The following is a 72,089-nucleotide window of genomic DNA, read 5'->3' as shown; positions in this document are numbered from 1 at the left end:
AACATTAACTTATTTCATAAAACTGATAGTTCATATCACATGCCAATCATTTCTTTAAAAGGAATACTTTGTTTCTGTACTGTTTACTGACAACTTTACAATTACAGCGCCTTCGAACTTATGTGTGCATATGGCACGGAATCCCGATCCCGATCCAGATAAACGTGTTAGTCTGGTTCCCTGAGCTACCCATTACGCACAGGAACCAAGCTAGCTCATGCGCAGGCTGAATTTTCCCCATAGCATCCGGTTTAACCTCGCTTATATATTTTCTGCGTGGACCTCAGGGTCCACGCAAAAAAATCTGGAAAAATCTTCTTCTAAAAACATTTAACCAAAACCAAAAGCTGTACACTACGGCCAACGCGGTTTGCGTATTTACCGCGAGTCCTCGTGGTATGAAATTGATCGCGGTTTAGCACAGGTAGCTCAGGTAAAACCGCGCATCCTCGCGGTACGGCTTCTCACCTTGGCCACACCGTCGCGGTACTGTGATACCAGTCCCAGGTGAAAACTATTGTTGTTTTTTAACGCGAGTTACCTCCCCCAATATATTCTCATACGGGAAATATGATTGAGAGATTTAATGAATAACGCGGGACCCGTGTTACGGGATTTTCTTCAGGTAACACTTGTCCTGCAAGGTGATAATTGTCCATGATTGACCATACCGTTGCCTAGACTATAATTAACACCGATCGTCCTAAATGTACATATAATTGTATTTATTTAAAACGAGAGAGAGAGAGAGAGAGAGAGAGAGAGAGAGAGAGAGAGAAAGAGAGAGAGAGAAGGCCGGAAAATATTTAATGAGTTAAATAAGAGTAAGATTGAGGGAAAACATACACGTTGCGTTGATGCCTACGGTAGCAACCTTATTTGTCTTCTTTAAATCTGTGGCATATTTTCAACTCATCATATGCAAAAAATAATACTTTAAAATATTACTAATTTTCAAGTACACGTATATGCATGATTTTGTAATACATTGCTATGTTTGGGACTCTTGAACATTAACAAAATACATGTAGCAATAGTTTTCTCGAAGAATTTGTTAAAAACAATTCAAAGAGAATAATGAATTTTCTTCTAATAATATTTATATTTAAATTCTAACAATAGTTAAAACAGCGCTTGTTTTCTCCTTCTTGGTTTAATCCCTAATACAGATAACACGCCTGTTACGGTGTCTTACACCATCGCGGTAAAATCGTGACCCCGCGGTCACCGCGATGACAATACCGCGACGGTGTATCGCGGAAAAGATTAAAACACCATCACGGTGTCGCGGGAAAATACGGGATCCGCGTTGGCTGTAGTGAAACTTTAGTGAAGATTTCCCAGATAGTGAAGATTCAAATTTGTTAAGAACAAAATCTTGAGGCGCAGGTTGGGGGCAACATTGGGAATCCAATTTTACACCGGAAAAAAGTTTCATCATGTTCACAAAAACTGAAATGTTACAATATAGTGTTTTACTTATATGCAAAGATTTTGACATATTGCTGAATCTTTAAATTTGATTTGACTTTGGCCCCTGGACGATTCTTGCCTCACCGGGTGTTCAGAGTTTGATGTCAGTTTATATCCCAGATATAAACAATTCTGTAAAATCTTTTTGAGAAATGCAATGGTTAAAATTTGATGTGACTTTAAAATCGTCCTGATTGAAAAGAGAGTTAACTAGACACGATCTCGTTGCGAGCAACGAGGAGGTCTTCCGTGCGATTTTTTGAAGGTTATATGACCTTGACTTTGATATTTGACCCTTTATCTCCTTATCGGGGCAACAACAAAAAAAATTGATGGTTGAATTTTGTCAGGAACATCATTCTCAGCATTCTATATTGATTTTCAAAATGATGCTTTTTAAAATATTTGTTCTTTTTGAGGTATGTTATCAAAGTTTTGTACTTTTGGCCCCTTAAAACCCATTAAAAACCCCTTAATACGGAACACATGATAAAATAATTATAATATATTGTTAAATAAATGTGAGATGAACATTATTGCTTCCAAAACATAAAACAAAATATTTTTCAGTAAAGTGCTATGGAAGAAATACTTTAGAGCCCTTTTGGTCCCTTAATTGAAGGGCCAGCCCCTTTTTCTTGGCATCATACGAAAGTTCTTTTGATATTAAACATATTTTGTTCAACAAGTGTTTAGAAATTCTTTGCCGTTTTTGAGCTATCTGGGATATGTTGTTTTAGGGGCCGACCCCTAATCTCCTTATTGGGGCCAGATAACGAAACTTTTATGATTGAATATTGTTTAAAACATAATTCTTAGCATCTTTTACTCTATATTGCTTTTCAAAATATTTGTCCTTTTTGAGATATATTCGATCGAAGTTTTGGAATTTTGTCCCCTTAAAACCCCTAATTACGTAACGCATAATAAAAATTTTATTATGTATAGTTTTATTAGTAAAAGATGAACATTTTTGCTTCTTAAACATATTACAAAACATTTCTCAGTAAAGTGCTATGAAAGAAATACTTTAGAGCCCTTTTGGTCCCTAAATTGAAGGACCAGCCCCTTTTTCTTGGCATCATACGAAAGTTCTTTTGATATTAAACATATTTTGTTCAACAAGTGTTTAGAAATTCTTTGCCGTTTTTGAGCTATCTGGGATATGATGTTTTAGGGGCCGACCCCTAATCTCCTTATTGGGGCCAGATAACGAAAATATTATGATTGAATATTTTTTAAAACATCATTCTAAGCATCTTTTACTCTATATTGCTTTTCAAAATATTCGTCCTTTTTGAGATATATTCGATCGAAGTTTTGGATTTTGGCCCCTTTAAACCCCTAATTACGTAACGCATAATAAAATTTTTATAATGTATAGCTTTATTAGTAAAAGATGAACATTTTTGCTTCTTAAACATATTACAAAACATTTCTCAGTAAAGTGCTATGAAAGAAAGACTTTAGAGCCCTTTTGGCCCCTAATTTGAGGGACCAGCCCCTTTTTCTTGTTATCACACGAAAGATCTTGTAAATATAAATTTTATTTGCTCTATATGTTATGGTAAAATATTTTCAGGAAAGGAGATAAAGAACGAAAACCATTAAAAATTACGTCGCTTTTTCAAACTCGATTTTCGGGTCCAGGCGAGCTTCGACGCCTTTGAAGCCAGACAACCATAAATGCCTTTAAACACATCTACAATCTTTTGTCTACAATCCCTGAAAATTTAAATTCAATATCTTTTTTCGTTTAGGAGGAGATAGCTGGACAAAATGACCCTCTAAAAATCACTAAAACGTCAATATCTCCCGAGCGGAAATGACGTCATTAAAATAAAAAATTATATATAAGGTTTTTATCAATATCTACAAGATCTGAAATTTTCACGAAAATCGGTCAAGTCGTTTTCAAAAAATCGCTTGTACAAAAAAGCGTAAGAAAAAACTAGAGCAAAGCTCGTTGCAAAGCAACGAGTGGGTCTTCCGTTAATGTCAAGAGAAAAGCTAGAAGTATCTGTAAGAAGCAGAGTTCTTAAGCCAAGAACAAGAGTAACTAAAACAATTTAGTATAAAATCGAATAATTCTTGGTACGACTGAACAAAAACTTTTTCGATTTCAAGAATATCTTAACAAAATAAACCCGAATGTGTTCATGTACGACTTGACACGATTATTTTTGGTACGAATTAATTTTTCATTTAACTTCACGCTTTTTTTTAAATCAAGAACGCGGAATCAAAATTTCCGGAAAAATCAAATTTTAAACCCGAACTTCTCTGTAGTGCATGGTCCGATTTGAAAACGAATTTCAGTGTTAGATTAAGCTTACAAAGTTCTTTGTTTTTGCTAAATGAATAATACAAATTATCGCTTAGAAAAAAGTTATCATAAAAAGACTTACTAGCCCTTTTAGCCCCTAATTTTAGGGGCCAGCCCTTTTTTTCTTTTTATCAAATAAAGGTCTCGCAAATGTAAACATATTTTGTCAACATGTATTCACGAATCGTTAAACGTTTTCGAAATATCTGAACAGCTGTGTTTTAGGGGCCGACCCTTTAACTCCTTATCGGGGCGACCAACAAAATTTTTTTAGTTGCCATATTGTTAAGAACATTATTCTTAACATTTTGTGTTCTACATTGCTTTTAAAAATATTTCTCCTTTTTCAGATATTAATAGTCAAAGTTTTGAACTTCTGGCCCCTTGAAACCCCTAATTACGTAATATATGACTTTGCTATGGTACTGTAAAGATAAACAGCTGTACAGTGAACATTTTTGCTTTTATAATTAATAACAAATTTTTGTTCAGTAAAGAGTTATTGTAAGACGATTTTAGAGCCCTCTTGGCCCCTAATTTGAGGGACCAGCCCCTTTTTCTTGATATCAAATTAAAGGTCTTGCAAATATAAACATATTTTGTTCACCAAGTGTTCACAAAGAGTTAACCGTTCTCGAGATATCTGTACAAATGTGTTTAAGGGGCCGACCCTTAAACTCCTTAATGGGGCCATCAACAAAAAAATTTAAGGTGGCATATTGTACAGAACATTATTTTGAGCAACTTTTGTTCTACATTGCTTTTCAAAATGTTTCTCCGTTTTCCGATATAAATGATCAAAGTTTTGAACTTCTGGCCCCTTGAAACCCCTAATTACGTAATATATGACTTAGCCATGGTACTGTATAGATAAACGGTTGTACAATGAACATTTTTGCTTCTAAGATTAATAACAAATTATTGTTCAGTAAAAAGTTATTGTAAGAAGACTTTAGAGCCCCCCTGGCCCCTAATTTGAGGGGCCAGCCCCTTTTCCTTGATATCAAATTAAAGGTCTTGCAAAAATAAACATCTTTTGCTTTACATTATTTAACAAAATATGTATACATCAAAAGATATTTCAGAAAATGTTCAAAAATTTCATGGAATAATTTGGTTCTTATTTTCAGGTTGAGGCGAGCTTCGAAGCCTTGCACAATTTTCATAAGTAAAGGCAATGGGGTACATCTACATACATTTATCTACAATCCCTGAAAATTTCAGGCTTTTATCTTGATTAGTTTCGGAGAAGATGCGTGGACAAAATGACCCTTAAAATTTACAAAATCGTCAGTTTCTGAAACCGGAAGTGACGTCATACGTTCAAATTTTAACAACCTAGAGTATTTACGATACCAAACAAGTTCTGAAAATTTTGTGGTAATCAGTTGAATAGTTTTTGAGAAATAAGCCTCAAGAAAAGTCAGAGGAAGAATAATAATAATGAAAAAGAATCCGAAGAAAAACAATAGGGTCTTCCGTTGGAAACGGAAGACCCTAAAAATAATAAAAGGGAAAAAGAAACAAAGCAATAACAATGAGGTCTTCCGTTGGAAACGGAAGACCTTAATTATAAACACAATAATATTAAGGTGGAAAATGGATTTTAATTCATACAGGATCTTCATGTATAACACGAGAGAGCGTCAGTTATTATTTTCAAATTGCTGTCTGAGCGCCTTAAGGGTGCCATTTTAATTTGTTTTACCACATTACATTTTAAAACCTCACTAAATACTATCGACTTTTTTACACAAAAAATTAAGATGATTTGGTTTAAAAGGAAATGGAAAAAAAAGTATGACATTAAATTTCATTTATTTGAGGTAGTCATAAATGAAAAAACCCACTTCTTTTAGTATAATAATCTCTTCATAATTCAAGTTTTACGTTGTAAGGAGAGTTTCATACAAGTAGCATGCAGATGTGATACATTAACACTTTACGGATCACCAACCACACTAAACTGTAGAATTGAAACGAGGGCTTAAAACTCGCAGAAATGACAAAACTTCGAATTATGAAATATTAACATTCATTATTTAAATCTGAAATTTTTAATGCAAAACGATGTTAACTCCTGGAGGCAACATTAATAGAGCGTAAGGTAAGGGCGGTCGCCGCACGCCTGCGACGTTATTTATGTATTCTTGGCGTTTTGTTTTAAATTTATACTTCTGGGCTTTACAAAGAAATGGTTGGGATGCTACCATTATATTTACACTTTATCGTAATGGTTTCTTTAAATATCAATATTTCATCTGTAACTTTCGGTTGTCACCGATAACAAACAGATATCTTTTTGATTGCGCCCATGAGAAAAGGGTCCTCATGACATTTTTTTTCACAATTTCAGATTTTTATGGATTCATACCTATATTTGTCAGAAGTTTAAAGTTATGAAGTTTCAAGAAGATCCAATAACTATAAACATCTTTATTTGGCTTTTAAAATTACGGTTTTTATTACTTCTAACATTGTTAACCTTGCGACGTTACGTTATGATTTCATTAACGTCATTTTATGTAAGGTATAAAGCTCCATTGTTTTATTTGTTAATCATGTATTTGCTTTTCAAGATATCATTACTTAATTCTTTTTCGATTCTTAGATAAAAAAAAATGCATTTATATTAATGCATATTTTTTACACAATCCATGCACATTGAAAATGTAATTGTCACTGAAACTGTTAAGTCTTTTTAACGCACATTCACATTTTCTGAATAAATCATATCTTAATTTTGTAACGAACTACTTTTATAAACTACACGTACATTTCAAATAATTTTTCTAAAATTATTCATTATCAATATTTAAGTACAATGAACATGGCATTTTTAATTTGCATTGTGATAATATATGCACATTGGACTCTTAAGCACAAGCTATTTGAGGAAAAAAAAACTTTGCCAAAAGTAGATCTTTCCTTTCTTAATTTTGCTCTTTTATTTTTCTGTACATTTACACATGATTGACACTTTAGCGTTTTCATATCAATAGTCATCATTTTTTACTTTGATTCGTTTTTAATTCTTCATGGCTTGCTTAATTGTATGTTGCTTTAATATTTTTTTAATCAGTAATAATTTGAATTACTTTCTTTTACAATTACTCTTGTTCCTTACTACATTACTATACCTAAAAGTGTCTCTATTACACACGTGAATTCGATCAAGTATTTTAAATGAAAAGTCGCATTTTAAGCAAAGCGGTATAGTGTACTTGCTGTAATTGCTCCCCCGTTCCGGTTAATGAAATTACGCAGCAAGCTTAGTTATATTGCGGGTCGTTTCGGTCTTAGAGACAATTCGCGCCGGTCATTTTGCTCCAACGTGCATCAATAACAGATACACCAAGTTCACCAAATTCTAAATGAGTTTATATCCATATAACGATAATAATCATCTTTGCAAGCTTGGCATGAATCTCGAGAGTTTGACAATTAGCATAGGCATCTGCAAAACTAAATGGGGACTACATCTCAAAAGTAAGCATGATAATGTGCGATACAGATACATGTACATTTCAATAAATTCGTAAATGTGTTTGAGTTAAAATTGAAGTTAAAAAAGAAAATAATATTTATCTAGTCAAAGTATGCAATGAAATATGCTCTTCTTTGAATTCAATTAAATTTGTCCAGGATAGAACGTATGTTTTTTTTATCTCACGTTTATTGCCACAATTAAAACTCTTCAAAATAGTTAATTTTGTTTCCTGTTTATGTGTAAATCAATATGTAACGTTGCTGATATAACAGATTTTCATATTTTACGCGAGCACTTATTCCGCATTGTTTCTGTTTTGTGTGAAATTGCAAGAATATATCAAAGTACTGAAGTACTGATAGGAGTTGACTTTATCGATTATCATTTATTTTAAAATCAATTTATCTTGCATGGCAATTAGTTTCTAGTTTTTATTTAGCCAAGAATTTCGAGAAATTCCATATGAATCATGTTGTGTATATTTTTAAATATAGATTTAACCTACTAGTATGTATTGGTTATCGAAACAACTCTAAAAATTGTATGGATCCAAGCACTATTGATATCGAACTCTAGTCTCGTTTAACTAGACGCTCGGCTGTCTCCGTTAATATCCGGCAAGCAAGAGAGCTCCCTCTCTGCTTGTCGCAGATTTACGGAGACAGTCTGGTTGAACGAGGCTATATTAACTCTGGTGTAGGAATACATGAGACTACAAAAATATCTAAATTGTTCGTAGTATATAAAATTTAACTATTTTCAAAGTGTTTATAGATAAGTTTCCTTGAAAAACATTGCGGCAGCATACATTACATCGAATTTGTTTCCATTATTTTCAAGAACTTAGTCTTGTCAGCGGTGATGATTTGTGCTTAGGTCTAAACACTGTTTCACCTTCGGTTTGCCAGAATAACTACATAGGAGAGTTGAATAAAATCAACTCCCAAAAATCATGGAAATTGCAAGCACCAATATTTTCATAAAGTTAACTGAAAACAGTTCACTGCATATATGACAAATAAAAACGTAGTGGAATTGAACAAAAAAAAAAGTTAGTTTCATTTTAATGGGAATGATATGGAAATGATATTGTACATTAAGGTATCGAATCGTGAACCTTGATTAATTTACCCTCTCCACTCGACATTTCTTTTACTGAAATCTCAATACAAGCACTGAAGCTTGTGATTTTCTCTCGTAGCATTTTCTTAATGTTGTTGAAGCACCCAGTATTTTTTTCAAGACAAAATTGTTCATTATTTAGATTATCAAGTTCCTGAAGCAATAAATTATAATGTGATTTTGTCAAAGAATAAAATCGGTCACAAGTTAAATACTTTTAGGTTTAATGAAAACTAAAGTTTACGTCTAAATTTAATTAGAATGTATAATGACTCAAAGTGTACACATGTTACTACAATGAGTTGGCTCATTTGTTATATGGGTTATTTGTCGACACTGATTAAACACACACGTTAATACAATGAGTTAGCTCATTTATTAACATGGGGTATTTGTAGACACATGAATAATTTAGCGCTTATATATGTAGCTCAAATGTCCCGTAGTTTTTGAATAAATAGCACACTAATATTTTTTAATTAAAAACTTCTTTCATGTTTTTGAGCGTCATCTAAAATTACTAGTATCTTATCTGCCGAAATGCATCTACGTGTATTATAAAACAAACTGAGCAGGTTATATTCTTATAGCATTTACAATAGATCTTGTACGCACAATTTACATGCATATACCCTTTGTCATTTAGGAATTTTTTCCGAAGAAATGGGTCAATACCTCTCCCCCTCCAAATATATATATATATATATATATATATATATATATATATATATATATATATATATATATATATATATATATATATATATATAGAAAGTAATCAGGCTCCCAAAACTTTGGACAACTAATTTAAATTTGAAAAAAAATCTAATCAATTATTAATTATTGTTTGATTTTTTTGCACGGACTTGTAATCTTTTCATCGAAACCAGTACATGTACATCGCTAGCCAACATAAGTACATGTAATTGAAATATTAGATCACTGAATCGCTGAAAAAATAGGTTCTGTAAACGTAACTTCAGAAGTAAATTTGGCCTTGATTTTTTAAAATGGTTTATTATTATATACTACAATAAACATGTACCCTTTTTAACACATTTTGATGACTCAGAGAAAGTAGCCGATTAAATATTCGTGGTCAATGTCTATCTGTTCTTTACAATTTTGTTGCACTCAAACAAATGAAGAGTTGAAAAGAAATATTTGATTTCAATTTTTATTCTGAATAATCTGCACTTTATAAGCACCTATTAAATAATACCGCTATTGTGCTTAAATATATAACTGACCGACCACAGAAAAAAAAGAGTTGGGTCAAAAATAAGGTGGTGGTTATATTGTATAAATCTATATTCGCAACAAATAAATGACAATTGTAAAGCTCACTTGCGCCTTTGCGCCTAAATCTGTATGCAACACATTTTATAGTTACATGTAAACATTTTTTTATAACATTCAGTTAAAAAAAATTTCAGAGTGTATATATAATCTATAAAATCTCTAGAAAGTCTGAATAATAGACGGAGTTAAAAAGAAAACCTAACGAAATGGCATGAATAATTTCTTTTAAATTTTTAAACTTGAATCTGTAAGTTACAGTACAAAAAAAAAAATGAAGCTAAAGTGAAAGTTTATTATTCATACCAAAAATTTAGTTTCATTATGAACTTATCAAACTCAAATTTCATTTATTATTATCTATTTTAAAAAATCAACAAAATGAATTACTAAAAAGCTTACAATTTGAAATAACATCAAATCATATCAATTTATAAACGACTGGATCTACAAGTAGTATCAACCTATAGACTAAAACCTATTTTTGATAATAATTCATTCACTAGTCTATTCAATTAAGATTTTAAGAACACTCATTGATATTGAAGAGATGAAAGAAATTGAACATCTTATTTAATATCAGTTTCCCCGTGCGGAGCCTCATGGTATTTTCTACAGAAGTGGATTATTTTTTTTTTGTTTTCCGAAATGTCTTTATAAACAGTAATTAAAATATTTATCTTGTAATAAAAAGGCTATGGGTTTCACCCAGATTCTTAAAATTATTTGTAGACCCGAATCTTCAGAGATTCAGAGCCTGTTTAGATGAAATTATGGTAGACCTACATGAAGTTGAAATCGGCCGCGCGAGTAAACAGATGCCGACGGGCGGATCAACAAGTTGTAATGGGTAGCGAAAACGTGGTCGTGATTATAACGATTTCTCATTAACCAGTAACTCTAAAATTATATTATATTCAAAACATTCAAAATTAGATTCAGTACCGCATGTTAATCGACGGAATGTTAATTTTTTAATCGTGTTATTCTTTCCGATACTGCAGTATGCAGTACAAGTTTTTTTTATGCGGATGATCAAGAGTTGTCTTTTGTTCGTATCAAACAAACACGGAATCTACATTCGATCGTGACTTATATAAATGAGTAAAATATAAAAAACAATATTAATATGTTCATTTTATCTATTATAAAAGATACTGCTGTATAGGACTCTGCTGTTAAAGACGTTTTAGTAGTAAGATACGTGTTCATAAACAAAGTAACGAAATTACCGCACTGATGTTTTGTACTATCAGACGAGACATTTTTTTTTCTTTTATGTAACGTCATTTCTTTATGACGTTATTTCTCTGTTTTACACAAAACGTCATAAGGACCCTTTTCTCATGGGTGCAATCATTTATTTTGTTGTAATTTTAAATAGAATTTTCCAGATTGTTTGAAAAATATCACATGACAATGAAATGGTATATTATTGAAAATTGTAATTTTTCTGCTGAAGTGTCTCAGATGTTATTAAGATAATAATTTTTGGGGTTTGTCCACACGAAATCTCAATGAACTTAAAAGAATGAACGACCAATCATTACTATGAAATAGACCTTAACATGTAGATGTGCAGAATAGATACAGTGTATCTGTTGTAAGTTAATCACTTCAGTAGTCCACGGAAGTATGTGAAACCAAAAATTGGCTTTTAAAAGTTTTTGCTTTTTTTATGAAAAACTCGACTGAAAGCACTTGTGCACGAAAGTCCATAAGGCTCATTTGAGATTCCAAATACGAGATTCGCAATACGAGATTTAATATTCAAAATTCGAGATATCAAAATTAACCAGTCAAATCAAGGATCTGAAACCCGTATCCTAGCGACATCAAAGTGTTTTAATTAAAGACCAATCGTACATGCTCTTTCTCACAAATATATGTTTTAACAGTTCTTATATAGTGGTTATAAAGTAGTTAAATTAATTTTGATGAAATATAATGCTATTTCTGAAATATAATGCTATTTCTCGTAAATCAAGAGTTGCCTCCTCTTCCTGTTATATGCATACATGTAAATAGAAATATTTATCTGTATTAGATAATGATACAGATGCATTCACTATCTATTCTGATTGAAAAGGTATTCTTATTCTGATTTGTAAGATGCCAAACACTTCAAAACAAGGGGATATGAGGCCATCTTTTAAATTTTAGAAGAAAAATGTAAACATTTCTTTACTGGTTTGCTTCTGTCCAAAACTGGCTAAAACTGTTGTCAAAAGATAAAAAAACCCAATAAATATGACGTTCAACATGTTATTTTGTATGCAAAATACGCATCCAAGGGCAGAACAATGCATTTTTAAATCACTTTGAACTGCGTAGCTACAGACTTAAATTTAAAGATTTAAAAATATGAAGGGAAGTCATAAGTGTCCACTACCATTTGTTGAGAAAAAAGTCAAAGCTTGCTTCTTTAAGTTGTAACTTTGTCTCACATGAGGGTACCCTATTCCTAAAATGAGCCTCAAAAACCATAAATTTGCACGAAATATTTTTGTTTGTGTCTGTGGATGTACATTAGAGTTACATTTCCATTGAAAAATATATGTTTATTTTCTTTTAGGCAATTAATTATTTTGACCCATTTCCTAATTCTAAAAAGAACTTAATTTATACTCACAAAACTAAAACAATACAGTTGGAACTGGTATAGAGATGTCTGTCACATTCAGTCCAGATTGTTTTGAACTAATATTTATTCCTATATTGTCCATAAACACGGGCGTTCTAAGTATAGCTTGGGATTTTTTCTTCTAAAAATAGATCTAATGCCGACTGAAAAAAATAGGATGCCCTAATTTGAGGTAAAGTTTCAACATTTATGTGCAAAATTCAACCTCTTGCTCAACAAATGGTTGTAGAGAGGACACCAATAAACCCCTTCATATTTTTTCATATTTTTAAATCTTCAAAATTGGTCTGTAGCGGCGCAGTTCGACAGCTGTTTTAAGTGATTAAAAGTATCGTCCTGTTCTTGTATGCATGATTTGCATACAATCAACATGTAGAATCTCATATTCATTGTGTTTTTTTTTATCACTTTGCAACAGTTTTGGTCAGTTTCTGGCAGAAACAAGCATGTTCAAGAAATGTTTACATTCTTGTCCTTAAATGTAAAAGATGGCCGCAAATCCCCCTTAACCGATGTCAGGTTCTAACATAAACAATCTTAAATCTTGATGCTTTTCGTAAACTTTATTCAACTTTGCATAAAACGGCAGATTACAGTGTATCAACACACACACACACACACACACACACACACACACACACACACACACACACACTCTCTCTCTCTCTCTCTCTCTCTCTCTCTCTCTCTCTCTCTCTCTCTCTCTCTATAAGACATCAACTAAATTGTATATTTAATTCCTCAAAAAATATTTCATACAATTTAAACTTGTTTTAACCAACTGTGTATAAATAAACAGATTCATATCATTAAATAACCAAACAATAAATATTATAAAATTAATTATAATGAACACTGTAGGCCATGAAGCATTTTATTGGAAAGGTGTCAAAAATATGTTAAAGGCGGTTTTTTCGTCACTTGCATCATTGAATTTAAAATTTAAAAATTTGTAGTATTTTATTCCCTGTACCAGCACATGATGTTGACAAGAAAACATCTGCATATAAAACACAGTAACAATGTTAATTAAGACTACCAACATTATCAAAAAGGCATTGAATTTCTTTAAGAATAAATCTATCTTATGCACAAAAATGAGATCATATATAAATAAAATGACAATCTACAAATGTGACGTCAAAGAAAATATGATTAACCTGAGGCTAGAGGAAAAACATGGGCACCGACAGAAGTACAGTCAATATAGCAATACTCCGCCAAGATTTTGAAAGCACTGATAACTAGAACGCTACCATATCATACTTAAGTGTTTTATAACGTATCCGACGAGTTAAACATTTTTTTTTTGTACTAATAGAAAAAGGCAGCGAGATGAAAATCTAACAAGGTTCTGAACATGAACTATTTCAAAAAGAGTGATCAACATAGTGAAAATAAGGAAGTATTTTCATTGGTGTCTATTGTATAAATTTAAGAATTACTGGGATGGCTACAGAGCTATGGACCGCTTCGGTCTAGCTTCGGTCGGCTCTGGGTTCTGTTGACCATAACAATAACACTTTGACGAATAAATGTAAGTTCCTGCTACATGTATTTCAGTGCAACAACGAAGTAAATCATTAGGTCAGACTGAAAATCAACAAGAGGCGTCTTCTTGCCATGGTTTGAAGTACATAATCTCTTAACAGCATTGAAATCAAACACATATGATACGAAGCGGTAATCGTTGAAATAGCATGTCTTTGCAACTGATTACGGTTCTTTTCTTCTTATCCGGTTTCAAAATTATTGGTTCACTGACAAACCAAGGCACAAGCAGTTACTAGGCAACATGTGAGCCATTACACGTGGCATACACTATGACTTTACAATATGTGGAATAAAATATTGAACACTGTATCACGAATACCGGTATCCTATGGAAGAACTTGTTAGGGATTTCCATGATGTTTTCGTTACATTCAGTTTGTTGTAGTCCAATTGTTTATATCCCAGATTCGAGTAAAGAAAAGAGCAATGTTTATCGATGATTTTCAAATCATTTTTGTTGATAATTGATATCCAACGATAAGCATTGGCGATGGCGTTTCCCCTGTTTGTACAATAGCCACAGGCCTTAACGGGTCCTCGCATCAACTTTTTCACAAAGTCTTTAACACGCGTTGAATAATTACTATGAAAAAATTTAAATATCTTTGGCACAACAATAAAAGGATTCTGGCACAAATTTTCATACACCACCCCTATCATTCTAATTCCGTGACATGGTTCTAGTTCTTTAAATGAATTTAGATTCGAAGACATGGTTTGACATAACTCTTTTGAAGCAATTGATACATTTTTACCCTCTGTTTGTTGCTGCTCGAGCCGCGAATTTATTATCCCACGAGGATCTCGTATCAAATGAAGAACTTGAAGCCTCGGTAGCCAATTTAAAAGTTTCCCCGCCATAGACACCGACAATCGAATTGTTTTCAACGTCCGAGTTTTCGATTCGAGACATTTGAGGTGTAATATTGGAATGCATTGCTTTACGAGGTCTACTTTGCTTTTTGTGGTCTTGACTGGATTGATACACGAGTAATATTTCTCATGTTCAGGTGTGTAGAACTTAATAAAAGAATCGGTGAGTCCAGGAAGATCAATATTTTTGAAGTTGCATGTGAACCAGTGGTAAATCATTTCCGTATAAACCGATTCCAGCTCCTCTTTTGTGATATTTCTGAAACAGACCAATGAACACATTTATGGAAACATAATTATTGATTAAAATACAATATTTATTTTCTTTGAATTGTCAATGTCATTCACTTATGAAATATAGGAAAACTTAACAGAATTTTACTTGAGTTATTTCACAAGATTTTTATTATCAAACATTATATTTGTGAACATCGTGCAATTTAATTCCATTCATCGTCAACTTGGATAAATAGGTAAAAAATTAAATAAGATGTGACATTACAAATCTTTATTTCATTGAAAAACAAAATGAGAAACAAAAGTCGACATGAATAACTTTAGTTTTCATTCTGTGAATTAGTGACATAGAATGAAAACAGCAAACTAGTAATAATATTAATCGTACTTGCATCGACTGAATAATCTTCACTAAGCTGTAGATAAGGGAGAGCATGAATCAAATGTTATAACGATAAAAAAAATAGAAATTAGACAACCGCCCTTATACTGTGTGCTTTACTTGATTTTTTGCAAGTGTATGGCAAATGAACGGTTTTAAAAGTAAAAAAATTTTCTTGACTTGAAAGTATTATGAGTCTTCACCATTTAATCTATTCCTTGACCTAAATGAGTCCGTGGGGATAAGCAGGTGAGATAAATTAATATATTGTGAATCAACGCTGCCCTCCTCCCCAATATTACGCCGTTTAGGTACAATTTTTGATCCGAAGTTACTATCATATGTTATTGTAAAAACATAGGCCTTTAACGAACACTTTTTGATTTAAATAATTTCATTATCATATGTTATGCTTAACAAAAATTATTTTATGGATCTTTGAAACAGTGGGGCATGTATTACATCGAAGTATGATAGCGAGTTTTAATCTGGATCTTCAGTGAATTTTTTTCTTTTTCTTGGTAGTAAAAAATCAATGTGATCAGTTGAAAAATGAATTAAATTTATTTTTTTCCGCTTCATTTTTCGATTTTCAAATTATTGTTTTAGACTAACATGACGTTGCTTCTTTTAAAACAATCATCTATCATTTTCATCTTAGTTATGTAAAAATAAATTAAAGATTTAATTAAAGGTAACCAAATCAAATGTTTTTCGCCATCGCCTACTAGTAATTAAACTTGTAGAATCTTATTTTAGTATCAGAAAAATGAACGATGTTAACGCAATTCGAAGAGTATTTTGGTTTGGGGCAATGTTATCGAATACTTTTTTCCGAGGGAGGGGTGAGGGGATTGTCATACTTTTACTCAATCTAAATTTTCTTAAAGTCATTCAGGATCATACATGGTAAAAATTCACGTCAATTTCCTTTTTATTCTTTTGCCTTAGATGCTTTAATTGATAACATTACTTCAAAGTATTGTTAAAACAAAACCATTCAACTGATAAACATAATACATTAAGGATTTGCTATATGCTCTGCAGATGTTCTTTAGAATTAACTCAATTTATTGTAGCCTGTAAATGACAGACACTTCTCAGGGAAATGTATTTCCCAGGAGTGTAAAGTTAAACATTATTTTAGTATTCAGGTTTATGTTTCCGTTAATTCGTAAAATTGTCCATCCCATACAAATTATAGAACTAATGATTCGAAGGAATAGAAACCTATCACTTCTTATAAATAAAGAAAGAGAGGAAATGACCAAAACCGATACTTTTGACGTCTCTCTATTTAGACTTTTCTAATATTTTATTTATACATGATATAGACGTAATGTTGACGGATAGTTTACATAGGTAAAAAGATCTCTAAATGAATAAATTAAATCAAGAAGAAGTATGGATATGTAATATATTGACCTGAAGTTGTATCATCCTAAATGCTGTAATATTGATCACACATTGATGATAACCCAGTAATTAATACTGGTCTTTATATTTACCAGTAATCGACACCAGCTGCCTTAATTCCTTTAAGGAAAATGAGGTTGGTAAAGGAAAACTGTACAATTAACATAAATTCATCCAGGTTTATTTTCCGAATTTCACGCTTATTTTTAAAGACCCATTTTTTATAGTTAACGAGGTATGGTCACAATTTTGGTCAACAATCATTTTTCTGATTTTGATGCGTACAATGCTTCAGTGAGGCATTCCTAATAGGCAACCAAAATTTGAGTGTCATTCGTTGGGTTAAAAGTAAGTTATAGAGCTTACAATTCTTTGCTAGGTAAACAAATCTTTTGTTTACATTTTGAATGTTGAAGTGTAAATTTCAATTCTATACCTAAAATGATTGTGTTAAACGTTAGGAACTCTTTATCTATGCTTAAAAATGAATAGCTAAATGGGAAAATCAGCTTGAAAGAGTTTTTATTGGTACATTGAACCTACCTAAACACATAGGGGCATGAGCCTTATTTACACGACACAGATTTGTGAACTCCGTATCTTGTTTAAACTAAACGACTAACTCTCAAATTTAATTTTATCATTAGAAATGCATTCATAAAGCATTGTAAATAATGAAAATAGAAAAATAGAATTTGACTAAAATCCTGACCATTCCCCTTTAAGATGTACATCTTTGCGACACCCCGAATTACATGTATGTCACAAAAATGCTAATACGCTAAAAATATAATTTAAAAATATCACTCAAAATTTAAGAGGTTTGGACTTACAAATCACTTTGACATGTATTATGGATTCGAGTTATCAGTCCTCGAGATATCGAATGTCAACTGTAGAGTGGTTTATATACAAAAAGATGAGAGTTAAATACTGACCTTGATATTCCAAACAACCTAAACAAGATTAAATCCAAACACAACGTATTACCCCTTAAACTAATTAATGTCATTCATAATGAAAACTAAGCTTAATAGTTCGTTCTTTGATTTTGCATGTTGCAAAGCTTGGATTCGGTTCCAAGCCGTTTGTTATCGATTTTAAATTCCCTACACACCTAGTCGTTCCATTGAGAAATTGCACGGGTCTGTTTTTCTGCACAGCGTTCGTAATGCCATGGAGGGGCTCAAACTGATAGAAATCAGCCTCTGTGTGCCGCACAATTTCCGCTGTGAGAGTGGACCCCCCTCTCATATAGGCTAGCACCAGCCGCATCCGGGTATTTTCTTTGCTGTAATAGTGGTCTGTATAAATATAAAAAATAATAAATCGTTCCATTCCTCCATTATGTTAATGAATAGTCAACAAATTACTTGTCAGAACTAACTCGCGTTTTAGATATGTTAAGATATAAATTTTCGTTTTGTTACGAAAAAATTCCAAATATTCAAGGTTTACAGTTTTAATACTTCACTCTATCCTTAAAATAGATAGTTCTTTTCTTTAAAAAGTCTTCATCCAGTTTAAAAGATATTTTTAGATTTATAAATAAATTAATGATTAAATATAGTTTGAAGCAACATTAGCAAACAAATTTTTTCTATCATTAGAACACGTATTTTTTCATTCAACACTTTTATTACGGTGGGTAGATAAAACTAGTATTTAATTTTTCATGGAGGTCTCAAGTGATGAAGAAAAAGTTATAAAATGGTTAAAATTTGAGGATGTTTTTATTAGAAAGATTATATAACAAAATAATGTATTTGGCAAGATGTTTTTTAATCATAGCTCGATGGTCAGGCAGTGAACATGTTTAACAAACAGCCTAGTCATATAAAGAAATATATATTATCTATGTTCCGATATGGCACAAATCCTGTATTAATTACACTTAATTGCCATAAATCTTTCTTCATTATTGTATGGTACCAATGCTGTATAACATTAGTAAAAGATTTATTTATCTGAAAATGGAGCTTTTTGATATATGATAGGTTTTTTTATATACGTATAACTTGCCTAATGTATACGTCATTAATTCAACAGTATTATCAGTGCTTTTTCAAAGTTTTTAAAATCGGTCTATGTTGAAATGTTGTTAAAAATAATATTATGCTCCAATTTTACTGATGTATTTTGGAGTTATTTTATTAGATTTAAAATGTACCAAGGCAATTTATTAAACTTTGAATTACACTGATGTGGTCCCAACTGCGACATCAAGACTGAATGAATTACGATATGGAAAAACACAGGGATGTATATTTCGCTGAAACAGCGTCAATTTCACACAACAGACCAGATTTTGACACACAACTTTCCGGTTTTGACAGATTATGAACATGAATGAGCATCTCTTGGCGAATATGAAGAAAGGGGGTTAATATCTGACAGCTTGTTTTGATGAGCAACCTAGATTGTAACATCCCACAGAAAGTCCAGGCTTTTGTTAAAACGTATTTAAAACTAGGTTCTATATCATTCGTCATATTATAAAGCTAAGTTACGTTAATAATTTTTAAAGAGCCTTCGATAAAAATAAGCGTGCATTAAATTAAACAATATATTACTCTCTCAAATACAAAAGAAGTAATGATTTATTAAGTGAAAAAAAATAATTTAAATTTGAATAAGCATTATGGCAAATTTCTTCTATACGACTACATTATGAAGTTTTAACACGAACCTCCAAAATCCAGAAATGATTTTGCCACAATCGGTGACTATCTTCACCTCATGTCCTATAAACTATATCCTCTAAGGAAATAATTTTCACAATGCTTTAAAGTTTACAGAACTGAACTTAAAATCGGTAGATATTCCAAAGTATAAATTTTTATCACATAACGCCGATTTTTCATAATTTATTTTGCATATATGATATTCCTTTTGGATTAACCCTCGTAAAGCTCATAGCAAAAAATCAGAACATTAATGTACCAGACTTATATTTGATGTCAAATATAATTACACATATTTGCACACATCAAACGCTTCAAAAACATTAAATGTTGCACAGATATACCTTAGTCCACATTCATATCAAAATGCATTTTCCTTTATTATTGGTCCCCCTTATGATATAAATACAATGCAAAAGGGAACCTTTTTCGTAGTTGTCAAAGACTTCAGATATTTATTATTAACCACAACTTGTTGACTCTCGGCTGATTGAGATATGAAAGGGAATTCCTTATGCAAGAATTATACAAAATAAGGTAATAAATCTAAACTCTTTTGAAGGTATGTGGCGCTCGATCATATACCGTGGTAAGGTAATTTCTTTCAAAATAAGTGTTAGAACCATTAGTCATATAAAAAACTGTCATAATTTATGTTGATGTGTAAGGCGTTAGCTACTGATCTCCTTCGATGATTATATTTTAAATCCTTGTCATTATTTACCCGTAGTCATGTTTAATCGGCGTTCTGTATCAGTTACATGTACATTAAAGGGACATGGTCACGATTTTGGTCAAATTTTATTTTTCTGTTTTTATTATTTGCAATGCATTTCTAATGATCAAATGAAATTTGGGTGCCAGTCGTTGAGTTTTAAGCAAGATACAGGGCTCGCAATTCTTCATCATGTAAACAAGGCTCGTGCCCAGTTTTTATTTACATAGTTTCAATATACCAGTAAAAAATCTTTTTAATGCTGGGTTGTCTATCTTATTCAGTTTAAGCATAAAGGAAACAATTCCTTACGATAAACCATGCCCCTTTAAATAAAAGACCTTGCCATATCAATTAAAACAGAATTAAAGGGGCATGGTCGCGATTTTGGTCAAAAATAATTTTTCAATTTTAATGTTTACAATGTTTCAGCAAGGCATTTTTGATAGGCAACCAAAATTTAAGTGTCATTTGTTGAGTTTTAAGCGAGTTACAGAGCTTACAATTGTTTGCTATGTAAACAAAGCTTTTGTTTATATATTTACATTCTGAATGTTGAAGTAAAAATTCCAGTTTTAGACCTAAAATGAACGTGTTAAACGTTAGGAATTGCTTATCAATGCTTATCAATGCTTGAAATGAATTAGAACATATACAAATCAGCTTGAAAAAGATGTGTTACTGTTTTACTGGTATATGGAACCCACATTAACAAAAACACGGCACGAGCCTTGTTTACATGGCAAGGAACTGGGAGACCTGTATCTTGCTTATGCCTCAACGACTCTCAAATTTCATTTGATCATTAGAAATGTATTCCTAAAGCATTGTAAATAATAAAAACAGATAAATAGAATTTGACCAAAATCGTGACCATGTCCATTTAACGTAGGTAAATGTATTACTAGGGGTATAAATTGTGCTTACACCATTGTTTTACCAATACAATGTACATGACACTTCGCCGTAATAATAGAAAAAAACCCTAATGCAAGTATAATTAATTTTCCAAATTATTGGCTGGAACTGTTCTTATAAAAGAAATATTAGTCATTTGTACATGTTTGAATCTTTTCTCTTTTATTATAGGCAAGGTACATTTAAAGTCTATTTCCTACCCTCATATATGTTTCAAAAAACTAATCTACGACAAACATGAGATATTCAATTGGACTGTTTTACATTTACAGCACGAGTTGAGAATATATATATATACATATAATATATATATATATATATATATATATATATATATATATATATATATATATATATATATATATATATATTATTTAAAAATAATAAAAATCCAGAATAAAATCACAAATTGATCCTATTAACCGCAAACGTTTTCGCCATTCCTGGCACTTCAGGCAGTTATGTACATATGACTAATATGTAACGTAGTAACGTCAATAAGCAAAAGTTCATTGTGAAGTCATAATATGTTAATAGGATAAATTTGTGATTTTATTCTGGATATTTATTATTTTTAAATTATTTAAAACTGTGCGGATTTATTTTTTGTCATATATATATATATATATATATATATATATATATATATATATATATATATATATATATATATATATATATTAACAAGAGCAAAATTTCATTCAACACCAGAAAAATATGTTGTTTCAAAATGCGGAGATTCCAGGTGCGGCACGTGTCCTTATCTAAAGACAGGAGATTCTATTTCTTTTAAATGTGGCAAGACTTTTTATGTTAATGAAAATATGTCGTGTAAATCCAAAAATCTACCTTACTGTATTATATGTAACCACTGTGGCGAAGATTACATCGGCCAAACCGGGACACAACTTACCGACCGCATGCACGTCCATCGCCAACAGATCAATGATCCCAGTACCAGAAACACCCCATGCAGTTAACATTTTGACAGATGTGCTAAGGGAGATTATACAGTATTCCCATTTTATAAACTTAAAACCGATTCAACCGCCATGAGACTTGTGAAAGAGAACTATTTTATTAAATTATTTCCCCCAAAACTCAACAAACATCACATATCTGTATATATAATCATCTTTATTCTAGCCAGTCTTCGTATTTGTAAATTTATTGATGTCGTTATGATCATATTGTGTCTAATTCAGTTTTCCCGAACTTTAACGTTTTATATTGTATTATGACGTCATGGATTTATTCCTTCCCTGAAAGGAATCTCGTTACATCATGACGTCATAGTAAACGTTTCTAAGGAAAACAATTTCAAATCTTATGTACATTCACCTGAAGAAGGATGTAAATCCAGAAAGCGCTAATGAATAGAAACTTTGGAACTGTTCATTTTCTTTTTCTATTTTGATTATTGATACTGTGTGATATCACCTTTCACTCATTTTGGATTATATATATAAACAGTGTTTTAAAAGTTTTTTTATTATATATATATATATATATATATATATATATATATATATATATATATATATATATATATATATATATATATATATAGTAATTTTTAGTTTTGTCCCTCTGTTTGGGCGGGTGAATTCAAGACGGGGCGAAACCGTTTGCAAGTGGTGAAGGGCGAAAAAAATAGCATGGGGTGAAAATACCCCTTTATACAGAATTAAGAATACTTTTGTAAAGAATGTGTTTAAGTGTGCTTATTTGAATATTTGCTATGAACACCTACCTGTAAGGTGAATTTGTTTGGGATCCGATAGGCAGAATAGACCATGCATACTTAGGTTATATAACTTATTGATTTGTCCCTTTCCTGTAAAAGAAAATGAAAATAAACACTCGGAATATAAGAAATAAAAGAAAAGATTTTTTTTTTTAAATAATCTCGAATGCTCATCATAATAAGAACTGTGAGATATGACCGGTGAGTCCTTTAAGGGTCCTTGACACATCCGAGGAAAATTCTGCAAACAAGTCCATTCTTCTAAATAACTTTAAGATATGGATTTTTAGCATGTGTTCGACATGAAAATGACCACAAAACCTTTCAATTTTGGGGGAAAATCAACTTTTAAATTTTACCGCTCTTAATAAAAAATAAAAATCCCTGCCGCATTCGAACTCGGGACACGCGGGTTGGTAGACCGAAGCTACACCCACTGCGCCACAGAATAGTCACCGCCTTTTGGCGATATAAACTGTTTCTGAATGCGTTCAAATCGCCATGTTGTGACGTACTCTCATAAAAAGAGGATCGCCAAATGCCCGGTTTTGCCGAACTATTAAAACCCATCCGTGCATGCATCGACAAAAGTGGATTCGGACAGTCTTTGATTTAAACACGTCAAACACTATGTACATTTACTATGTATTCACACGTTATAATACTGGGCAACAATTTGCCTATCTAAGCCCGTTTCCAAAAAATACAAGGTAAGATATGCTACTAGTAATCAAATTCACAATTTTTTTAGTAATGACTTTAAAGAGAAAGAATGAGGATAACTTCAAATGATACTAACATACAACACTGCATCATTTTTTTTTTGGTGGCTGTTAAATTTGTAAATGATACGCATTTTTACAGTCTGCACCACGCATACAATGTAAAGCATGCATCTGTGTATGTATACAGGTCATCATTTAAATTTCTGGCTTTATTTCTCATCTGCCTGTGTAGAATGTTTACTTTTCTGTTTCCAAAATTGAAAAGCTTAGTCGATTTTCAGCATGAAGAATATTCAAAGTCGTTCCACAACCGTGTTAAAGTCTTTAAAAACACTACTCATATGGGCATTGATTTAATTTTTAGGCATAAGAAAGGGCACTGACATAATTATCTGCCAATAGATAATTATTAAGATCATCTTGATAGTATCTAAGTGGATATTGATCACATGTGTTAATGGACGTGGGATTAGCTTCTCCTGTCAACTATCAGATGCAAGTTCGTGGACCAGTTTATAAAAAAGAAATTCAATGAACCTTTCTTCTGTCAGCTATAAAGACTCAAGACATAATTCATCACACAAAACTAATAGTTTTGCTTTTTTATCCATAGCGTTGTCCAAAATAAGTAAAGAAAACAGGCGTTACAAATGAATACATTATCTCCTAAGGAGTTCTTACGTAGAGTGTACTTTGAACAAGTCTCAATATGTTTAACTTTTTACAAGCTTTACGATAGACAGTATCATAATAAAAAATCCAGCTTCCATAATTATGGTTGTAACATATCTTGCACTTGTGTTTAAATGTTCAAAGAGGATGTAGTAGAATTCTTTAACCAAGACAGCAATGTCTAAGGAAACTCTCTCCAATCAATTATAGTATCAAATATATATATATATTACATAATCAAATAATTTGTTTTTGTTTGGGGCATTAAAATTTGTTTAAATTTATCAATCAATTTAGTTTCTTAAAATTATGATGCATGGTCATCTATATCACTTTGGATTTTTTATCTATGCCTGTAAAAATTGGCTCATTTTGATTAATAATAAATCTATATTTGTTCCTGAATAAATAATTGATATAAAAATAGAATTTTATTTTACCCAATACACGTAGATAGTACATGTATCAAGCATAAGATTTCTTCAACACCATCCCGTCTTTTTAAATCAGCTACTCATATTATCTGCTATACTGAGATCTGGTTCAGAGTTTTGCAAATTTAGTACACACAACTGTTAATCGAAGAGATGCGAAGGGAAAATGGCTCTTGTGTTGACGAGCCATAAAGGTCAAACTAATTAACGAATAAAAAGACTTGAGCAGTTAACATCTTCACTGTAATTTTGTTGATAAGAAATTTCTTAAGATAGGTTAAACAAACACAACTTAATTCACGACTCTTCGTTGTCGCTGCTTAATAAAGTTTGTGGCTGATAAAATCATAAAAGGTTTTGACTTCGTCCTGTGTCAAGTGTTGCTGGGTTAAGTGACCATATAGAGTTCATTATAGATATTTAAAAGAGGTTTATATTTTAGTTCTACAATATATATTTATCTCTACCTAATTCGTCTTTTACTCTTTTCTTTCTATCTTTCTTTCTTTTTCATTTTCTCTCTCATAATTCATTCATATTATCTTAAAGTCTGTCTCAGCGTCTTTCGCTTTATGGTCTTATCCTTTCTTTCTTGTCTTTCTTTTTATCTCACTCCCTTTCTTTCTCTCTTATATTCTCCCCCGTTTTTCTTTATTTACTCCCCCCTTCTCTTTTTCTCTCTCATATGCAGTCTGTCGTGTCCGTCTATCTTGTCCGTCTGTCTCTGTCTATTTCTCTTTTTCTATGTGTGTGTATATATATATATATATATATATATATATATATATATATATATATATATATATATATATATATATATATATATATATATATATATATATATATGCCGACTTCTGCATGCATTTGTCCATTAAAGTTCTTCCAGTGCCTTTTGGTAATTTGTAGACTTTTAAAATGTGATACCCAGAAGATCGTCGATCAGAAAACTTTCGAAAAACTAAAAATATGAAGAAATAAAAATGAAAGTTACTTGGTCTACTTTAAACTATTCAGATTAATTTTCTCCGTAGGAGACGCATTAACTTTTAATGTTGCTGTTGAATATCTCTACTCAGTAGGACTATTGAAATTCCTTGCTCTTCCATTGAGCCTCTCAATTTATTCATATTAGACGGACTGTAATAGAGTGTCTGTTGAAAAAAAAAATCGTGATTTTTAAAACTGCGAACCCGTGTCAATGAACTAAAATTAGAATCAACCCGTTTAATCACTTCGGTTAAAATATAGGCTACATTTCCACGTTGAAAATTTTGAAATTCTCTTCTTTTGAAACATTCTGTTTGCGATCACAGATTACTAAAATGTGACTGGTTTTTTTTTTTCAATGGTGCCCTAAAACCGATCTCTTTTTTTTTCCTTCTCATTAAATCTGTGTCTACAACATGTGTTTGCATTTTCAAATTGCGCTGTAAAAAAATCAATGAATTCTCAATTCAATTGACTTTGTGACACCATTTCTGCCTTTTAAGTAAATTACAAACGGTCGATCGAGTATATATTGATATATTCTATAGAATACAATCAACAAGATAAAATAAAAAAACCCAAAACAAAACAGATAACTTTGGTAGCATTGTGTTGAACGAGAAAAAAAAAAATACAAACAACGTGCATGCATTCCTCGACACTTCCATTTCGTATACATGTTACTATGCTTACCAGATTACATGTTTTCTTCCTTTGACTTTTAATTTGTTTGATAAAGGCTATGAAAGAGAGAGAGAGAGAGAGAGAGAGAGAGAGAGAGAGAGAGAGAGAGAGAGAGAGAGAGATCCAAGCTTTCTTTCTTTGCTAACATTATAAATATTTTTCGGAAACATTTTGAAGAAACCCTAAAATCCTTTTATGAATTTTTTTTATCCTTTTATATCCAATTCGTAGTATGGCTAGCAGGAGCTGCCTGCCCCCCCCCCCCCCCCTATTTTCTAATAAATATCTACAAAATATTTCATTGCATGTGATATAAAGCTTGATTTGATGGAGAATTGAACCATTGTTTATCTGAAGTTATCAACAGTAAACAAGAAAAGTAATTATACTGCTGCGACTTTGAACTTATACACAGTTTTGAATATCCCTAATGAATCGAGGAACCAGCATACAAGTTTCTGTCTTACTCAATCCCCAATTGAAGCGATAGCAAGAGATCGATTATTCAGAACGGCACCAATCTGAGATAATTACTTAAACAAATCAAATGACAACGCAAAGAATGGTTCAACGCCTCAGAAAGTATATAACATCATTGGACAATACAATGCAAACGATTCTTTAATGTTTGCTACAGTGTAAACAACTACAAGTAACCAATGAATGTTTTACGCATATCAATTTTTTTTGCGTGTTACAAAATTTGCGAAATTGGGGGAAATGTTTAACGTTTTTTTTTTGCGTCAGTCATCTTTTTTTGCAATTTAAAAGTTTAAAACAGCAAACAATACAGGGATCAATTCCTGCTAACAGGGATCAATTCCTGCTAACACAATGTTTGCGATGTAAAAGTATTTGAGAAAAAAAGCGAAAATTAGGTCATTGCAATAGTTACATTGTACTCGATAAACGGTGTAAGAAAATTTTTTTACGTCTTTAAAAAAAAATGATGTTCAATATGTGAATAACACTTCTTTTATTAGATCAAAAGGTCTTTCTGTAACGAAAACCAAAGTAAGGAATACTTTCATAAAATTTCAAAACAAAACTGACCAATACGAATTATATAACAAAAAAAAAATTAAGCTAAACACATGCATTAAAAACGTTACTAAAAATAAATACAGATCGTATAGTAAACATTTTAGCATGAGATTTTCATACATTTGTAACTCCTTAACACCCTCCCCCCCCCCCCCCCCCCCCGGTCCCCGCCCTAGAGCAAAAATCCCAAATCACCAAAGTAATGTTGATTCATTTATCATGTAAACTAAAGTTTAGTTAGAGAAAACCAAAACTCTGTGATCCAAGGCAAATACCATCTATCAACTGCCTTCTCTCTCTCTCTCTCTCTCTCTCTCTCTCTCTCTCTCTTTTAACAAATTCTATACCTCTCATTAAATCACACATTAGATCAGTCCCATATATTTCAAAATTGAATTTGAATAAAACGTAGAGTAAAATTGAAATAAAAACGCACTCTTCATCCTCTTTCCACCCTAGTCTCTCTCTCTCTCTCTCTCTCTCTCTCTCTCTCTGCGCTTTGTTTTATTGACCCCTGTTTAAATCTATACATCCATGACTTAATCGTAAAGAGAGATGTAATATGACACGAAGCACTGTATTGTCCGCCAGTGGTTTGCTTCGTAGCGGATCTAAGCGATTTGACGTCTTGGTATTGAAGTAAGAAGCTGTCATTTACACAAGTTAGGGTGTCAGATGTTGTCTTTGTTTACAGGGGTAGGAAGGTCATTATTATATGTAAAGCCCCCATGACCGATTAAATGCGAAACACAGCTAGTGTTTATTTTAGGTGTTTTGATTCAATAGATGCGTATGACATAAAATAATACTAAAGTATTCACAGTTTATCGACATTCCATACACATACACTTCTTAATATATCAAAGTCTCGGCGTGGCTTTAGTTTGATGACATTCATTCAATAAGAAATTAAAGAAATCTCTGAAAAAAACAACTCTCTTTTCTCATCTTACATATTTTCCATGCATAATAAACTAGCATTGTAATTTGTGTACTGGAACAATCTTAATTTGTAGCCACACTGTGTATAGCTGTAAAATCACTCCTACTTTTGCTTTCATTTCCAATCCGTGTCGATTTTAAAAGATGATGATCGCGTAAACCTACTATAAATTTAACACAGTGGCATTCCGAAAACTTCATAAAATATATGAAATATATATGGAATCATAGAAGCCCATGATCTACCTGGCCCTGTATGTACATACGTGTACCATACACCCGAGATACCTGTATCACACCTACCTAGCCCGTGGAGATCCGTGAAGTTGACCCTAAGGTTGGTCAGCTTCAGAAGGTCCTGGACTGACACCACATAAAATATATGCAGCTTTAAAGTAAAAATGGCCAGGCCAATATACTTTAAAAAATAGATATTTTATTAATTCTTACTCCTTTGGGGCAAAAGTTCTTTGCTAAAAAGTAATTGAAACATTAGGAATTTTGCTTTGCTTCAATAAGAGTTGGGGCAAAAAATTCTAAAATCTTATTTAAAAATTCAAAGTGGATTCGAAGAGTAATTTAATGTGCAATTCATTCACTATTTATTCAGTATCAATATAAAACAAATATACAAAAATACACATTTTTTTTAGAATAGAGTTAATGTGTACTCTTTTGTCAAATATCAACCTAAAACAACATGGGTGAAATTCCATTCCACCCTCCTCTATATCTCTGACGCTTTAACTTTGTCATTGTCCTTTATTCAGATGCTACAATTGAACACGTTGAGAGAGAGAGAGAAAGAGAGAGAGAGAGAGAGATTTGAAATCTATTTTTTCTGACACCAATCCCATAAATACGTTAATTTCTTTCAAACTGAAATATGTTGAATTCTTTAAATGTACCAAATTGTAATTAACGAAAAATTATTATTTCTTGTGTAAACTGCAAGGTTTTAATTCGTTTTCATGCGTTGAGTTTTAAAAAAAAAATCATCGAACTCCCCCCCCCCCCCCCCCATCTCGAGCAGGCAGAATTATTTTAAAAACGTACTTGAAAAATAATCAGCATTCTTCACACACACACAGAAAAAAGAAATTTGTTGATTAGCTTATACCGGTTTGTCTTAATACTTACCAGATCTAATAGAAAAAAATATAGCAACGTAAAATAGAAGTAAAGATCCGAGAAAAACCAACACATATCTCGTTGAGAAGATCCTTTGAAGTACAAACATTTTGTTTCCGACAAAAAAACCCCACACAAAATCTCGGAAAAAATAGTATCACACAAAAACGTTTTGTTACTTTATAGATACAGTGTATATTGTACACATCTCCACTGCTTTTAAAACACAAGTACTGTCGTTCGCGAACTGCTGTGATGAAACTGCTATGCATCTCCACAAAGAAATAAATAGGTTTCCGTTTCAGAAACGCCCTTTTCTTGTCGCTAAAACTTTGTTGGGAATTTGATTGGTTTTTGAATTTGCGAAAAGGCGAGTTCATCCTTCGGATGAGCTACGCGTCACATTGATTACTCGCTTTAAAGAAGTATAAGTTAATATATAATGAATGCACATAAACATAATAACATTTTCCGTTGCTTTAGGCTCAACACATTGACTCGTGTGTAATGTATTACAAATGAACCGGTTTGCGTAGAGGTTTTAATGAAAAGGAAGTCTCTGAAAGACATCTTAAAGTTCTTTTTCTCATCATTTTCTTTCATGCATCAAAAACTATTAATTATAAAACCAATTATACTTTGAAAAGCCCCCCCCCCCCCCCCCCCCCCAGTTTAAATTGACACCCCGAGAAAACCATTGTCAACCGAAGCGGAGGTTGACAATGGTTTCCGAGGGGTGTCAATTTCATCTTTTACCCTCCCAAACAGGCACTATTTATTTTATCATACTGAATATCTTAATTGAAAATAAAAACTTCACTGCTTTTCTAAACCTATGGCCAACAGTACGCGCATAATTTACGCGCATGTTACAATTCGTTGTGTCCCCCGTTGCCAAGTGTGTTGCTAACGCTGAAGGTAATACTACGAATTATTAACTGCGTCAAAACCAATCAGATTTCAGTATTTAACATGAAAGTATAATAATACTTGTTGTCATATCGCATCTTTCTGTACGATTAAGTCATAGATGTTTAATTGAGCGATCATTTATTTAAGCAAAGGCCATTAAAACGAACATCGAAAGTACAATGATCGTAAAATGGTATTCAAATGTTTACTTTTGGCTTTTTGCAATGTTTTAACAATTGTATTAAGATTTTCGGATGGATTATCAGTGTTTCTTTTTTAAATTTATTCTCTTCATTTTATTCCAATTTAGTTTGACATTTTAAAGGGTACCTCCAGTCAAAATTTTTATTTCAATAAAATACTCTGTTATATAATAATTTTAAACACAGTCTCGAAAAAAAAAGTTTGTAGTATTTTTAGTTCAGCTGGAATTAATTTTAAAAGATGTCAAACCTTACCGAGAGTAACCTTTCGCTCGGCTGTTTCCACCGTTATCAACTGTGTGACGTCACAAATGAGGCAATCTCTATTGCTTTACAAACTACGTATTGTCATCTGATTATTACAGTGAACAAAAGGGGGGCAGAAGATGTGTTACGGGGTTGGTTTTTAAATACACATTTAGATGGAGTATCCTATCATTAAGTTTCACTTTAAGAAAGAACCACATTTGATTCAAAATATATTTTGGTCGTTTTGCGAATGTCACTGTGTTACACTAAGTAGGTTGTACGTGATTCACATCTTTTAAAAATCCACACGGTTGGGTATGTTAGCAAAGTTATGGCTGATTTAACCGATGCACAATGTTTATTCTAAGTAGCTACAAAATGAAGTCATTCTAGTACATGTTTCTTCATTTGCCTGCTATCCAAAGATAATTTTTTTACACGTATGATATCCGAGACGCAAAAGAGAGAGATGTCTTTCGGAATTTTCTGTTTCACTGAATGAATGAACTCAAACTAACGCTTCGCCGAGACTTTGATACATTAATCAGTGAATGTGTATGGAATTTTGATATTTTAATTCTTGTATGTCCAACTGTTCTTTTATACAAACGCGTATATATTTTCATCTTTAAAGATATCCACATTATAATAATGTTGAAAACATCTTCGGAATATTTGTGGGACTCATAAATGCCACTCTTAACAAAGGTTTAACAGTTCAAAATAAAAATAAACGCATCTTGGATGAATACATGCAATCAAAGCAATGTCAGATCAAGTTTAAGGTGTGACGTAGACAGATGACGTATCTATGTCAAAGTTGACAATTATCACACAGTGAATCTTATTGTTCAAAGTGCCCCCCATTCAGTTTAATTCAAAGTTTGACCAGTCTTAATAGGATATAAATCATCTACCGAACAGTACGTGTGTATCCCCGTTCAAAAAATCAAATCAAAACACTGAACTGGGTATATCAATCCGTGAGGAATTTAAAAGATGATTATTAGATAAAATATACGAAGTATTACACAGTGACATTCCCAAAACGGCCAACAATATGAGAGAGAGAGAGAGAGAGAGAGAGAGAGAGAGAGAGAGAGAGAGATTGTTTTAAACATGCTGGAATCAAATTGATATTATGTTAACATCAAAATACAGAAAATTTGGTCTTCTTCCTACGTGTAACTCTAATTAGTGGTACTATAGAATTGCGCGAAAAATGTGCATTTTGCATACATGTAACGGACATAGTACCCGATATGGAAATATAGTTGTTTACGTGATGTGTCTATATTTGGATATGATTCTTCAAGCGATACGGACCCTTTTTTTGCAACACCCTTTTGTTTACTTTTATAATAACTGAATTTTAATTAAGACAATATCAATGTTACTTCCCTGTGTAAACTGTAATGCTTCGATTTGTTCTCTGTGACGGTATGGTAAACACTTCTTTACAACTGACAAACATAAATAGAACAGGTCGGTGTTGACATCCTGTTATTAACGTTCTTGACGGGTTTTTTTTACCCTTACAGCCCCCCCCCCCCCCCACAAAAGAAAAAAGAAAAAAAAAGAATGCTTTTGATAAACTTATAACGGTTTCGTTTGATCACTTACCGGTACCAATTAAAGCAACATAAAACAGTAGAGTAGATCCGAGAAAAACAGACACAGATCTCGCCGAGAAGATAGTCCGATGTAGCATTTTGTTTCCGAAAAATAGGACACGCGCAGACAAACGAGAAACACAAAAAACGCGTGCTTTGTCGTGTCACAAACCACTGCTTAAAATACAAGTACTGCCGTAACGCAACTTCAATGTATCTCCACAAAGAAATCAATAGGGTTCCTTTTTAGAATCTTTTTTTCTGTCTTTGACTTAAAACGTTGTTGGGAGCCGATCTCGGCCTTGTTTGCTCGAACTTTGAATAAGCATTGTATGCCAACTGCTCTGGTTAAAGGCCGGGTTTTACTCTGTGTACTATATATATATATATATATATATATATATATATATATATATATATATATAGATATATATATATATATATATATATATATATATATATATATTGGCGACAGCAGCTCACTCGATGTTCTGCAGACCTTTTTCTCTCTTTGTTCTACGTTTATTAACAGACACAAATATTACACGTGCTCAGACAAAGGAGACCCTAGCTCCGCGCCATGGTCGAAGAAAATGATCAATAAAGAAAGCTAGAATAGCCGATGGCATTTTATTATAAATGCGAAATGATTGGTTTTTAAAACAAAAAGAAAGAAAACAATTGAATTAGGATTTTAAATAGATTATCTGAAGGTCAATAGTTGTTACTTGATCTGATTTTACGCACGTCCATTTAAAAACAATGTTTTGTTGGGGGGGGGGGGGTAGTAGGTTCTAAATTTGACACAGATTTTTATCATTAAATGTCTCTCAGTAATTTTCTTCTTAGGTCATAAGCAGGGCCTGTGTGAAACTACCATAAACGATACCTGGATCTTGTAAAGATCATTTACGATTTTAATTTTTTTTTCAGACTATAAATGCTATAAACCTTAAGTTTTGTTTATAGTACAATACTACACACCCGCTCGCACGCACGCACATAGAGATAACCACGAAATAAGTTTCATTAGCTTGAGGTTATAAAATCGGATATGATGACGCCTCAATGATTTGAGGTTGGTCAAACTGAGTGATCATTTCACCGTGTAACTACTTATACTGACAAGAGGCCCAGGGGCCACATCGTTCACCTGAGCAACAATTGCCTTAATTCTGATCAAATTAGCATTACAGTATCAAAATTTTTGACAACTGAGTACAGTAGATCTTGCTTAAAAAAAATTGAAAATCTGCCAATTTTTACCCACCTCTTATTTTTTGGTAAATACCAAGCCCCTTTTGTTGTTGTACTGTAAGAAGATTTTTCTCTATTCCTATATAGGCCCCCCCCCTTTCATGGCCCCACTTTTCTCTAGGGAATCATGGTTTCATCAAACTTAAATCTGCATAACCTATGCTTTCACACTAAGTACTGAGTTTTGAACCGAAAACTTTCCCAGAATACTTCAAAAGATTTTCTCTTTATATTCCGATGTACAAATTCAAACCGCCATCACGGTCCCGCCCTACCATTAGGGTCTGTGATTTTGCAAACTTGAATTTACACTACCCGAGGATGCCTCTACACAAGTTTAAACCTTTTCTGGCCAAATAGTCTTTAAAAAGAAGATTTTGAAAGATTTTCTCTATATATTTCTAAGTAAAAATTCATCCCCCATTGTGGCCTCACCCTACCCCTGGACTATTATTTAAACAAACTTGAATCTATATGATCTGGGGATGCTTCCACTCAAATTTGGGCTTTCCTGGCCTAATAGTTTTGAGAAGAAGACTTTTTAAGATTTTCTCTCTCTATAAAAATTCATCCCCCATTGTGACCCCGCCCTACCCCCAGGGACCATGATTTGAACAAACTTGAATCTACACTTCCTAAGGATGGTTACATGCCAATTGAGCTTTCTTGGCCTAATAGATTTTGAGAAGAAGATTTTTAAAAGATTTCCTTTATATATTCCTATATAAAACTTGATCCCCCAATTGTGGCCCCACCCTACCCCTGGGGATCATGATTTGAACAAACTTGAATCTACACTATCTGAGGATGCTTCCACTCAAAGTTGAGCTTTCCTGGCCTAATAGAGTTTGAGAATAAGATTTTTAAAGATTTTCTCTATATATTCCTATGTAAAACTTGATCCCCCAATTGTTGCCCCACCCTACCCCCGGGAACTTTGATTTGAACACACTTGAATCTACACTACCTGAGGATGCTTTCTTCTTAATTTGATCTTTCCTGGCCTAATAGTTTTTCAGAAGAAGATATTTAAAGATTTTCTCTATATATTCCTATGTAAAACTTGATCCCCCAATTGTGGCCCCACCCTATCCCCGGGGATCATGATTTGAACAAACTGGAATCTACACTACCTGAGGATGCTTCCATTTTAATTTGAGCTTTTCTGGCCTAATAGTTTTTGAGAAGATTTTTAAAGATTTTCTCTATATATTCTTATGTAAAACATGATCCCCCTATTGTGTCCCCTCCCTACGCCCAGGGACCATGATTTGAACAAACTTGAATCTACACTACCTAATGATGCCTTTACACAAGTTTAAGCTTTTCAGGCCTAATAGTTTTTGAGAATTATCTCCCCTTTAAAGAAGGCGTGGCACTTCATTTGAACAAACTTCAATCCCCTTCACATAGTGGTGCTTTGTGCCAAATTTGGTTGAAATCTGCTCAGTGGTTCTTGAGAAGAAGATAAAAATGTAAAAAAATTACAACAACGACGACAACGACGACGTCGACAGACAACGGACAAATTGTGATTAGAAAAGCTCACTTGAGCCTTTGGCTCAGGTGAGCTAAAAAAGGTTAAGTTTACAATACAATAAATTGTTAAAGTTGGTTTCTGGAAGAACACACTTTGAAAATTTTCTTAATAAATATTGACAATTTTTTTTACTTTTTTTAATCTTTAGTTTTTAAGATCTGTGTACAAACATAGAATTGTGAGCAAATCTCTGTATCTTGCTTATAATTCGAAGCTTAACACTCAAATATGGTTAGTAAATAGAAATTGTAAACAATTAAACACAAGAAACATGCACTATAAAAAATAAAGAACACAATTTATTTTTTCGAAATGAATCATATATATTCATGTACATTTACATACCTACATATTTCTGACAGCGATATCAAACTCTATTTAAACTGAATAAACTCGAGAAAATGCCGAGCATCTCAACAAAACCTATTGCATTAATCTACCATTACGCAAAAGATAATGCCGAATTACCGATAGAATGAATTGTATTTCAGTACTTTTTTGATACATCAGATTTTGCTTTATTTGCGCAGGTAAACAGTTAACTGTTTGATTTACCGAAGTCTCTGTTTGATTTGATACGTAAAAATCACAAAATACAGACGATAGTTCCCAGGTTACAAAGCATAAATAATGAAAACGAAACGAAAATCAGAACAAGCTAACACCAAAGTCATGTATGAAAACTGTCAACGCATTCATGGCATTGAAATATTTAGCCTCAATTTACTTCACAAAATCGGCACAGATATATTTTGCATGTTTCAAAAAATTTCCCTTCATTCGCGAACTGTTGCACAACAAGCAAATTCATCATAGTCAGATCGACCCTTTTTCGTATAATGTCATGGCTGCTTTAAACAAAGAACCTCGTTTTAAAAGCATGGAATACGAGTCTTGGTAAAATGGGTATGCAAACCCGGGCCGTGGCAAAATAAAAGCCGGGGCAGATCGACAATCGTCAATTCCAAATACGCATTATTTTGCAGCAATATCTACAACAAATACAAATATACTGGTCCATCAAATATCCTGAAATTTTAATGAGATTGGCAGATTAATAACTGCCAATCTTTTGTTTTGCCCAGGCCAAGTCTTGTCTACCCATTTTACCGGATGCCGAGCCCGAAGTTATTAAACTGATTTAAACACGCCTTTCCTTTATTATTATTTTCGTAATAACTCAGATTTGAAACAGAATCAGACCTTAATTTTTGCAATTTATATTTTCCTTCCCATAAGGATAAGTTATGCTAATCTACGTTGAATTGGAATCAGAAGTTCTTGAGAAGAAGATTTTTTAAAAATTCACCCCCCTTTTTCTACAGTTTCAAGGTTTTCTCCGCTTTGAATACAGATCGGACTTTTATTTCTGCAATTTATATTCGCCCTCCCATAAGGATGCTTTGTGCCAAATTTGGTTGAAATTGGATAAGCGGTTTTAGAGAAGAAGTTCAAAATGTAAAAAGTTTACAGACGGACGGACGGACGGACAGACAGACGGACGGACAGACGGACGGACGGACAGACGGACGACGGACAAAAAGTGATCGGAATAGCTCACTTGAGCTTTCAGCTCAGGTGAGCTAATAAACATGATGATATGTTTGCCTCTAAAGGTGCCATGCCACTACATGTACGACTGCCAACAGCATGCCATATGGTGGATTACAATTTCTTTTATTTTATCAGTAGTATTACCCCCTATAGATATTTGTTGATGGTGAAAAGGAGGGGGGGGGGGGGGTCCTGTATGTTGTATTAGGAATGGGCAGGGTGACATTACATATCAAATTCTTGAAGAGAAGTTTCATAAAAGTCTCATACACGAAATATTCCATAAAACCAGAGAATTCACGACTTTTGAAAACCACATCCTTGACTGTAAAACGATAGGCTTGATTAAAGAAAGTTGTTTTTGTGCTATTATTTTTCTGACTTTTAAAATGGCGTGTGTTGCCTATACGACTATAACGGAATTTCTACGAAGAGGAGAGTCGATAACCCTCGGGGCCATAATCGGTTGGAGGGGGGGGGGGGTGCCCTCAAGCACCTGTGCACCATTACAAAACTACTATAGCATTGAATGATTTATTTTTGACGTAGTCGTGTCAATAACTGCCGTCTGGCGAGCAGACAAATTGAAAAAACGCGCGTAAGAGCGTTATAATTTGTCTGCTGAACTGACAGCAGATATTGACGCGACGACGTGAAAAATAGATCATTTATATTCACGTTACCTTATTAATAAAATCAATGATTTAATTAATATAATAAATAAATCGGTAACAATTGCAGGTCACTGAGGGAGTAAACCAGTAACAGGAAGAGCAAGAACACCCGTTTTCTAAACTCGACTTAAAGTGGTTATCACACATAGACTGTTGAGATGAACCTTGAGTATATAAACCATGAAAAATGCCGGACTCTTGAACTTTTGCTTTTAACATTAGAATCAACTTTGGGGTTCAATAAACTTAGTGTTTTTTAGGCTATTGTCTTCTAGTTCACCTTGAAGTTCAATCTTAAAAGTTTTTTGCAGTAGTTATCATCAAAGTAAATACCAATAGATTTAAATGATCATGGTTGAATTGGCGAAGCGCTTCTAGATTTTTCAAACACAATACATGTGATACGTTAACAAAAACAAAATAAGATTATTTTCTACATAAGTTATCTTTCTTATCAGACGGTCATTCAACCTTAATCTCTCTCCCCCCCCCTCTCTCTCTCTCTCTCTCTCTCTCTCTCTCTCTCTCTCTCTCTCTCTCTCTCTCTTGTTGCGCTTTGAAAATGGATTAATATTAAAAATATTCTATTACATTATTTTCAAACCTCACATAAATCAGGTTCATCTGATTTTAAATTTTTGAATCAGTGAAGATGGTATAATACCTTTGCTTCATTTTGAATCTATACTTATAAATTAATACTTTTTTCAACAATATTCATTAATGTTAAGATTTGACAAATGTTGAATTTTTAAAATAAGCCAATTCGTTTCTTGAATGCTCGGATAGGTACCTTGGATAAACTTGAACAATTTGATGCGGTTTTAGTTTTGATGGCAAGAACTTTCAAGAACCACAGGTGCTTGGGGACGGGACCCCCCCCCCCCTTCGTATATCCACCCTTACAATCCGGAGTTATTTTTTCATTATTCATTTTTAAAATTATATATAGATGTATGCTACACTAAAAGAAATCAATACTAACGCCAAATAAGCTATGCATGATAAATATACATATCACTGGTATAAAATGAGTTATACCAGGTTAACCACCGGGCAGATACTTTGAATCTGACAATTTTAGATTAAAAAATGCAAATTAATTTACATAGACTAGCGGTTTTTTTAATTTCATACATTTTTATACCACACAGATTGATAGCTAACCTTGAACGTTAATTCGTAAATCATGAACAGATTGTGTTTTCTACGTGATGAATGATGTATCCATAAAAGAGTGAAGATTAACGGGGACGGGGCGAATTTATTTTTCTTCAAAACATACTTTTTATCAAACATTATAATAATAAACAATTATAATAATACAAATTATATTGAAATTTGACCTAAAGTACCAAATTTAGAGAGAGATGCACTAAATACCCACGCACTAATTCGATATAAAATTTAAAAAAGGTAATTTGTCATGCAGTCAGCTGCAACAGACAGAATTGGGGCCACGTACATGTATCTATTATCCAATTCAGTTCAGATGTCTTTTCCCTGCCCGCTCCTCTAAATATCCAGCCATGCAATGTTTTAAAGTTAAAAATTATAAAGAATAAGTAAAGAAAGCAATTAAGAAAGAAATCGGACAAAGTATTCATAAAAATGAAAACAAAATGGTTCAACATTTTAAGCATTGTATTATATTAATGTGCAGAGTGTTAATTAAATCCCGCGCTTGAGCGGGGTTTAATGTAGTAATGCTAATTTATTCATTTTGTCACCCGAGTTTAATAACATACTACACGTTTGAAAAAAATTGCCGGTAGTTAAATCGTAGGGGGTAAGGGGGGGGGGGGGGTCCTGTATGTTGTATTAGGAATGGGCAGGGTGACATTACATATCAAATTCTTGAAGAGAAGTTTCATAAAAGTCTCATACACGAAATATTCCATAAAACCAGAGAATTCACGACTTTTGAAAACCACATCCTTGAATGTAAAACGATAGACTTGATTAAAGAAAGTTGTTTTTGTGCTATTATTTTTCTGACTTTTAAAATGGCGTGTGTTGCCTATACGACTATAACGGAATTTCTACGAAGAGGAGAGTCGATAACCCTCGGGGCCATAATCGGTTGGAAGGGGGGGGTGCCCTCAAGCACCTGTGCACCATTACAAAACTACTATAGCATTGAATGATTTATTTTTGACGTAGTCGTGTCAATAACTGCCGTCTGGCGAGCAGACAAATTGAAAAAACGCGCGTTAGAGCGTTATAATTTGTCTGCTGAACTGACAGCAGATATTGAAAAAAAATTGCCGGTAGTTAAATCGTAGGGGGTGGAGATTAGAATGTGAATAGCTCAGTATACATAAACAGACATTTATTGAAAATGGAAACCTGTTGAGAAACGAAATTGCGTTAGAAAAAAAAATCGATAAAAAACCAAAGAAAACTCGAAAGTCCCGAGAACACCCATAAAGGCCGCTGAACACATCTTAAATTATCCTTATATAACTGGAATATTTTCATGGCCACTTAAATTGCAGACAATTGTGTCTCAATACAGCCCGATTCTTAAGCGAATCCATAGAGAGAAGCTCTAGGGGTGAGCACCCCTCCTTCCTCCCCCTGAAAATATTAAACGTATTAAAATCCCATTGTATAATTACCGCAAAAGCCTCGGAATACACCCTTCCCCAACAGCAAAAAATATCACCCTCTGACCCCCACCCCTCCACCCCGGGAAAAATTGTAACAATTAGGGTTTTCCGTTTTTCAACGGAAAACCCTTCTGTTATTCTACTGTTTCTTATTATTAGGGTTTTCAAGGGGTCAGCAGCTCATACACGTATTTTTCTGATACCAAAAATCATTATCATTTTATGAAAAAAAATTAATTCAGTTATTGTTAATATATTAAATAATGTCATTTGGTATCAAATTAAACAAGTTCTGTGCTATATTTTTTTTCAAATTTCATAAAACAAATATGTGAGAATCGTACATGAACGAGTTAATATGTCTACATAGACACACAAGCGAACAAATGCCACATTAAGGCCCAGGCATTTTCTGCATTACTTTGTGTTGCGTCTTAGATAAATTGTTGTGATTCAATTTCATTTTTTTTTCATCTATATCATTTATGAATTCAATGAACACACATTATTTAAACGTTCTATGTGCAACTATTTGTCGGGGCGCCCCTGTTTGTAACCCCCGCGCGCGCGCCGAATGTAAAGATTGGCTGTTCGTTCGCCCTAAAACGCGCTCGCCCTTGACGCCGTTCGCTCTAGTTTCCGTTCGCCCTAGGTCCGTTTGCTCTTGACGCCGTTCGCACTGCGTCCGTTCGCTTTATTTTTATATAGGATTAATTTATATATTTGTTGTGTATTCTGATCAATTTAAACATTATGAAGATATGAAAATAATACCACTTCTATAAATAATGACCATTTGACTTACGGTGGCATTGTTTTATCTTTATGAAAACTTGTGAATTGATTTATTTTATTTTTTTAATGTTACTAAATCTAATTTTCTTATGTATTTATTTTGTAATTATAATAAATTTTACCTCATAATATAACCGTATCATAATTATGAAATTTGTGGTTTTCGACGAGGGACCTATATATCAGAGAGCAGTCTTTGCAAAGTTACAATTAAAAAAAACATGTACAGTTGCTGTATATAACTTTAAAAAGGATATACCGCTACATGCTTGTCTCCCCACACACAGTTATAAATAAGTATGCAGACCCGCCCGTTATAATTGCTCTGGAAAAATAATGAAGCTTTGAATGAAATTACGAATTCAAATAGAACCAGGTGTAGTTTTCCTATGCTATGACAATGTTTGTAATGTATACGCCGATAAACTACTACTACATATAAAATCATACACAAATTTATGATTGTTCAAGCTATTTAATTCACATTATGTCTTATGTTATTTATCAATAATACGTATACATATATATATATATATAGCTATTAAACTTAATTTACTCACGATATATGTTTATATCTTATGGCGCGTTATGTATCTCATTTAGAGATCAAAGGATTGCGTTACGTAAATAGTAAAATAGGTGATAATCATCTGCTAAGCTTCTCAATGAGCCAAGTAAGGTCTCAATTTCTTTAATTGTTTAAAAAAAACACCAAGCGGATCATTATAAAAACAAGACGGTTATCGACAATTTACGGCAATAAAATCTTACAATTATACCAGGTACGTCTTTTTTGATGAAGGAAAAACATAGAATATACAAATAATTGATAACAGTTTTCAGTTATTAAGGTAAATGAAATAACTTATGATGTGGTTTATTAATAAAGATAAAGGGGCGAACGAGGTTTAGGGCGAACGATAATTTGGGCGAACGATAATTAGAGCGAACGGACCTAGAGCGAACGGACTAAGGCGAACAGGTGGATAGGGCGAACGAACCCGTTACTGTAAACAGTAACGAACGGCATTGTAGAAAAGAGAGAGCCGTAATGCAGAAGAGAAGTTGTGCATTTTTCGGTGTACACATGCATTTTCAATTTGCTGTGAAACATATGAACATGCACAGGGAACAATACTACATATTTGTTTAAGGAGGATATTTTTCTCGTGTGAATCGTTTACGAGGAAATTCTGACAGCCACACTTCTGTCGACGATCAGCCGTTAATAAGCTACGAGTAATAAAGGAGAAAAAATGGACATTAAAGTGTGTGATTTTTGTGGATGTTACTGAAGAAGGTGAGGCTTTTACTCCTTTTAAAGTTTCTTGTTAACTGGTTAAAATATAGTATAATTATAGTATAGATGTACATGTAAGTACGTGCACACTGTTAGATGTTTTTGTTATGGTGTGGGTGTTTGTTTACTAACGTGTAATTTTTACATGTTTCATGGATGTTTAGACTCGCTCGAGGTTCATGGGGGACTTGAAAGGGTAACTGAATTTATCTATTAAAAAAAATAACAGATTGTGAATTTTCAACTCAAAATTCAAAGCAGGGTCTAATTAGAAACATATCATATATTCTTGTACAGAAGACTCCAAATGTATGAGGCGCCGTTTTAATATTTTTGAGGTATTTTCTGATATCAAAAAAAAAAAATTTGATATCAACAATTCGAATTTTTGATATCAAAAAATAATTCTTGATATCAAAAATTAATTTTTGATATCAAAAAATCTATTTTGTGATATCAGAAAATCATTTTTTGATATCACAAATTCGCATTCTTGATATCAAAAAATGATTTTCTGATATCATAAAATAGATTTTTTGATATCAAGAATTAAAGTTGATTTTTTGATATCAAAAAATTGAATTCTTGATATCAGAAAATCATTTTTTGATATCAAAAAATCGAATTCTTGATATCACAAAATCATTTTTTGATATCAAAAAATCATTTACATTTTCTGATATCAGAAAATCTATTTTTTGATATCAGAAAATAAGACTTACATAAAATTACTATCAACTTAATGAATGCTCCCTGTAATGCAACTTTTGTTATTTGTAAGAAAATGTGTTTCAAGCCTGTAGATGTTTCTTAAGAATAATAATGAATGCCTTATTTTAAACCTGGTTTCATTCTGGCAAGTTTTGCCATATATACAATGATCAACACTGCTTTCTTTGCGATTTGCTGTGACTTTTGAAAAATAATGGCCTCGCATAATATTAGAGTTATACAGGCGAACAGTTAGTGCTTTCAATACATAAGACCAGAATTATCAAGAACACTTATTAAATTTTACATTAAAATAAATAAAAGACAACAAATATTTAAATACAAATCTGGCTCTGTAGTTCGGCAATTTAATTTTGGGTCAAGGGAGTATTCATTTAATAGGTGAAATTTATTTGCCATTTTCTTTAAATTTCTGATATCAGAAAATATAATTCTTGATATCAAAAAATCAGTTTCAATTTCTGATATCAAAAAATCATTTTCTGATATCAAAAATTCGAATTTCTGATATCAGGAAATGATTTTTTGATATCAGAAAATCGATTTTTTGATATCAGAAAATGGATCGTATTTTCTGATATCAAGAATTCGAATTTCTGATATCAAAAAATCATTTTCTGATATCAGAAAATCGAATTCTTGATATCAAAAAATCATTTTCTGATATCAGAAAATACCTCAAAAATATTAAAACGGCGCCCCATACAAATGTAGTCATGAATACCCTGTAGACATAACTTCAAGTAAATAAAATTGTATACTTCAGACTTCAGAGTTAAAACATGACTTTAATATCTTTATGATGCCGATCATTGTATCATAAAAGAGGTTTAGCAGACCAACGGGTACCCGGTACATGTACTTGTACATGTAGGTTACAAGTTAGAACTATGCGTACCATTCTACCAGTTCACATAATTTTTCTTGTTTAGCAGTTATGATGTGTACTTAAATTGTCCTTGTTAATGTTTTAAATGTAATTTTTTATTCTCTTTTTTTAATCTGACTACTGGCAGTACTGGCGTGCGAGCAGTTCTCGCCGAGGACCATTTCTCACTGGTGCACTGTTACATCATATTTTCGTATATAATTTTATGTGTTGATAAAATGACGTAACAATGCACTGGTGAGAAATGGTACTCGGCGAGAACTGATTGCACGCCAATATTGATTAATTACAGACAAAAACTGAAGGTTGCGAGTGTTATTTTTTATTGAACAACATTGTTTAAAATAATTCTTTATATATGTGACGATCAGACCGTTTTGAATACCAGTGCCAGATAGCTCAGTTGGTAGAGCACCTGACTAGAGATTCAGGGGGCCCAGGTTCAAATCCCGGTTTGGTCCTTCATTATTTCTCCCATCCTGTTACAATATTGGTGTTGTGACCAACCCCTGGAACTAACAGGTGTACTCGATCCTGCCAGGGGTGATCTTCGAAGTGAAGATCATTTAAGGGGGGAGGAATGTGACGGTCAGACTGGTTTGAATACCGGTGCCAGATACATGTAGCTCAGTTGGTAGAGCACTTGACTAGAGATTCAGAGGGCCAGGTTCGAATCCCAGTTTGTTCCGTCGTTATTTCTCTCATCTTTTACATATACATGTATATCAGATATATGACAGATGATTAAGGTCATCACATGTTTTGCAAGATGCAATAAGTGTTAAAAATCTTTACTTTACAACACAATACATTTAAGTGAATATTTATGTTTCTATATATTGTTATTTTTTGGTGTGGTTTTCTTGACAGTGTCGCATAAACAATTTACCCGCTCCTAAAACACAAACTTTCTTTTTGTGGATTCAGCTTACTGCTGATTGGCTGCTGTTGCAGCAGACAAATAAGATATGCACGCACAAAACACAATGAACTTATCAGAGAATGAGTTGAGTTTATTTCAACTGTTGAAATTTGGGTATTTTTTTTTTAAAATGTATACTTGTGACAAAACATATATGTGGTACATACAGCTGTAGCTTTATGAAGAAAATTTTGATTAGACCATATATACCTATCATGCAAGAAAATTATATTTACAAAAAACTTGCAATTTATGGCGCACAAAATATACGCTAGTTTTATAAAGATTGACATATATGTAATGTACCACATTCTGTGAAAAATAATCTATTAAAAATTCTTCATTAAGTTTACTCATACATGTTTTATGCTTATTACACATAGTATTGTTTTTAAAACATGTAATTTATAAGAAATTAAACAAAAACCCTCGCTAAATTTATTTGCAAAAAAAAAAAAAAACACAGTAGAATTGATAAAAAATGGTATGCCAGAAGCTAATACCAGTACATGTACTTTGACACTGTTCGGTGGGTAATATTCGTTTGTAATTTACGAATTGAAATATTGACTGTTGCACTACAAGTACAGTAATAAACTCTCTCTCTCTATCTCAAACTCTCTCTCTCTCTCTCTCTCAATTTGATAAGTGTTTATACCTATGAAAATTTTTTAATATTATATTATGACTTGATATGCAAATTTTTGATCTTGTACTGCCTAAATGTTATGTCATGTATTGGGATATGTCATATTTATTACACTGCATGGTCAGTGTATTTTTTACAGAAATACTATGCATATATTAATGTAAACACAGCTATTAGGTACTAGTACATGTAGTACATGTATGTAAACACAGGTAATTATTTTTTGTTTTATTTCAGCTCAAAACAGACTCTTGTTACCACATGGCTTTTACCGGTACCTGTTGATTCTTGTGGGTCAGCTCCTGAGATTAACCTGTCACCTCTATTCACATGCATAGTCCTTGTGTTGTACAGACTATTTACCGGTAATTCAAATTAAATCCGATAATGCATGAACAATAATGGAACTTGATGAAAGCATCATGCCATGTTGTGGTTTGTGTTTGATAAGAAATTATGAAAACAAAATTAAGGCTGTTTAAATACATTCATAATTGCTTTGTTTTTCAATAAAAGTATGCAATTATGTTTCCTTTATTTTTTATTTCATAAAGATATCTAGATGTGTTTACATAATTGAAAAATCCCCCCCCCCTTTATTTAATTGTCTGCATTAAGATTACATGTAGGATATGTAAATGTACATTTGACTTTGAAATAACATCTGCTATGATAATTACTTTTTTTGAAATGAACAAGAAACAACATATTTCTACCTTTCTAAGGTATATACATGTGCAGAAAAAAGGTAGAAAAACATGTCAAATTTGAACATTTTTCATTGAAATCAACTCTGTCTCCAGCTACCTGGGTGTGTTTGAATTTAATTCTAATTTAAGGCAGATGTCTAACTTGTAGGTTGTAACTTACTGTTTTAGCATGGTTAGAAGGAGACTAGAAATCAGAATAGATTAGATATTCACTAAATATGATTGTTAGCTTACTTTTTTCATGAAAACAAGAAATCACAAGCAGGACAGCAGTCTATTTGTTAATTAAAATGGTACAAATCATACAATAAACAAATAAAGATCAAATTTTAGAATCATTGATGATTGTTTTCAAATATGTGTGAGAAATGACTCAAGGAAATTGCCACTTGTTTCATAAAATTTGGTGAAACATTTCAAACCATGACTTTTTATGAAAATCAAAAGATTGGGGGGGGGGGTATACATGTAAGGGTATTTCTAATGATGTGAAGCTTTTATCATGATTATATCATGTAGGCGTATGTTGTATTGAATAAGGTTTCTTTTTAAAGGTGGTTGAACAAAAGTTGACCTCTAAAAGGTCAGGTAAAGATGTTTTACTATGGAGAACCCTGTAAATCTGTGTTTACTAAAGGAAATTGGAAATGGTGGGTTCACTTAAATGGCCATATTTTTATTAAACCTCAATGGAATTGGCAATATGTGGTATTCTTTTTCTCAGAATTGCATTAGCTTTCTTATTCTAAGACAAACCGTCTTTTCATAAAAATGTTAGTGTACTAAGTTAAAGGTACACGGAACAGTTTCGGATAAAGTACCGTCAATATTTTTGTAAAATTGAGAGTGACTGTACTTGAACGTTTATCATTGTTGCGTAGATTCATGAAATGAATTTTAATGATTATCAATAGTTAGAGGGATGTCTCTTGTTGGAATTGGTAAGCAATATTAAGGCCCCTAATTTTAAGTACATGAGAAGCAGAAATAAATTGTGAGACTTGCGGCTATGACAGATACGTTGACTTTACAGTGAAATTGAAGGTTACAAACGGGAGGTTATATAACATGAAATGTAGGTGGATGGGATATTATATGCCTATTTAGTATTTACTGGGTATGAGGACAATAGCAAGTTTATTGTCCCCCAAGACAGCAACTATTTAATGAGGCAAAGCCAAGGGAAATAGTTGCTGTGGAGTGGGACAATAAACTTGCTATTGTCCGAATAGTCAGTTAATTGGTATTTCATTATACAGAAGAAAACTTTATTTGTCAGCGATGCAGAATTTCTTGATGATAAACAAATTAGAGTTAAATCAAACTTTGTATTTAATGCGGCAATCTTATTAGGTCAGAGGTGTTCCAAGTTTAAGGTGATATGGGACACTTCCATGTTGTGACATATTGTTTATCGAAATAAACAATAAAATAAAGTGTAATTATATAAGTACATGTAGTTTCTTTTCAAAAATGGTCATCTAACTCCTTAGCACAGTGGGTTAGAGGGTTTAATAGGAACCTGTAAGTCATGAGTTCGAATCCCGCTGGGGTTTTTACAATTTTTACCTTTTCAAATATTTTTAAAAGCTTTTTTTTGGGTAAATATTGTAAAAATTGAAAATTCTAAACCGGTGAAAAATTTTCAATTATATAGTACTTTAATCCACATTAATATCGACAGATGTCCCATACCACCTTAAAAAGGAGGGAAATCAAATTCTGCTGATGAATGGTTTTGATGACTATTCACCATGGGCAGATAGCATGGATACTATTTTAAATTAGATAAAAAATCATGTTTATGCGGGCGCCTTCTAGTGATCAATTTGTCCGTCTGTCCATTCGAGATGGTTTGACAGGAGCATAGCTTCTCTCCCCTTGGCCCAATCTGGCTCATACCTCATCCACAGGGTTTTTTTGGTTGAAGGATGTGCAGTGACCTTGAACCATGATTTTAGGTATAAGGTTAAGGTCATAGCAGGATTATATATATATATAATCCTTGTCTGTGGCATATCTTTTTTCCCTTTGGTCCAATCTGGCTAATACTCACAGAGTGTCTCTATGGTTAAACGATGTGCAGTGACCTTGCATGAAATTTCTAGGTAACGGGTGAAGATCATATCGGATCATGCAAAAATCCTTTTTTGGGGAGCATATATAATTTCTACTAACCCCTAATTGGCTCAGACTTCACATAAGCAGAGCTTTTGAGTAAAGGGTGAAAGGGTGTGTAGTGACCTTGAACGTATTTTCAGTGAAAAGAAACTGTGAAGGTCATAGCAGAATTAAATTTTTAAAAATCCTTGTCCGGAGTATATCTCCTCTCCCTTTGCTCCATTCAGCCTCATACTTCACCCACATGATGCCTTTGATCAAAATATATGCAATGACCTCGAATGATATTTGTAGAGGAAGAGTCAAGGTCATATCAGTTCACACAAAAATCCATATTTTAAGAGCATAAATATACTTTCCTTTTAGCCCCTATTTGGCTAATATTTTACCTTTACAGAGTTTATTGGTTAATGGCGTGCAGTGACCTTGAACCAAGTCTGTCAATGTGAAGGTCATAGCAGATCTTTTTAGAATTAGTTTTAGACAGTAGATTATTTTCCAAATATGCTTAATCTTGGTCAGATTGAACAAAAATGCATGTATGTTAGGGGGAATGAAATTGAATTAAAAGTTCTATGCCAGCTGGAAAAATTTCAAGTTATAGGTCAAGGTCAAAGCAGAATTCTCTGAAATAACATAAGCGGGGCCCTTTGAAATGTTCACCATTTCAATGTTGTCTGGTTCATAGTAATTTTGCAAAGAAAATATTCACAGAGGTACAGTAAAGTAAACTTTACATCGATAAGTTTCTGACAATTAATGACGCAACGAGCACACAGTACGAAAGGTCAACCCTTTGAAAAGCAGTGAAGAGGAAAAGTTGCTCAGAATTATGTTTTAAACAAAATTGATTTTTTACGTAAATTTTAATTTTGCATTCTGGGTTAAGAAAAAAGATGTTAGTTCAAGGTAAAGTAAACTTGTACCTAAAATGAAGTCAAATTTGTTAAGTCGTACTTAAACACATTTCTTTTTTTGTTAGTCGTTTTTGAAATGGTTAAGGGTTTTTGGTTAAGTCGTACTTAAAACATTCGGATTATGTTAAGTTGTACCAAGAATCATTCGATTTTTTTTTTATCTTTTTGTCCTTAGGTTTCTTTGTTACTAGATTAAGAACTCTGCTTCTAAGGGTGCAAAACACAGTTTTATATGTAACGTTATAAGGACGTTTTCAGATGAGGGGCAAGCAAAACTGACCCCTATAAAAATAAATTGTTAAAATATGTTACATATATATTTATATATCAATAGAAAGATAAAATCGTGAATTTTGTAAATATTTAAAAATAATGCACATGTAACTCAATGCTAGAATTTATTTGGCACTCAAAACATGCGGAAAATAGACAAAAGGGTGCCTCTAAATGCAGTACACCCATGCATTTTAGGCTCCCCATAAAAGCAGAATGCAACCAAATCAGCCATTTTTATTTCTGTACATTTTCAAGAACAAGTCCTTAGGCATCATTTCATAGTATTTTCAGGGTACATTCGCCAGCTTTTTAAAGAGCTATGTTACCCGCTAAAAAATTCATGAAATTCTGCATGTGTAAAATCGGGATGTTTTTTGAGTTACCGCCCCTTATTTTAGAGTCTCACAAAATTAATTTTTAAAATGTTTCTACATACTTTTTTCATGTATTCGAAAGATAATTCACTATATTATGCAACTGAGAGTTTAAAAATGTTATTTTCATGTATACCGCATAAAAATAGCAGGAAAATCCCTACCCATCATGCTTTTCCCCAGAGAAAAACCCCCTGGATTTTATACGAAACTGTGTTTAGCTACCTTAGACGAACTTCTAGCGTTGCTTTCGACATTAGCGGAAAACCCACTCGTTGCTTTGCAACGAGCTTTGCTCTAGTTTTTTAAATTATTATTACGAAGTGCTTTATTGGATTAAAGTACGCCCGACCATATTTGATTATCTCATAGTATTTATATAATTATTCCTTATTACTTACATTTACATAATTTACAGCAATTGTACTATTGATCATTTAAATAATCATTGATGAAATATATTGGACTAATTCTATACATTAAAAAATCGATTCGTAGTTCAGTTGGAGGGGGCGGGGGAGGGGGGTGTCAGTTACCCATTTTTCTAGAAAGTTTACACTAACTCTTATTTGCAAAGGTTCCAGATAAAGGCTTCGGGACCCCCTGACAAACTGAATCCTACCTCAGAACTCCCCCCTCTCAGTGGAAAAATATGTATTCGTGCTTGTTCTAAGATTAAAAAAAAAAACCCTTTGTTTTATGGGAAATGTGCGACTGGTAAAAGAACGACTGGATTTACTCTATATATTCCTATGTTAATTCCTATGTTAATTTTTGACCCCCCCCCACCCATTGTGGCCCAAACCTATCCCCGGGGTCATGATTTTCACAACTTTGTATCTAACACTACATGTACCTGAGGATGCTTCCACATACATGTAAGTTTCAGCTTTCCTGGCTGATTAGTTTCTGAGAAAAAGATTTTTAAAGATGTTCTCTATATATTCCTAATATGTAAAACTCTATTCCCCCCATTGTGACCCCACCATACCACCTGGGACTATGATTTGAACAAACTTGAATCTACACTACCTGAGGATGCTGCCACTTTAATTTGAGCTTTTCAGGCCTAATAGTTTTGGGAAGAAGATTTTCAAAGATTTTCTCTATATATTCCTATGTAAACTTGATCCCCCTCTTGTGGCCCCTCCCTACCCACGGGGACCATGATTTGATCAAACTTGAATCTACACTACCTGAGGATGCCTCCACACAAGTTTAAGCTTTTCAGGCCGAATAGTTTTTGAGAAGAAGAATTTTGAAAAATACCAACAAATTTTCAATAATTCTCAATTACCTCCCCTTTAAAGAGGGCGTGACCATTCATTTAAACAAAATTGAATCCCCTTCACCTAGTGGTGGTGCTTAGTGCCAAATTTGGTTGAAATCTGCCCAGGGGTTCTTGAGAAGAAGATGAAAATATGAAAAGTTTACAACAACGACAACGACAAATTGTGATCAGAAAAGCTCACTTGAGCCTTTGGCTCAGGTGAGCTAAAAACAAAATAAAGGAAACATAATTGCATCCTTTTATTGAAAAACAATTTTTCACAGCTAACAATTGTAAATTACTTTAAACAGCCATAATTTTGTTTGTTATAATTTCTTATCAAACACAAACCACAAAAAGGCATGATGCTTTCTTAAAGTTCCATTACAGAACTGTTCATCAATTATCCGATTTAATTTGAATTTCTGGTAAATAGTCTGTGGAACACATTAAGGAATATGCATGTGGGTAGAGGTGACAGGTTAACCTCAAGAGCTGAAAAGAATCAACAGGTAAAAACCATGTGGCCACCAATAGCTGAAATTAAAAAAATTAATAAGCTGTGTTAATACATGTACCGGTACAAATAATTGCTGTGTTTACATTAACATATGCATAGTATTTCTGAAAAAAAAAAATACACTGACCATGCAGTGTAATTAGTGTGACATATCCCGATACGTGACATTAGATGGCACAGGACAGTTTTTTTGATACATTTCATTGTAGCCTGGGGACGTGTGTCTTCGGAACCCTGTAACTAGAATTTCCTCAGTTCCCATTCAGCACAAATACCTTTAATTCACTCTTTATAAGGCCAATCACCAATTTCTGAAGAAAAGTACTAGTCAATTAACCTGTAAAATTTTCTACACACTGGTTTTTATGAGATTTTGACCCTTCCATATTTTGCTAATTTTTCATGATTTTTCAGCTTTTTAGACCTCCCCCAGCCAATTCCCTGCAAAGGGTTGACCTTCCGTACCATGTGCATGTTGCACCATCACATGTCAGAAACTTACCGGTGTATAGTTTATAATGCCCCGTCCACCTACTTTTCGTGTTATTTACCCTCCCGTCTGTAACTTGCATTTTCACTGTCTAAAGTCAACACAACAGTCATAGCCGCAGGTTTCGCATTTTACTTCTGAATCTCATGTACCTAACATATGGGGCCTACATATTGAATATCAATTTCAACAAGAGACATCCCTCTAACTAATGATAATCATTAAAAATCATTTCATGAATTTTAGCAACACTCATAAGCCTTCAAGTACACCAACTCTCAATTTTACAAAAATATTGACGGGTACTTTATCCGTAAACTGTCCCTTGCTGCCTTTAACTTACACTAACATTCTCTGAAAAGTCATCTTGTCCTAAACTTACAAAGCTTATGCTATTCTGAGAAAAAGTATACCTCATTTTGCCAATTCCATTAAGGATTCAGAAAAATATGGCCATTTAAGTGAACCCAGCATTTCCACTTTCTTCTATTTAACACAGATTCATAGGGCTCTCCATAAAATAAAGCATCTTTACCTAATCTTATAGTGGTCAACTGTTGTTCAACCTCCCTAAATAAGAAACCTTATTCAAAACTACATACATATACATGATATTATCATGACAAAAGCATCACATCACTTAGAAATACCCTTACATGTATACCCTCCCCCTATTTTTTGATTTTCCTAAGTAAACCTAATATTATGAAACTTGTGGCAATTCCCTTGAGTCATTTCTCACACATATTTAAAAACAACCATCACTGATATTGAAAATTGATCTTTTCTTGATAAATGGATGAAATGTAACATTTTTTTCACAAAAAGACATGCAGCCATACATGTGATTTCTTGTTTTCATGAAACAGTAAGCTTATAATCATTTTTAGTGATTATCTTATTTATTCTGGTTTCTAGTCTCCTTTTAACTATGCTAAAATAGTAAGACCTGCAAGTGTGATGTCTGCTCTTAATTAAAATGAAATTCAAGCACAACCGGGTACCTGGGGACGGATGAGAATTCCATGATAAATGTTCAAATTTTACATGTTTTCCTACATTTTTGATGCATATATACAATAAAAGGGTAAACATTTGTTGTTTCTTGGTCATTTCGAGAGTAATTATTATAGCAGATGTTATTTCAAGGTCAAATGTACATTTACATATCCAACATGTAATGGTAATGGAGACAATTGGAAAGAGGGGGTAGCTTTTTGAATTCTGTAAATATATCTAAAATATCACTTTTGGATAGGAAGGAGCAAAAACTTGAGTTTTTTGACATATTGTATACATGTACTTTGATAACTGCATTAATATTTGTCTACATGTGAATTTATTTGAAAGAAAAATATGCTGTTTTAAAAAAATTGAGTTATATAAGTCAGGTTGCTTAATGTTATTTCATGAAATCAGACAGCAAAATTGCTGCAAACTTATAATTTAAATAATTCAATTGATCAAAACTCTTCTACTGTGCAGTATTAATTCTTATCTCGGTAATTAACTTCAGCCTATTAATTGTCATCAGGATAGGAAATACCTACTTTCTAAGCCAATTTACTCTAGTGGTGGTCATTCTACACATTTAAAAGGGATTTACTTCCCTTGTATATTATAGCTAATAAATCATGTAATGACATATATAACCAACAAAATCATCCATTTTCCAAAAATAGACTACTTTTGGTACAAAATTCACTCAAAATTACAGTTAAATGAGAAATCTGAAAATACCATGTAGTCTTGAAACTTACACCAACATTCTCTAAAAAGTCATCTTGTCTTAAACTTACAAAGCTTATGCTATTCTGAGAAAAAGTATACCTCATTTTGCCAATTCTATTAAGGATTCAGAAAAATATGGCCATTTAAGTGAACCCAGCATTTCCACTTTCTCCTATTTAACACAGATTTATAGGGCTCTCCATAAATAAAGCATCTTTACCTAATCTTTTAGAGGTCAACTGTTGTTCAACCTCCCTAAATAAGAAACCTTATTCAAAACTACATACATATACATGATATTATCATGACAAAAGCATCACATCACTTAGAAATACCCTTACATGTATACCCTCCCCCTATTTTTTGATTTTCCTAAGAAGCATTAGTTTGAACACTTTAACCAAATATTATGAAATTTAAATGCTTCTATTCTGATCAATTGAATTTTTAAGCAGCGTGAAATTAAAACCATCGCAATTGATACTTTAGTCAAAATCATGAAATTTTAACATGGTGGAATTAAAACGACTTACAGTATTTCATCCGAACAGCCTCAAAGTATAATTTTCTGCTATACCATTTTCTTAAAATGAATTCTACTGGGTTTTTTTTTTGCAAATAAATTTAGCGAGGATTTTTTTCTCTTTTCTTACTAAAGACAGGTTTTAAAAACAATATCATGTTTAGTATGTATAAATTCCATAAACAATTTTACAAAGCTTTGGATTTTAGTTGCACAATGAAAAAATGAGGAATTGCACGATAATACATGCTCATTTTCAAATTTAAAGCATTGTTGATTTCTTTTCTAGATAGAGATATGCACAAAATGATGTTGCTCTGTGATGCTTTGCCAAGATTAAAAGCATGAGAGAGAGAGAGAGAGAGAGAGAGAGAGAGAGAGAGAGAGATCTGAGGCACATGTAGTAAAAATTATTTTTTTGTCTTACTGTAAAAATTGTTTACAATGTAGATGTGTTCTGCATGTAAAGTTTACCTAAAATGAATCAATAAAATTCAATATATATAAAAGATAAACTAATCTCAAAGAATTTACAATGTTCTGTGAAATAATCAAATCTTGAGAAGATCAGGGAACATTAACTTAAAATCTGAACTTAAAGTTCTTTTCACCTTGCACTCTGTTTTACATGCTCTTTCACAGGCGATAATCATATATAACGGCAAGCCAGACAAAAGTTCTAATTTTAATTAGACTGAATGTTTACCATGTCAAATATATTTATTTAATTAAGCACAAGCCTGTCTGAGTTCTTTAATTCATTAATTAAGTGGAGGTGATATGGTAAAGATCTGCTATATTCAAATATTTAGGGTAAAGTTATCATCATGCAAACATGCACTCTAATTACAACATTCTACTCTTGTGTGCCTTTGGACCCCCACCCCTTTTAATTGCACTGTTTTACAGTGTGTGGTGTGTTGTTCAATACAAAATAAGACATACATATACATAATAATAAATAGAAATTCAAAAGAGTAGTGTGCAAAACATACACGTGAAAATAAATTGGACAGATAATATCGCGAGATTTCTCAGACTCAAATGCCCGCTTTTATATTGTTACGCACGTCAAAAGCGAAGGTTAGAGTCAGAGGAATGTCGGATTAGATTGAAAAGTGTACAAACACTTTGAAAAGAAAAAGTCAATACGACATATCCTGTATTGAAACATACCTTTATAATCTGTCATACGTTAGTTGAGCTGAAATTTCCACTATCGCGGTCTTGCAGGCCATTCTTTAGCTGCAGGACTGTAGCTCCCGGTCTGAAAAAATTCGGATGGACGACCTTGGAGCTACAGTGCCTCCCATAGTAAAAAACTGCAATTTACGGCGCACAAAAAATTGCGCTAGTTTTGGACTTATTAACCTTATTTTCATACAAATTCTGTAAAAATAATAAGTACCATTAAATTCTTCAGCAAATTTACTACTGATATTGTCACTACACTTGCCTCAGATCTTCTCTTAAACATGATAACCGACCTCGGAAAAAGAAGGATGCTAATTTACGTCGAGATCGAGAGTCGCCATTTTTAACTGTAAACAAACTTGCACCTCTTTAATTTACAGGGCTGGTGATGGTGTTTAAAAGACTATCAGAAGTAAGTGAAGTGACGATATCTGTAGTAAAATGTCCGAGGAATGTTTTGGGATCAAAGATTTGTACAGAATTTGTATGAAAATAAGGTTAATAAGTCCAAAACTAGCGCAATTTTTTGTGCGCCGTAAATTGCAGTTTTTTACTATGGGAGGCACTGTAGCTCCCAGGTCGTCCATCCGAATTTTTTCAGACCGGGAGCTACAGTCCTGCAGCTAGCCATTCTTCTGACACACCACTATCAGCTGTTGTTCGCGGTGACTTGACATGGGGAATCGTACGATAATTATTTCGATTAAAACTAATAAGACTAATAAAAACTAACAACGTAATTATCGATCGAATTAAGGAAATCGTTTCGATAAACACTCTGATTAACTATATAAAAAAGGAGTTCGGTTTTATGACCTGTACGAAATCTTTTCAGCGGGAGTTACTTTCAGTGGGTAGTTTGCACTATTTTTTAAACCAATAACGAGGAATCCACATTTCCGGAAAAATCAATATTTAAACCCCGATATCTCTGCAATGCAGTATCCGATTTTAAAACGAATTTAAGTTTTGTATTAAGCTTTGCAAACTATACAATATGCATATAATTTTATGTTTTTTATAAAGTTTTATGACCAGTACGAATTGTTACAGTAGAGGTTACTTTCAGTGTAAATTTTGCACTATTTTTGAAACTAAGAACGCGGCACCAAAATTTCCGGGAAAATCAATTTTTAAACCCCGATATCTCTGTAATGCATCCTCCGAATTTTAAACGGTTTTCAGCATTAGATTCAGCTTAAAAAGCTCTACAAAATACGTATACGTTTTTTGTTTGATCAAAAAATTCCATTTTTTAAAAAATTTGATTCGCTTCCAGTTTCAACCGGAAGTGACGGATTTTTATTATATAGCCTCATTACAGAGGTAAATCGACCAAATCATAACCATTGAAAATTTCAAGCCTCTATCTGAAAGTGTTTTTGAGAAAACTCCCGGACAAAATCATTTTTTAAAATTTAAAAAATGACGTAACGTCAAAACGGAAGTGACGTTGTCTTTAAAGCTTTAACATCTTGGAGGGACGATAACTTGCTAAAATCTCTGGAAGTTTCATTGTAATCGGTTGAAAACTTTTTGAGTTATGAAGGAAAAAAGGAGTCAGAAAAAAAGAAAAAGTATAATAACTAGAGCAAAGCTCGTTGCAAAGCAACGAGTGGGTCTTCCGTTAATGTCGGAAGTTAAGCTTGAAGTTCCTGTAAGAAGCAGAGGTCTTAAACCAATAACAAGAGTAACTTATAAAAAAAAAATGAAAAAAAAAATCGAATTATTCCTGGTACGACTTAACAAAAATACGAATGATTTTAAGTACGACTTAACAAAAACATTTTCGATTTCAAGAACGACTTAACAAAAAAAATCCGAATGGTTCAAGTACGACTAAACAATTATTTTTGGTACGACTTAATTTTACTTTGAACATTACGCTATTTTTTAAACCAAGGACGCGGAATCAAAATTTCCGGAAAAATCAATTTTTAAACACCGATATTTCTGTAATGCATCGCCCGATTTTAAAACGGTTTTCAGTGTTAGATTCAGCTGAATAAGTTCTACAAAACACATATTCATTTTTGATTTGATCAGAAAATTCATTTTTTCGAAAAATTTGTTTCACTTCCGGTTTCGACCTGAAGTGACAGATTTTCATTTCCAGCCTTATTACAGAGTTAAATCGATTAAATTATAAGCATTGAAAATTTCAAGCCTCTATCTTAAAGCGTTTTTGAGAAACGCTGCGGACAAAATGACTTTTTGAAAATTTTAAAAATGACGTAACGTAAAAACAGAAGTAACGTTTTCAAAGAAACTTCACAAACTTTGAGATATAATAAATGCACATAATATCTGAAAGTTTCGTCAAAATCGGTTGTAAACTTTTTGAGTTAAGCCGAGAAGGAGTTAGAAAAAAAATAAAAAGTATAATAATAACTAGAGCAAAGCTCGTTGCAAAGCAACGAGTGGGTCTTCCGTTAATGTCGGAAGTAAAGCTGGAAGTTCCTGTAAGATGCACATCTCTTAAACCAATAACAAGAGTAACTAAAATAAAAAGATGAAAAAAATCGAATTATTCCTGGTACGACTTAACAAAATCCGAATGATTTTAAGTACGACCTAACAAAAACCTTTCTGATTTCAAGAACGACTTAACAAAAAAAATCCGAATGTGTCCAAGTACGACTTAACAATTATTTTTGGTACGAGTTCATATTACTTTGAACATTACGCTATTTTTTAAACCAAGGACGCGGAATCAAAATTTCCTGAAAAATCATTTTTTGAACTCGTATATCTCTGTAATGCATCGTCCGATTTTAAAACGGCTTTCAGTGTTAGATTCAGCTAAATAAGCTCTATAGAACACAAATTCATTTTTGATTTGATCAGAAAATTCATTTTTTCGAAAAATTTGATTCTCTTCCGGTTTCGACCGGAAGTGACAGATTTTCATTTCCAGCCTTATTACAGAGGTAAATCGATTAAATCATAACCATTGACAATTTCAAGTCTCTATCTTTAAACGTTTTTGAGAAACGCCGCGGACAAAATGACTTTGTGAAAATTTTAAAAATGACGTTACGTCAAAACACAAAAGATGTTGTTAAGAAAACTTTAACATCTTTGAGGGATAATAGTTGCACATATTCTCTGAAAGTTTCATTAAAATCAGTTAAAATTTTTTTGAGTTATAAAGCCGAAAAGGAGTCAGAAAAAAAGAAAAAGAACTAGAGCAAAGCTCGTTGCAAAGCAACGAGTGGGTCTTCCGTTAATGTCGGAAGTAAAGCTGGAAGTTCCTGTAAGAAGCAGAGCTCTTAAACCAATAACAAGAGTAACAAAAATAAAAAGATGAAAAAATCGAATTATTTCTCGTACGACTTAACAAAATCCGAATGATATTAAGTACGACTTAACTAAAACGTTTCCGATTCCAAGAACGACTTAACAAAAAAAAAACCGAATGTGTTCAAGTACGACTTAACAATTATTTTTGGTACGAGTTAATATTACTTTGAACATTATGCTATTCTTTAAACCAAGTACGCGGAATCAAAATTTCCGGAAAAATCAATTTTTAAACCCCGATATCTCTGTAATGCATCGTCCGATTTTAAAACAGCTTTCAGTGTTAGATTCAGCTTATTAAGCTCTACAAAACACATATTCATTTTCGATTTGATCAAAAAATTCATTTTTTCGGAAATTTTGTTTCACTTCCGGTTTCGACCGGAAGTGACAGATTTTCATTTCGAGCCTTATTACAGATGTTAATCGACCAAATCATAACCATCGAAAATTTCAAGCCTCTATCTTAAAGCGTTTTTGAGAAAAGTCCTGGACAAAATGACTTTTTTAAATTATTAAAAATGACGTCACGTCAACACGGAGGTGACGTTCTCTTTAAAACTTTAAGATTTTTGAGGGACGCCAACGTGCAAAAATCTCTGAAAATTTCATCAAAATCGGTAAAAAACCTTTTGAGTTATGAAGCAAAAAAGGAGTCAGAAGAAAAGAAAAAGAATAATAACTAGAGCAAAGCTCCTTGCAAAGCAACGAGTGGGTCTTCCGATAATGTCGAAGGTAAAGCTAAAACTTTCTCTAAGAAGCAGAGTTCTTTAACCAATAAACATAAGTAAATAAAACAAAAAGAAAAAAATCGAATTATTTTTGGTACAAGTTCACAAAATGATTCTAGGTACGAATTAGCAATAACATTATCAATTTCAAGAAAGACTTAGCAAATACAAATCCGAATGTGTTTAAGTACGATTTAACAATTATCAAAATAGTTTAGGTACGAGTTAATTAAACTATGAACATAAACACTATTTTCTTTACCAAGAATGTGAAATCAAAATTTCCAGAAAAGTCAATTTTCAAACACCTATATCTTTGTATTGCATCTGCCGATTTTAAAACGGATATCAGTTTTACATTAAACTTAATAAGCTTTTATTTTTGCTTTTATGATTTATAACAAATTATCGCTCTAAAAAAGGTTACTATAAAAAGACTTTGTAGCCCTCCTGGCCCCTAATTTGAGGGGTCATCCCCTTCCTCTTGATATCAAATTAAAGATCTCGCAAAAATAAACATATTTTGTTCAACAAGTGTTCACGAATTGTTAACCGTTATAGAGATATCGGAACAACTGTGTTCTAGGGGCCGACCCTTCAACTCCTTCCTGGGGCCACCAACGAAAATTTTTTAGGTATCACATTGTTAACAACATTATTTTCAGCAATTTTTGTGATACAATGTTTTTCAAAATATTTCTCCTTTTCAAGATAATATTGATCAAAGTTTTGGACTACTGGCCCCTTGAAACCCCTAATTATGTAACATATGACTTGAGTATGGTCCAGTATAGATGAACAGCTGTAAAATGAACATTTTTGCTTCTATAATTAATAACAAATTATTTTTCAGTAAAGAGTTATTATATAGAGACTTTAGAGCGCTCTTGGCCCCTAATTTGAGGGGCCAGTCCCTTTTTCTTAATATTAAATAAAAGATCTTATAAATGTAAACATATTTTGTTTAAAGTGTTCAGAAATTGTTGACCGATTTGGAGATATCTGAACAGCAGTGTTTTAGGGGCCGACCCTTAAACTCCTTACTGGGGCCACAAACCATAAATTTTTAGGTACCATGTTCTAAAGAACATTATTTTAAGGAACTTTTGTTCAACATTGCCTTTCAAAATATTTTTCCTTTTCAAGATATTAATGATCAAAATTTTGGTCTTCTGGCCCCTTGAAACCCCTAATTACGTAACAAATGTTTAAAATAGGTACTGTGTAGATAAACAGCTGTACAATGAACATTTTTGCTTCTATAATTAATGACAAATTATTGCTCAGTAAAGAGTTAAACTTAAAAGACTTTAGAGCCCTTCTGGCCCCTAATTAAAGGGGCCAGCCCCTTTTTTATAAAACAAAACAAAAGCTCGTGTAAATCTTAACAACTTTTGCTTTACATGTTTTAACAAATTATCTACAGGTTAAAAAATATTTTGCAAAACGTGTTAAAATTTTGCCAAAAATTTTGTTGCCAATTTTTGACCTCGGGCGAGCTTCAGCGCCGTGCGCATTTTCCACAATGTCAAATACAGAGGATCATCTACAGACATTCATCTGTATATTCCTGAAAGTTTCACTTTTCTTTTCGCATGCACATCGTATGTTCTATCAGTCCTGCAAATTTGGTGAAAATCGACCAAATAGTTTTAGAGTTATAGCTCTCGAAAAATGTCAGAGGAAAAATATAGAATAACTAGAGCAAAGCTCGTTGCAAAGCAACGAGTGGGTCTTCCGTTAATGTCAGAAGTAAAGCTGGAAGTTCCTGCAAGAAGCAGAGCTCTTCAACCAATAACAAGAGTAACTAGAGCAAAGCTCGTTGCAAAGCAACGAGTGGGTCTTCCGTTAATGTCGGAAGTAAAGCTGGAAGTTCCTGTAAGAAGCAGAGTTCTTAAACCAATAACAAGAGTAACTAAAATAAAAAGATGAAAAAAATCGAATTATTCCTGGTACGATCTAACAAAACCCGAATGATTTTAAGTACGATTTAACAAAAACCTTATTGATTTCAAGAACGACTTACCAAAAAAATCCGAATGTGTTTAAGTACGACTTAACAATTATTTTTGGTACGAGTTAATTTTACTATAAACATTACGCTATTTTTTAAACCAAGGACGCGGAAACAAAATTTCCGGAAAAATCAATTTTTAGACTCCGATATCTCTGTAATACATCGTCTGATTTTAAAACGGATTTCAGCTTTTAATTAAGCTTAATAAGAGCTTCATTGTTGCATTATAATAAATATCAAATTATTGATCAGAAAAGAGTTATCATAAAAAGACTTAGTAGCCCTTGTACACCCTAATTTGTGGGGCCAGCCCCTTTTTCTTGATATCAAATAAAAGGTCTTGCTAATATAAACATATTTTGTTCTACAAGTGTTCATGAATTGTAAACCGTTCTCGAGATATCTGTACAAATGTGTTTTAGGGGCCGAGCCTTTAACCCCTTACAGGGGCCACTAACAACAACACTTTTGGTTTAATATTGTTCAGAACATTATTTTGAACAACTTTTGTTCTACATTGCTTTTTAAGATATTTCTCCTTTTTCAGATATTAATGATCATAGTTTTGAGTTCTGGCCCCTTGAAACCCCTAATTACGTAATATATGACTTCGGTATGGTACTGTATAGATGAACAGCTGTACAATGAACATTTTTGCTTCTATAATTGATAACAAAATATTGTTCAGTAAAGAGTTATTGTTAAAAGACATTAGAGCCCTTTTGGCCCCTAATTTGAGAGACCAGCCCCTTTTTCTTGATATCAAATTTAAGGTCTTGCAAATTTAAACATATTTTGTTCAACAAGTGTTCATGAAATGTTAACCGTTCTTGAGATATCTGTACGAATGTGTTTTAGGGGCCGACCCTTTAACTCCTAAATGGGGTCATAAACAAAAGCAGTTAAGGTAGCATATTGACAAGAACACCATTATAAGCAACTTTTGTTCTTCAATGCTTTTAAGAATATTTCTCCTTTTTTAGATATTAATGATCAAAGTTTTGAACTTCTGGCCCCTTGAAACCCCTAATTACGTAACATATGACTTCAGTATGATACTGTATAAATAAACAGCTGTACAATGAACATTTTTGCTTATATAATTATTAACAAATTATTGTTCAGTAAAGAGTTATTGTAAGAAGACTTTAGAGCCCCCTTGGCCCCTAATTTGAGGGGTCAGTCCCTTTTTCTTGATATCAAAGGCAAGCTCGTGAAAATTGAAACAACTTTTGCATTACATGTTTTAACAAATTATGTGCACATCGAAAGGTATTACAGAAAATATGCAAAAATTTCGTGGAAAAATTTTGTGCTAATTTTCAGGTTCAGGCGAGCTTCGAGGCCTTGAGCAATTTTCATAATTGGAAGCATGGGGGTACATCTACAGACATTCATCTACAACCCCTGAAAATTTCAAGCTTCTATCTTGTTTAGTTTCGGAGGAGATGCGTGGACAAAATGACCCTTAAAAATTTACAAAATCATCTATATCTGAAACCGGAAGTGACGTCATCATGCAAAAATTTAATTATAGGTAGCGACGATGATGTTCTATTACTCTTAAAAATTTCGTGCAAATCGGTTGGGTAGTTTTTGAGAAATAACGCACCAAAAAAGTCAGAAAAAGAAAAAAAAGAATAATAAGAATAAAGAAAAAGAAACCGTAGAATAACAAGAGGGTCTTCCGTTGGAAACGGAAGACCCTAATAAAAAGAAACAATAGAATAACAAGAGGGTCTTCCGTTGGAAACGGAAGACCCTAATAATAATAATAATAAAAAGAAACTAGAGCAAAGCTCGTTGCAAAGCAACGAGTGGGTCTTCCGTTAATGTCGGAAGTAAAGCTGGTAGTTCCTGTAAGAAGCAGAGCTCTTAAACCAATAACAAGAGTAACAAAAATAAAAAGATGAAAAAAATCGAATTATTCCTGGTACGACTTAACAAAACCCGAATGATTTTAAGTACGATTTAACAAAAACCTTTTTGATTTCAAGAACGACTTAACAAAAAAATCCGAATGTGTTTAAGTACGACTTAACAATTATTTTTAGTACGAGTTAATTTTACTATAAACATTATGCTGTTTTTTAAACAAAGGACGCAGAATCAAAATTTCCGGAAAAATCCATTTTTAAACCCCGATATCTCTGTAATGCATCGTTTGATTTTAAAACGGATTTCAGTTTTAAATTAAGCTTAATAAAAGCTGCTTTGTTGCTTTATAATAAATATCAAATTATTGGTTAGAAAAAAAGTTATCATAAAAAGACTTAGTAGCCCTTGTACCCCCTAATTTGTGGGGCCAGCCCCTTTTTCTTGATATCAAAAAAAATGTCTCGTTAATATAAACATATTTTGTTCTACAAGTGTTCATGAATTGTAAACCACTCTCGAGATATATGTACAAATGTGTTTTAGGGGCCGACCCTTTAACCCCTTACCTGGGCCACTAACAACAGAATTTTTGGTTTAATATTGTTCAGAACATTATTTTGAACTACTTTTGTTCTACATTGCCTTTTAAAATATTTCTCCTTTTTCAGATATAAATGATCATAGTTTTGAGTTCTGGCCCCTTGAAACCCCTAATTACGTAACATATGACTTAGGTATAGTACTGTATAGTTGAACAGCTGTACAATGAACATTTTTGCTTCTATAATTAAAAACAAAATATTGTTCAGTAAAGAGTTATTGTAAAAAAAAAACATTAGAGCCCTTTTGGCCCCTAATTTGAGAGGCCAGCCCCTTTTTCTTGATATCAAATTTAAGGTCTTGCAAATTTAAATATATTTTGTTCAACAAGTGTTCATGAAATGTTAACCGTCCTTGAGATATCTGTACAAATGTGTTTTAGGGGCAGACCCTTTAACTCCTAAATGGGGTCATAAACAAAAACATTTAAGGTAGCATATTGACAAGAAAACCATTTAAAGCAACTTTTGTTCTACATTGCCTTTAAAAATAATTCTCCTTTTTCAGATATAAATGATCAAAGTTTTGAACTTCTGGCCCCTTGAAACCCCTAATTACGTAACATATGACTTAAGTATGATACTGTATAGATAAACAGCTGTACAATGAACATTTTTGCTTATATAATTATTAACAAATTATTGTTCAGTAAACAGTTATTGTAAGAAGACTTTAGAGCCCCCTTGGCCCCTAATTTGAGGGGCCAGCCCCTTTTTCTTGATATCGAAGGAAATCTCGTGAAAATTGAAACAACTTTTGCATTACATGTTTTAACAAATTATGTGCACATCGAAAGGTATTACAGTAATTGTTACAAAATTTCGTAGAAAAATTTGGTGCTAGTTTTCAGGCTCAGGCGAGCTTCGAGGCCTTGAGCAATTTTCATAATTGGAAGCATGGGGGTACATCTATAGACATTCATCTACAACCCCTGAAAATTTTAAGCTTCTATCTTGATTAGTTTCGGAGGAGATGCGTGGACAAAATGACCCTTAAAAATTTACAAAATCGTCTATATCTGAAACCGGAAGTGACGTCATCATGCAAAAATTTAACAATATGTAGCGACGATGATGTTCTATCACTCCTAAAAATTTCGTGAAAATCGGTTGGGTAGTTTTTGAGAAATAACGCTCCAAAAAAGTCAGAAAAAGAAAAAAAAAATAACTAGAGCAAAGCTCGTTGCAAAGTAACGAGTGGGTCTTCCGGTAATGTCGAAAGTAAAGCTAGAAGTTCCTGTAAAAAGCAGGGTTCTTAAACCAACATAAGAAACTAAGACGAAAAAAATTGAATTATTCTTGGTACGAATTAACAAAATCCGAATGATTCCAAGTACGAATTAACAAAGCTTATCGATTTCAAGAACGACTTAGCAAATACAAATCCGAATGTGTAAAAGTACGATTCAACAATTATCGAATAATTTTAGGTACCAGTTAATTTAACTCTGAACATAAAACTATATTCTTAATCAAGAATGTGGAATCAAAATGTCCGGAAAAATCAATTTTTAAACCCCTTTATCTCTGTATTGCATCGTCCGATTATAGAACGGATTTCAGTTTTGAATTATGAATAATAAGCTCTTATTTTCTGTTATTATGATTAATAACAAATTATCGCAAAAAATAAGTTATTATGAAAAGTCTTCGTAGCCCCTTTGGCCCCTTATTTGAGGGGTCACTCCTTTTTTCGTGATATCAAATGAAAGGTCTTTTAAATATAAACATTTTGTTCTACATGTATTCACGAATTGTTGACCGTTCTAGAGATATCCGAACAATTGTGTTTTAGGGGCCGACCCTTAAACTCCTTACCAGGGCCACCAACCTAAATGTTTTAGATACCATATCGTTAAGAACATTATTTTAAGCATTTTTTGTTCTATAATGCTTATCAAAATATTTTTCCTTTTCTAGATATTAATGATCAAAGTTTTGGACATATGGCCCCTTGAAATCCCTAATTACGTATCATATGACATATGTATGGTACCGTATAGATAAACAGATGTACAATGAACAATTTTGGTTCTATAATTGATAACAAATTATTTTTCAGTAAAGAGTTATTATAAAAAGAATTTATAGCCCTCTTGGCCCCTTATTTGAGGGGCCAGCCCCTTTTTCTTGATATCAAATAAAAGGTCTTGTAAATATAAACGCATTTTGTTCAACAAGTGTTCAGAAATTGTTGACCGTTCTAAAGATATCTGAACAAATGTATTTTAGGGGCCGACCCTTAAAATCCTTACTGGGACCACCAACAAAAATTTTTTAGGGAGCATATTGTTTAGAACATTATTTTAAGCATTTTTTGTTCTATAATGCTTATCAAAATATTTCTCCTTTTCTAGATATTTAAGATCAAAATTTCGGACTTTTGGCCCCTTAAAGCCCCTAATTACGTAACATATGACTTAGACATGGTACCGTATAGATAAACAGATGTACAATGAACATTTTTGGTTCTATAATTGATAACAAATTATTTTTCAGTAAAGAGTTATTGCAAAAATACTTTAGAGCCCTTTTGGCCCCTAATTTGAGGGGCCAGCCCCTTTTTCTGAAATCAAACAAAAGATCTAGTTAATCTGAACAACTTTTGCATTACATGTCTTAACAAAATATTTACACATTAAAAGCTAGGGCCGAAAATGTGCGAAAATTTCGTGAAAAAAATTTTCGAGCTCGGGCGAGCTTCGCCGCCTTGCGCATTTTTCAAAATATAAAATAAATAGGATCATCTACAAACATTCATCTACTATCCCTGAAAGTTTCATATTTCTATCGCAATTAGTTTTTGAGAAGTTACGTGGACAAAATGGTCCTTAAAAAATCACTAAATCCTCAAAATCTCAAACCGGAAGTGACGTCATCGGCCAGAAATTTTATAATATCAAGTTTGTTTGATGCTCAATACGTCCTGTAAATTTCATGCAAATCGGTCGAGTAGTTCACGAGAAATAGAGTTCGAAAAAAGTCAGAAAAAAAATAAAAAATAAAATAATAATAAGGAAAAGAAACAATAGAATAACAAGAGGGTCTTCCGTCGGAAACGGAAGACCCTAATAAGAATAAAGAAAAAGAAACCGTAGAATAACAAGAGGGTCTTCCGTTGGAAACGGAAGACCCTAACAATAGAATAACAAGAGGGTCTTCCGTTAATGTCGGAAGTAAAGCTGGAAGTTCCTGTAAGAAGCAGAGCTCTTAAACCAACAACAACAGTAATTAAAATAAAAGGATAAAAAAATTCGAATTATTCCTGGTACGACTTAACAAAATACGAATGATTTTAAGTACGACTTAACAAAAACTTTTTCGATTTCAAGTACGACTTAACCAAAAAAATCCGAATGCGTTCAAGTACGACTTAGCAATTATTTTTGGTACGAGTTAATTCAACTTTGAACATTACGCTATTTTTAAACCAAGGACGCGCAATTAAAATTTCAGGAAATATCAATTTTTAAACCCCGATATCTCTGTAATGCATCGTCCGATTTTAGAACAGCTTGCAGTGTTAGATTCAGCTTAATAAGGTCTGCAAAACACATATTTATTTCTGATTTGATCAGAAAAAATTATTTTTTTCGAAAAATTTGCTTCACTTCCGGTTTCAACCGGAAGTGACAAATTTTCATTTCAAGCCTTATTACAGAGGTAAATCGACCAAATCATAAACATTGAAAATCTCAAGCCTCTATCTTAAAGCGTTTTTGAGAAACGCCGCGGACAAAATGACTTTTTGAAAATTTTAAAAATGACGTAACGTTTAAACGGAAGTGACGTTTTCAAAGAAACTTCACAAACTTTGAGGAATTATAAGTGCACATAATCTCGTAAAGTTTCTTTAAAATCGGTTAAAAACTTTTTGAGTTATAAAGCCGAAAAGGAGTCAGAAAAAAAGAAAAAGAAAAAGCTGGAAGTTCCTGTAAGATGCATACCTCTTTAGTCAATAACAAGAGTAACTAAAATAAAAAGATGAAAAATCGAATTATTCCTGGTACGACTTAACAAAATACGAATGATTTTAAGTACGACTTAACAAAAACCTTTCCGATTTCAAGAACAACTTAACAAAAAAAAAATCCGAATGTGTTTTAGTACGACTTAACAATTATTTATGGTACGAGTTAATTTTACTTTGAACATTACGCTATTTTTTAAACCAAAAGCACGAAAACAAAATTTCCGGAAAAATCCATTTTTAAACCCCGATATCTCTGTAATGAATCGTCCGCTTTTAAAACGGCTTTCAGTGTCTTCAAACTTTAAGTCACAGTAAATTACGACTTAAAAGTCGGCCATTTTTGGCATAGCAGCACGGGTGAAATCATTAGAGAGCATTATGGGACGTAGACAAAAATTTTTGCTTGATGAAGTGTAGGTTTAGCTCGTTCTTTTTCCCGCACACACTGGTTCTTAGAGCTCGCTTCGCTCGCCGGCGCCGCGCACCGGCGAGCTGCGCTTGCTATTAATACATACTTATAGAGAAAACATATCAAAGAATTTTCTATGCCAAAATTTAATGAAGACGTAATAAAAACGCCTGGATTACGTCAGACGTTTGTGTGTGACGCTATGGGTCATTGCTTTAATTTTCTACGTGATTATGAAGTGGAAAAAATCAAAGGAGTTCAAAGAAGGGTGCGATAGAGATAGGTCCTACCTATCAGCCCTGCAGAATCCGTATCAGCACTTGAGACGTATACGGGTATCATAAAGTTAGCTGTATCACATGTATAAAAACCCTGTATTTACTACTGACTATGTAAGAGTTATATAGTGAGAAAATACTAATGGATATAACAAAAGATTTTCCTCTAAGGATATTTTGAGATGATTGTACAAACATTACTTACTTGAAATCTGGCCATTTGAATAGTAACGCATGGAAAACAACCACATGCAGAGACACAACACTTGGAGAATAAGAACAATAAAAAATCCTTTTTTGGCATCTGTTGTCATTATTCTTCTCTACCGACGAAATATATTAAAAATTATGATTAAACTGTGAAGAATATCCAAGAAATAACCAGTTCAGGGTAAGTCCATATAGTTGCTTTCTTTTATCACGCTTTAAAAACTTAAATGTACATTAAAATGATGTGACGGGGAAACTATTTTCTTGTTCAATTCTTGACATTAATCACCAGACCCGCTTATCGAATCAGCACCCGTGTTATGTCTTTTATCATCCTACTTTGTGTTCGCCTGATTGCTATTTGTCAATCATGTAGGTCATATTTTGGTACTGAATAGAGAAGTGTTGAAATGCCTTGTGATTGGTAAAATTGAGTCAACGATGGCGAGAGACTCAGTGGGGTGTAACACATTTTAAATATACTGCAGAAATGACAGTGTCATGTATTCAAGTGTTTTGAGCAACACATTCAGGAGAATGTAAATAAAGATATGCGCTAACATTCTGATTCTTATAAGCTGTGTGATTATACTTGTTACAGTTAGACATACTTTGAGAGGCTTCAAGAAGATTCCGATACCGACGAAGTATTCTGATGTGATTCATACACAGAGTGACTCCAACAGTAAACTAGTGGAAGACCTCTTATCTCTTGTACTTATTATATCTTTTATGCACAACAATTCAATTTTGGAACAAAGGATGCTGATGCTGATCAAAAGTAATATCATCGTTGGGAAAAAAAAACTCACAAAAATCCATCCTAAAGCGACAAAAATTCCATCAAATAAATTCATAAATTCATTCTAATGTGAACAGTTCAATGCAAAATAGTACTAAATTTTTAAGATAACATTTTACATGTATATGTATATAGAGTGTGAGTCAAAAATAGTTGCAGCAAGCCACCACTAACGCGGGTTATGTATTTTTTCTGCAATGTCACTATCTTCATGTCCAGCCAAACAAAACATTTTATTGTTTGATTGATTATTAGACCAAATTATCTGTTAATTGTTAAGGTTTATTGTTGGTCGCACCCACCAGAAAGTACGGGAAATGTTAACTATCACACAAAACAACAAGTCATCAAAAATGCTAATAAGAAAGAAATTTCCGATTGTTATGGGTACCAAAACATTAAACTACATAAAAAATTTCCTATGCATTGGTGGTCAAATAAGTCCAACAACGATAAATATAAACAACACGGTGCACTTGTCGATGTGACGTCATATTGTACATTTTGACGCATATTATGTGTAGAGAGAGGCGGATCAATCGTTTTAACATGAGACAATTCATTTTATACATGAACAGAACATAACCATAAAACAAATTATTATACCATTAAATCCTATCTACTATGCTTGTTTTGATTCGGCGTGTAATTAATTTTTTTGGACATGTGTTATTTTTTTTCTAGAGTGTTTAATGTACAAGTTCGATGTGTTTCACATGCATCCGGAAACCTATTTAAATCCGCTTTTTACAAGGGCATACACTTAACTGATCATTTCGATTTTTTTTTATATAAATTAAGGGAATGTTAAATTTGTTTAAAAGTGCTGGTGTTTCAATGAAATCCACAGAATGAATTAATAAATACGTAAAATTTTAAGCAAAGGTCATATAAATTCCAACCTTAGTTTATTTCTTTGATATTTATTTTAATGAAAGTCTATACAAAGCAGCAGCGCTTTTTAGAATCTACCAGAAAAGTAGAATTTAATCATCATTTTAATTCAAATATGGGTATGCCCTTGTAATATTGAAATTTGTTGTTATGACCTCCATTCGGGAGAATTATCAAGTGACATATGGTTTTCTAAAAAAAATATATTTGTTAAAATCAACGTCTTAAACAATGTCAAGTGCTAAACACAATGTACCGAGTAATTTTTTTTTTCATTCACTGAAACCAGTATATTGGTATATTGTATCATAGCAAACAAGATAATTTCTATCTTCTATACTCTCTCTCTCTCTCTCTCTCTCTCTCTCTCTCTCTCTCTCTCTCTCTCTCTCTCTCTTTCCATGCTAACGTACAAATATTTTAGTATTTGAATAAAGTACCACCGGTAACATGTTTAGTAATATTGACAGCGGCTAAATGTACATGTTGGCATGAAAAAAATTAATTCTAATTACGGGAAAATGTCCATGAATTCAAATGATTTGAAGCTCGTTATTGAATGATTGTCTAAAAATTCATAATGAATGAAAGTCAACGTTAAAAAGTATTTTTTTATATCGACGATGTATTGTCTCCTTCTTTGTGTATGTCTACAGATAACAATCTTTTGTCTGTCTGGGAACAACGAAAAACTCAGAACAAACAGAAAAAGGCGCAGACTATATACACGCGACCGGTGTCGTATAATTAAAGGTCCGTCCCGTAAAAGGGTCCGGCCGGACCTTTAATTTTAACATTTAAGGTCCGCCTTTGCTATAAAAGGGTCTGGCCCGTATAAGAAGAGGTCCCCCTAACATAAAAGGTCCGGGGTATACATTTCATTTCTATCTTTTCGATTTCGAGAGTTTTAATTTTAATTCAATTTTAAGTCCCAAAGTGAAGGATATTAATCAATTTTTCATTTTAATTATCCATGTATACATGTATTTTTATAATTTCTGTTACTTTGATTAACATATAACATGTAACATATTAGAATCAACACCCATAATCAACCCAACCACCCAGCCCGAACCATTACATTATATGCTCTCTCTCTCTCTCTCTCTCTCTCTCTCTCTCTCTCTCTCTCCTGGTATTTCCATCATGATGATGTGTCTCTCTTCTTAACTAAATATTCATGTGTAATATTTGATTAATTTCAGCACTTAAAAGCAACTTTACGGGATAAGTATGGCTTATTCTATCTTCTTAATATTCATTTTAACAAAAAAAGTTTCTAATATTTAACACGTTCATTTTAGGTCTTCGACATTAAAAATGTAGACAGAATATTTGTTTACATAGCAAAGAATTGTAAGCTCAGTAAATCGTTGATAACCTAACGAATGGCACTCGAATTTTGGCTGCCTATCAAAATTGCCTTAATGAAGTATTGTATACATTAAAATCGGAAAATTAATTTTTGA

At 32.8% G+C, this 72,089-nt stretch overlaps 1 protein-coding gene across 4 annotated transcripts; it reads right to left on the bottom strand.

The window, feature by feature from the left end:
* Positions 1-12,909: 12,909 nt before the first annotated feature.
* Positions 12,910-69,141, bottom strand: LOC128158706 (carbohydrate sulfotransferase 1-like). 4 transcript variants are annotated; one of them, XM_052821645.1, is made up of 4 exons: positions 68,920-69,137; positions 22,887-22,970; positions 17,934-18,120; positions 12,910-15,040 (listed from the first exon to the last, which is right to left on the bottom strand). In XM_052821645.1, exons 1-4 carry the CDS (start codon positions 69,026-69,028, stop codon positions 14,218-14,220), a joined length of 1,203 nt encoding a protein of 400 aa, XP_052677605.1. In that variant the 5' UTR covers positions 69,029-69,137; the 3' UTR covers positions 12,910-14,217. The 4 variants fall into 4 exon arrangements, with proteins under 4 accessions (XP_052677605.1, XP_052677607.1, XP_052677606.1 ...); XM_052821647.1 differs by lacking the exon at positions 68,920-69,137 and adding an exon at positions 32,487-32,844; XM_052821646.1 differs by lacking the exon at positions 68,920-69,137 and adding an exon at positions 29,509-29,999.
* Between the last annotated feature and the right edge of the window lie 2,948 nt (positions 69,142-72,089).

This window comes from Crassostrea angulata, chromosome 8 (genome assembly GCF_025612915.1).
Source record: "Crassostrea angulata isolate pt1a10 chromosome 8, ASM2561291v2, whole genome shotgun sequence".
NCBI lineage: Eukaryota > Metazoa > Mollusca > Bivalvia > Ostreida > Ostreidae > Magallana > Magallana angulata.
This window is presented reverse-complemented; position numbering and strand designations above follow the sequence as displayed.

Excerpts from the sequence above, each read along its gene's own strand:
- LOC128158706 (XM_052821645.1), bottom strand. The coding sequence starts at position 69,028 with ATGACAACAGATGCCAAAAAAGGATTTTTTATTGTTCTTATTCTCCAA. Across the intron at positions 22,971-68,919 it reads TTCAAATGGCCAGATTTCAA|GAAAGGGACAAATCAATAAG; the intron begins GTAAGTAATGTT and ends TTTCTTTTACAG. Across the intron at positions 18,121-22,886 it reads CAAACAAATTCACCTTACAG|ACCACTATTACAGCAAAGAA; the intron begins GTAGGTGTTCAT and ends ATATTTATACAG.